Raw genomic sequence first — 72,089 nt, forward strand, 5'->3', positions numbered from 1 at the left:
CCATAATGATATGCAGATATGTTTCCTTTTATTCATGTAATCTTTCCCATGAAAAATTTATTTAGCTTTGGAAAAATAAATCATACAGTTTCACATATTAGAATATTAGATGAGTTGACATTGTAGTGTAAATACTGTTGAATTTCTAGTGAGTTCTATTCTATAAGTAAGGCAGTTTAATCTTAAAATGTATTTTGATGTTTTAATACTAAAATATTCAGGTTATAATGTATTTTTTGTGGTGGTATATGAAATGTATCACATAAAACAGCTTCATTCTAGGCCTGTTATTTTTGAGATTAAAAAAATTGTTTAAATTAATCATTAATGCCATATTTCTAATGTAAAATATAAAACTCAAATCTAGTTTAAAAATAGTGGTTTTTTTTTTTTTTGCAAAGCCTTTGTGACTTGAGATTCTCCTTTTCTTTCTTTCCATTTTGGTCTACTGCAGACTTATTTTTCCATGTGACATTTTTATTTCACAAATTGAGGTTTTCCATAAAAAGAAGTGTCAATAATAATGAAATCTAAATTCTCCTTGGCAACAAACTGTGTGAAACTGGAAGTGGGCAGAGGATCCATGGTGCCATTTCTAACAGAATAATACCTGACAGTCAGAAGACAGAATGTGGCCATCAGAAGACTTCAATCTAATGAAAAAGTTTATCTCTTTATTTAAATAACTTAAAATGCTTTATTGAAATATTGTTACTTAAAGTATTTTAATAACAGTATATCCAAGTCATTAAAAAAGACAACATTTACAACTTAGCATTGTGTGTGTGTGCGTGCGTGTGTCTAAATTATCAGTGAAAATAATTTTCCTTAAACAACATTCTACTTCATCCATTTTGTAAGAGGCTTATGCAAATATAGAGATTGCATATGCTCCGTTTACCTCCAGGGAAAAGCTTCTGTGCTCTCCGAAGTCTTTAATCATTCTATCACCTTCTTTTCAACTAAACCTGTTAAATAAACATAAATCACTTTGAGGGAAGAAAGAAGCTTTGACTACTTAAGATGCAATATGATCCTACAATTTATTCGGTTTTAACTTGAGCTTCATTGTATATGAAATGACACTCCTGGCTGATACTTCAATTCAGAAGCAGCCAGTAAGGCAATTACTGGGTCTTATTTTCTCACTCTTCTAAAAGATGTGTAGACACTGTGAAAACACAAGCAATTTATTACCTATTTAGATATATGACTCCTGATACACTTTAACAATGATGATAATTTCAAAAAGGCAAAACAAGGGAATAATGCATGTATACTTACAAGCCATTCTCTCTTATGTGTAAGTTCATGCAACATCACGAGATAATACTGTAAAATATTCAAACCTCACTTGTGCTAACATATTAAAGTCATAGTATTCTCTTTTCACATGGTCTCTGTGCTAGGGGTTGAATATCATGACAGAAAAACACCTTACAAACAAAACAGAATGGCTTTTATGTGTCTTAGGATTTTGTGGATACAAAATTACAGTTTGTAGGATGAAGTCCTCCTTGATATAAAGTAGAAACTAAATCCAATGATTTGCGTTTTCCTCTCACACAATCAGAATGACAAAGGTCTTCAAAATAAACAGCAAATGCTGGAAGTATGTGAGTTAGAGAACCTGAATTCACAATTGGTGGGGCTGCTCTATTCAAAATAACTAAGAAATGGATGTCATCTAAGTGCTTTTATTTTCCTACTGACAAAAGGGTAATAGCAATGTACTACATATGAACTCTGAAATAATATTAAGCATGAATAAAAGTGAAATAATGAAATTTGCAGGTAAATGGATAGAACTAGAAAAGGTCATCACCCTAGGTGACCCATACCCCAAAACGAAGCATTTCTGCTCTGATTTTCCTAAAGTTTTTGGTGTGTGTGTAAACTGGAACAACTGTATAAGCTAGAGAAGTTAAAAAGGACCATGACTGAGGGAAGATGAGAAATAGAGAGGAAAAAGGCAGAGCACAGTGATTTAAATAGAAAATAGAAAACAGAGGGATCCTTAATTAATGAAGGGGAGAGATAAATGCATAGAAAAGGTAAAGAAATAATAAGGACACCTGGAAAATTCATAAGGAATCATACTCTTACTATCTACCTAAAAGTACCTATATGTCATATGTAAATACACAAATATAGCTTAAACACAAATTTCATACTTGAGTAGATAATGCTCCTTCCAGGAGCAATAGACTATCTAACAAACACCACCACACCAGGCCTGAGAATTTCTCCTCTGAGTGTTTAGGCAGAGATGTCCAAGAGAATACCAAAACAATATAGTTTATTGTTCTTACCCTTGGTTTCCATGCTGAAAACAACATGTACTTCAGACAGGGATCAGAGGCCACACAATGAATATGATTGAAACCTCATACAACATTAATTAGCATTCATGGTAAGAAAAAGTAACATAAAAGCTTCCACAGGACGGAAACAAGCAATAGTCCTATCAAGCTATAAGACCTATGAGCTACAGCAATAACCAACATTGCAGGATACCCTAAGTGTGCACTAGTGGCACACATACCTTGGCAGTAACCAACATATCTCTAATCAGACTTAAGTCTTGGCCAACAACAGGGAAATCATTCTGGATACTGAAAACAGAGTCAACTACCTAGAGATAATGGAGTCAAGAATCTTAGAGGAGAACTTACATCTGGCATTTCATTAAACCATCATAATCCCTCACTACATACTAAATATTTTCATTATGTCCACAAAGAAGTTCAGCTCTCATCTTTCATTAAGGAAGCTTCACTGTGTAGAAGTAGGAGCCCATTACTAAAACACCCAACCAATTACAATGCAGAGTCCTGATCCAAGTGATACATCTACCCAAGTCCTAATCAGGGATCATTGTTGAAAAGGGGGCATAAGGTTGATCATTTACAGAAGACTAAGAAGTTTACTGTGGGATTGTGTCACCAAAGAATGTCAGAGGTACACTTATAAAGTCTCACCAATATGATTTCCTGAACAAGGACAAAAATAGACATACCAATATGAACAAGTAAGGCTCACAAGGCTTCAACCCTACACAAAAACTATAGGCAACTAAGGAATACTGAGAGTAGGAGAAATAATCTCCAGAGAAGAGCACACAAACTGTTTTTCAATTGGAAACGGTCAGCTCACAAATTTATGACTTCAAGTAATAGCATACAGATTGAGCACACTGTGATCACATTTATTTAATATATATATATAGAGAGAGTTATTTTATCATATTTATATTATCTATATAACCTATTCTTATGCACATATTTATGTAACTACAATTGAAAAAGAGTAAACATAACTTTGAAAGAGAGCAAGACGGTTTGGATATAAAAAGGGCAGATATAAATAGTATAATTAAAATCTCAATCTATATATTTATATCTATACATGTACAAATACATATACACGCATACATGTATACAATATATGGAACAATACAAGTGGAAAAAGTCAAGTTAGGAAAAAGTACAAGGTGTAATTATGAATGAATAATGTGGAGAAGTCAGCTATCATCAGCAACCATCAAATTCTTGTTATAATCACTATTTTATTTTAACTGCACTGGTAAGTGTATCATTATATCTCATTTTGGCCTTGATTCACATTTTTAATTAGGTAATTTTATTTATTTACTGTTCAGGTATTAACATGCAAGCACTCTCTTTAGAAAAATGCCCCTTCATGCCTTTTGCAATTATATAATTGAATTTTTTTTGTTTTGTCCTTTCATACAACCATTTGATGTTGAATTATAGATACTGAAAAGCCACACTAATAAAATTATATACCAAAGTATAATAAAGGGGTAGACTAGATAGAAAATTTAGAACAGTAGAGGTTTATCTGAAGATATTTTTATTCCTTATTTCAGACTAAGTGTGTGGTATTGGGAAAGAGAAATGTCACTTCAAAAAACTGTTGCTATTGCAAAGGATAAAGGATGCATTCTAATTTGAATCCAAATCTGTGCAAACCTGAGTCAGTAACATAGATTTATTTTTCCCGAAAATACCATGTTCCAATGAGGTAGCAATTTCATTATATTTTTAGCATAACAGAGCAAAGAAAGACAAAGATCAAGACAATTCTCAAATGTATTGGAGGGTGCATGAGGTAAGCAGATTACAGGAAGAGAACTCTGCATGAGGCCTTAGAGTCTGCCTGACAATATTCTTAGCTCTTTGATGGGTAGGAAACTAGGATCTTACTATGGTAAAATGTCATAAATATTGAGATTTTTCTCTGTTATTGATAGGATATTAGGTTCATTTTGATCTGTCAGTCATGGGATATTAGATCCAACACAGAGTAAGGCACCGAATGGCTGTTATGGTAAAAATCATGGAAGATAATTATAATTCTATTCTGAAACTACCGCATTCCCATTTATCCACATCCCTTTTGGTAGGTGGAATAAAAATGCCCCGCATAGGCTCACAGGGGTGACACCATTAGGCCTTATTGGACTCGTGTTGCTCTGTAGATGTCACGAGAATTGGGCTTTCAGGTTTGAGAAACACAAGTCAGACCCAGTTGTCTTGCTCTCTTTTTCTTTCTGTTGCCTGTTGATCCAGACTCTCAGCTACCCCTTCTGCACCATGTCTTCCGGTATGGTACCATGCTTCCCACCATGATGTTAATGAACTAAACTTCTGAACTGTGAGCCAACCCTAATTAAATGTTATTCTTTATGAGTTGCTGAGGTCATGGTATCTCTTCACTGCAATAGAAAACATAAGACACCACTGAATTTTTAATCAGTCAACCGACTTTTTAGTCATACCTCCTTTCTGGGAATTTATAAGCTAAAGATGTCAATGATGCTAGATAAGAAAAACATAGCAAAGAACTTATAATTTTCGTGATCGAAGAATATAGGAGTTAGGAGAGCACAAGTATAAAATTCAGTTAGTTCACTCATTGGCTACTATATGCTTGACCCAAACTTAGATGTATCCAGGAAGAAGGGTTCTTAATTGAGAACTGTCTCTATAAGATTGACCTGTAGTCAAGTCTGTTTTGTATTTTCTTGATTAATGATTAATGTTCAAATTTCCAACTTACAATTGGGTTGCAACCATGAGCAAGTCATCCTTTAATGTACAAGAAAGCAGTCTGAGCAAGCCAGTATGCAGCATTCCTTCATGGTCTCTGATTCAGTTCCTGTCTTCAGGTTCCTGCCTTGAGTTCTGGCCCAAGTTTCCTTCATAATGGATGAAAAACTATAAAGTGAAAGAAACTCTATTCTTTCTAATTTCTTTAAACCATGCTGTTTATCACAGCAATAGGAAGCAAACTAGGGCAGATAATCATAACTATAAGCCAGAAATCACCATAGAAAAATCTATGATTCAAAGTGTCTTAGAAATACAGACTCACAATTATCAGGGAGACACATCAGAGAACAGATTTAGGACTTTCATTACCGTGTTGGGAAGCATAGATGCACTGTGATCCAAGTGTCAGAGGCATGTAAGAATCTTAGTCTACTACTGGGCTTCTGTATCTACAAGGATAGGGTTAGGTATTTCTGCAGATTGGTAGTTTCCTGGAAAAAGGTCAGAATTTCACAGGTGCTCAGCACTAAGGAAATGACACACTCTCTCTCTAGAGGATATTAATAGAATCTAGACAGAAGCTTGGAACACCAAGAGTTCACCTGTTTGTTCGACTACCTGCCTACCTGTAAAAAGCCCTTCATCTTCCAGCATAAGGAGGTAAATTAGGACAGTAGACACTCTAGATGTCAGCTAATCCTGGACAAAGGGAAAAATTTGTACCATCTAAAACAAGGGAAAGTATAGTCAGACTGTGTACAGCACCCAATTTGAATAATGTCCTTCAAATTAAAATGAAAATGTGCTGTGTATACACGTTGTAGCTTGGTAGTTTCTATTGCCATTTCTCCCTTTGTTTAGTTATCATTCTTTGAATACGTCTCCTTTTCTTAGGAATATGCTTCCTTATCTTTCAAAGTGAGTTTTTCATGAATAATGTACATGACTTTACCCATTTGGATAAGGTAATAGAATGTTGTTCACATATAAGATACTTATTGATAAGAAAACAATTAATATTTGGCTGGTTTTCGTTTTCATATTTTGTGTTTTCCGGGTAGTTTGTGCTTTTCCTGCAGTCTTTATGTTTCCCACTGTGCTGTGCTGAAAGCAAAAATAAAGACACACAATATTGTGTCAATGCAATTTTGGATGAGAAATCAGGTTAAATTCAGTGTCATATTTAAAATAGGATTTATACACATCTGAATTATATTAAAAACTAGTATCTGTATATGTATGTTCTGATAATAAATTATTTAAGGGGGATAATTTAAAGTGTAAAATATTTATATGTTCCTGATCTGCATCAACCAGCTTTAACACAGGTGCTATTAAGTACAAGATATTCCTTGGATCCCTAGAATAACAAAGTTTTTCTTTATTTATTAGTTTTCCTAAAGCTTGTAGCTACCATGCAAGAGAAGAGAAAGAGGGTTGGGAATCAAAATTCACCAATCAAAACAATAAAACTCTAAGTAAGATCACAGGATTATTTTTCCTATTATTTCTGCTTCTAGGCTCTTCAACTCTGACCACTCTGGACTCCAAATTGCCTATCAGGACTGCTATTTACTGCTAAGCAAAATAACCCTGCTGGCAAAAATAATAACCACTGGTTCAGCCGGTAGGATCCACTGCTTCTTCTGCTGTCGTCTCTGCATGTCCTATCTTCAAATGAATATACCTGGAATGCAGATCACAACTAGGCAAAGAAGACCACTTGGAAAACTCTCTCTCTCTCTCTCTCTCTCTCTCTCTCTCTCTCTCTCTCTCCCTCCCTCCCTCCCTCCCTCCCTCTCTCTCTCTCTCTCTCTCTCTTTCTCCCTCCCTCTCTCTCTCTCTTTCCCCCCTCTCTCTCTCTCTCTCTCTCTCTTTCTCCCTCCCTCTCTCTCTCTTTCCCCTCTCTCTCTCTCTTTCTCCCTCTCTCTCTCTCTTTCTCCCTCTCTCTCTCTTTCTCCCTCTCTCTCTCTCTTTCCCCCTCTCTCTCTCTCCCTCTCTCTCTCTTTCTCCCTCTCTCTCTTCCCCCCTCTCTTTCTCCCTCTCCCTCTCTCTCTCTTTCTCCCTCCCTCTCTCTCTCTCTTTCTCCCTCCCTCCCTCTCTCTCTCTTTCTCCCTCCCTCTCTCTCTCTCTTTCTCCCTCCCTCTCTCTCTCTTTCTCCCTCTCTCTCTCTTTCTCCCTCCCTCTCTCTCTTTCTCCCTCTCTCTCTCTTTCTCTTTTTCCCTCCCTCTCTCTCCCTCTCTCTCTCTCTCTTTCTCCCTCTCTCTCTCTCTCTCTCTTTTTCTCCCCCCCCCTCTCTCTCTCTCTCTCTCTCTCTCTCTCTCTCTCTCTCATATGTGCATGTTTGCAGGTGCAACCAATCAATTGTGTATAAGAATAGAAACCGGGGTTTGACCTCATGATTTCTCCTTCAGTCATCCTCCATCTTAATTTTTGAGCAAAGTCTCTCATGGGCCCAAGTGCTCACCCATTGGCTAGACTGGCTGGCAAATGAATAATGCTCTAAGATCCACCTGTTTTCCCCCTTCCATTCAGGGACTGCACAGAAGTGCCTCTAACCCATGATTTTATCAGGCTTTCATGATACTCTAATTAAAGTGCTGTAGCTCAAGAACTTGACCTCTGAGTAAACTACCTAGTTGTGGGGAAATCAATTTTTGGACTAAATGCTTAACCCTAGGGATAGCATACGAAGTGTCTCCAAGCTGCTTGAAAAATGAGCTAAGTAGTCTTGTTATGTTTTCCTGTAGAGGTAAAAGGATAATTTCTATTGCTGAAGATAAGACAAGTTTCAGAAACAGGACACAGAGATTCCTGAGCTGTAACTGACCTGAATACAATCAGTGTATTGGGTTGTCTAACTCTAAGATTTTGCTGGTCTTTATCATACTTTGATAATTTTAAAATTTAGAAATAACTTTTAAACATTATAAGTTTAAGATGAGATGGGAAATACATTGTTTTATGTTTCCCCATTTCTGTACTCTATTTGGCATACAAAATCAGTCTTTAAATTCTTCAATGTATTTGTTAAAATTTTTTTAAAGAATATTATTTAAAAAGGTTGGGTAAGGAATTTACTTTTGTAATCTATTAGAATTTATATGTAACTATATATTATTTGTATATTATGTAAGTTATACTATATATAAAAATAAATATATTTATATGACATATATGTATAATTGTATATATAATTATATATGTATATTTTATATTTGATACCATATTCATATATGGTATATATATTTAATATATGGTATAACTGTGTAATATATAATTTATTTGAACATAGATTTGTTAAATTTCAGGTAAAAGTATTTTTAATAAGTTGAATAGTGCTTGTGTTTTTGCTTCTTTTATTTTAAGATAAAATGTAACAAAATCCCATATAACTATTTACTCTCTGTGCACAACTCAATATTTAGAATAAGCAATAGTTCAAGACTCCTGTGATTTTATTTCAAAAACAATAGGACTAAATCCTTAAATATTATTCTATGAGCCTGAAAAAATTTACATGTGTCTTCTTCAAGTATATACATATATTTCCAAATATCATTTGATGAGTTAGAGATTGGTAAAAGTAACTTGCTAACATCTTTAAGAAACCCAAAGACACTACAGATTGTCTGATATTTGTTATAAAATGAGTAACTCTTCCAGTAGTTTTTAACATAATCCAATTTTGCAACATTGTCAACAAATAAATTGAAATATTTGATCCATATCACCCCAAATACCATATATTAATCGATCAAAGACTATCATTTTTAGTCTGAATGAATTCCTCTAGTAGAATATAACCTGCAGCTGTTTTCAAAGAAAAAGTGGATCATCAATCTTTTCTGTTGCTATCAGCAAAATGGATACAGTCCTTTGACATAAAATTTCAATCTAGGATACTTAGAGGTGTTTTGTTCTTTGAAAAATAGCAACACTGAAGTCACACTAAGGATGCTGAAGAAAAACCTTATCAATGTTGGAATTCTTGTTGCTTGCACCGTGGGTTGACTGACGGCCATTGGAATATTTGAGTGATGACAATAATTAGACATTGTTTACCTGTCTTCAATGTGACATTGAAGATAATTTACCTACCCAATGATTAATGGAGTAGGTGCTCATTAGTGTACCTGGGGAGTAAGAGAATGCATGGGGAAAATTGCAGTGTGTGGCAATCATGCATGTTTGAGAGTGCCTTGACACTGTCAGTCCCTGAGAATTTTGAGTAGTTCTAACTCAGGAGAGGGGTTTTGAAAGTTTATAATAATAACAATAATAATAGTAATAATAGTAATTATTATTATTAAAAGAGTTTTTATGTGTGTTATAAATGTACGTTTTTTAAAAATATATTATCAGTGTTTGTGTATACAATATATCAATATTTATATTACATAATATCTATTACATATAATATGCAATGTCTAAATATACTTAACATAAATATACTCATATATTAATTACATAGTCAATATTATATATTTATATAATGAATAATAATAATGAATAGCCTTCTTACTCTACTGTTGTTTTGATGACCTTTTCATCTTGAAAGATAGCTTTAAAGGCAGATCACAATATTTTATTCCAGATGTATGCTGGATAAGAAGTCAAAATAATCACCTAAATCAATCATTTCTTTTTAACTATAAGCCTAACACTACTAGGTACTAAAGGAATAAATTATAGGTAAGTTAGTTGGTTTTACTAATGGGACTTATGATACCTAAGTTATTAAAGTTTCTGAAGACTCATGGAAATGTAGCTAGTGGAGACTCATGGTAATGTAACTAGTGAAAATTCATGGCAATGTAACTATTGTAGACTCATGGTAATGTAACTAGTGAAGACTCATGGTAATGGAAATAGTGAAGACTCATGGTAGTGTAACTAGTAAAGATTCATGGTAATGTAACTAGTGAAGGCTCATGGAAATGTAACTAGTGGAAACTCATGGTAATGTAACTAGGTTTCCCTACCATTTGGGGTTAAAAATATAGATGCATGTTTATTTTTTTTCTAACATGGTACAATGCATATATGCCCCCCCCCCTCAAACTATCTAACTATCAAACTTTCTAAGGCTGAAGTAGGTGTGCTCTGAAGAAGAATGGACTCCAGGGTTTTCCTCCCAGGATTGCTTTCTGCAGCTGATTTGCCTGTTAGTGTTGTATTTCCTATATGTTTGACATAGCCAGCTATTTCCTGGATTTTTAACCCCCTCTGTTGGGCAAATTTCCTGAAGAATCAGTATAGGGATGAACTTTCATGTAATAATGCTGTTTAGATGAATTAATGATTTTGTAGAATTCCTGATTTGTTTCACATAATTTTAGACAGAATAGGAAGCCTAAGGAAGATACTTTTGGTTGTTTTCACAAAAAAAAATATAATAAGGTTAGAGTAAAGAATAGACTGTTCTGTCCCCTCATAAATAGTAAGTCAGGGCTAGATAATAAGAGGTACAATGAACTCTTATAAATTATAAGCACATGAGTTGTACTAGGAAGAGAAATAGACTCAGGAAGTTTTATGATCAAAGAAAAACATTCATTCTAAATTAGGTCCAAGGATGAGGCCCCAGGTGTGCACTATGATAAAGCAAGGCCATAAAAATATGAACTATTCCATTGAACTTATAACAAACTTGTAGATTAAGACACAGATAAAACAACTACTTTGAACTTATTATCAACATACTGCTGTAACTCCTTTTTGTGTAACATTTTATCTGTGAGGTAATTTTTTTCTTACATATAGACATTTTGTCTGAAATGCTATAAAAAACTGAAATAAAAAATAAAGCTTATTGGAGCCTACTTTTACTCCATCCAGTGTGTGTGTGTGTGTGTGTGTGTGTGTGTGTGTGTGTGTGTGTGTGTGTGTGTGTATGTGTGTGTATTTTCATAATTTTCTTTTTCCATTTTTTTTGCCAGCCTCTTAAGAGTTAAAAGAGTTTGAGTCTCTTACTGGTCACAGAGAGGTACCAAGTAACTAAATTTCTTAGTCTAATCCCCTGCTGCTATCAGCAGGAGTCAGTTGCCAAAAGCCATAAGCTGTGGCCCCAAAGTAGCAAAACAGATCTGATTGCTAGGAGCTACCAGCTTTTTGGCCCTTACAGCTGACGTTTCACCTCTGTTTAACCCTGTTATCAATGCTGTTCTTTGACACGACACGAGGAGGATAATATTTCCTATACTTTAACTTTCTTGTTCAAAAATCTTGACATTTTCTTTATCTTGTATATCATTTTATCACTGTTGTTTAAAAGAAAAATTTTTGTTGTTACACAAAAATTATTATTCTTCAGACACTTAATGTGGTGTGTCAATATTTAATATATTTATGTCATTAAAAATCCAGCATAGTTTCTTGGGAAATTACAGTTGTACAAACATCGTAGATTTTCTACTGTAAAAAATTCCTTCCTATTTACATCAAGATTCTTTGATTAATGTTGAATATATAGATTCATATGTCATTTCTTCTTTCTTTTGTGATATGGAAATATACAACTGAATTAAATTACTAATGATTCAAAATAGTAAGTTTTAAATAATTTTATTGCCATATAGCCTTTCCTTTTAATTTCTAATATTCCTTCTAAACTTTTGCTAAACTAAACTTCTAAACTCTTGAGAAAATTAATGTTTAAAGTGACCCAATGTGAGGTAAAAATGGAGCAATTATCATTCAGAAAATATATGTCTTAATTTCAAAATATTGTCAGAAGATATTGCTACTGTGGGTCTCTTAAAAATACTTTGAGGTCCCTTCAACGTTTACTTTAATTATGCAGAAAGATAACAGGAAGTCTATCTCTTGATTAATCAATAGGGAAGGAATCTTCTCAACAAGTTTCTCTTTTATTAACACCTTGTTCTTTCCAATTTTCTAGCAACAACACTAACTGAAAATTTATGCTCTTAAATAAGTTAACCTGCCCAAGATACTTCTTTGCAATTGCATTTAGGTAAGACTTGTAAGGTCCATTTTTTCAGTCATCCCCAAAACTCCTATTAAACTAGAAACAGGATGCAAATCTTCTGGTTTTATAAGGCAATTGCATAGTGCTTAAATTAAAAACAAATTTAACAGGGTTGGGGATTTAGCTCAGTGGTAGAGCGCTTGCCTAGGAAGCGCAAGGCCCTGGGTTCGGTCCCCAGCTCTGAAAAAAAGAACCAAAAAAAAAAAAAACCACAAAAACAAATTTAACAGAGAAAGGGTGACTACTATATGAAGCTCAAAATAAAGAGACAGGATTGTCAGCTCTCACCATTAAACATTGTCAGGATGACATTTTGCGGTTGTTCTCGGAGTTTACCACAGGGAGGGGTAGGGGGTCTTTCTGAGAACAGTTGTTTTTGTTTTGTCTTAAGGTTAGCTCAGTCAGAATAGCCTGATCTTCTGACTCAATATCTTGATTACCAAAATTTTGTCATAACATTAGGCAACCTGACATCAGATGTATTTCTCAAAACCTTGTTTTTACAACTTTGTTTCTCATATCTATGAAACTATGAAACTTTATTTCTCCAGTGTCTCTCCTCCTTCTTCCTTCTCTAGGTCCCAAGCCCAGGAAACCTAAAAGTCCTGCCTCTTTCTCCCCTTTTCTATTCAGGGATGTGTGTTTTGAAGATTTAAAATCTTTAACTAACATGTCTATTTCTTCTATCTTATCTTCAATGCCAAAGATTCTCTCTTCCAAAACTTGTATTCTGTTGTTGAAGTTTGCCTCTTTAGTTCCTCTTCAGATCCCAAATGATCCCTTTCCAGTATTTCCTTAGCTTTTGTTTTCTTTATTGATTTTAATTTCATTTTCAGGTCCTGAACAGTGTTATTCATTTTCTTTCACTGTTCGGTGTTTACTTGAATTTGTTTAAGAAATTTATTGATTTCCTTCTATTGTTTGTGTTTTCCTGTTTTTGTTATTTTGTTTGTTTTGTTTGTTGGTTTTCTTAAAAGAATTTATTTTATTTTTAAGGACTCCCATCATCTTCATACAGTCAGTTTATGACCTTCTCCCTATACTTCAGCTATGTTGAAATATTTAGGGCCCAGTGAGGTAGTATTGCTGGACTCTAGTGAAGATTCCTGACGACATATTACAGAGCTTGCAATGAGATGGGAGAAATAGATCTGGAGAAACAGAAGGAGAGGGGAACATCTACAGTCAGTTTTCATGATGTGCTGGAAGGAATGGCCTATGGCTTAGCAGGGAGTGGAATTAGGGGCTGGAATAAAGCGATAAATGAGGAAAAGGAGGATAAGAGGTAAAGATCCGTGGATCCACAGGAGATTTAAGCAGGAGGGAGGGGTGAAGAAGGCTGCAGCGGGTATTTTACACAGCTAAGTATGAGACTCACCTATATCAGAAGAAGCAGAAAAAGAGGTGAAATTCCTCCATCAGCCTATATGATTCCTTGCCATGAGTAAAAGGGGGACGATTTTTGAAAAATCATAAATGACAGTAAAATGCATGTCTGAGATTGCTGCATTTGAATCATTATCTATGTATACTCTCAAAAATTATTACCATAATGAAAAGATAAATACACCAAACCTCTGAGAATCTTTTCTCTTGGTTCTTTGTAGCATCTGCTGTTGGTCCATCCCTAAGAGTAATTTTCAAAGAAAATTGCTATTATGCTTATATTTCAGTTTACTTTATATACATTTCATATTATAGAATATTAAGCATATAAATCAGGTTGTATGATTTCTTTCCGTCATAATATATGACATTCATTCATATTGTGGTTTACATTGATTGGGCTTATTTCAATCAAATCATAGTTCTAAGTGGACTAGGGCTTAAAAGCAGTACTGGGAGGATCAGGTGGGGAAAGGGAAGTAAAATGGGTTCGAGGAGGAATGTGAGGAGAGACAGCTAGAATTGAATGGCATTTGGTGGGTGTCATGGAAACACACAGTACAGTGGAAACTTTCAAAAATATATAAAGGTTATCTTAATGAAGTCTCCAAATAACGAAGGACACAGAGCCTCAGCTGGCTACCTCTTGTCATCCAATGAAGCTTTTAGGACCAGGACCACCTAACATCCAGTAGGCCAAAGAGATTCCCTTAGAAATCTCCATAATACCTAGGCTGTTGCCAAGGCAATATGTTGTTCTCCACACACTGACAATAAGGTCTTGTTGTAGAAGATAGCAGCCAAATAACTCACTAAACATTGACAAGTCCAACTGGTGCCTACAAAGCACCTTCACTCCTGTGTTTACTGTCATTGTCACTGTAAGGGTGCCTGTGAACAGAGAGATATAACACCAGCCTAGCCACAAAACCTTTGGTCTTCAATGCTATCCTATCTGCAAAGTCTGCTAAGGTAATGGTGGCACAATGGTCATGAGACTAATCAATTGGTGTCTGATATGATGTGATTGATGTCAGGCACACTCTACAAGGTGGATCTCATACCCAACAATGCTGGGGTAACCAAGAACCAGAGACTAGATAACCCATGTACTTAGTGTAAAACCAAATCATACTGGTTTAAACTTGAAAAGGAGTGACTAATGACATTCTGCTATAATCATAGATCAGTGTCTTGTCTTATTCATCCATCATCCGAGATCCTTCCTCCTGCTGCAGATGGGAACATATATAGAGACTCACATCAAGCCATTATGCAGAGAGAAGAAGAGGGAGAGGGGGAGGGGGAGGGAAATGAAGAGGGGGAGGGCACTTAGAGGGAGAGAGATTAGAAAACCCAGTTCCAATTGGGTAGGATCCAGCAAGTCCCCTCTTGAGAGTTAAGGGAACCCTGCAAAAGAGGAAGCAGGAAGGTAAGAGTCGGAGAGTATGAACGGTACCAGGAGAAGAAGGTCCTCAGAATCAACTGAGCTAAACTCCTATGAATTCACTGAGACTAAAGCAGCAGCACAGGGCCTACCATGTAAGTATGTACCGCATCTTTTATATAATATACCTTTCAACGTAGTATTGCTATGGGAAGCCTCAGTGTGTGAGTGAGTGTGTCCCAGATTCTTGTGACACCTTTTGGGTCTATTTTCCTTCACTTAATTGAAGCATCGAGGGGATGATTTTTATTTTATTACATTTTATTGTGTCATGTTTGGTTGTTATTTCCTAGAAGCCTGGTTTTTTTTTTCCAATGAGACAGAAAGGAAGTGGCTTTAGATGGGAGGGGATAGGCTAGAAGGAGTAGTGGGAGAAGAAATTGAAATCAGGACATATTGAATAAGAAAATAATATATTTTTAATAAAGGAAACAAACATAATGCTATATCAAAATAAAGTCATACACATTAGTTTAATTTTCTCAAAGAAAACATCTTCCTATAAAAATCTATTTCCTCCGTGGACTGCAAGCTAGGAGCTAGCACAAACTCTGATACAGATCAGAGTTATGCCTCAACTTATTTGAATATGTCAGAAATAAAAAAAATAAAATTTTTATCTTAATTATGGAGAATGCATAATTCTGATGACTGTCATTGTTATCCAATTGAAGAATATAAGAATTAGACATAATCATATTTGAATCTAATTATTGATCTTCTTGTATAAACACATTAAAGTCATTGCAAACATTGTTAAAATTTAATATATGAAGAAATACTTTGAGCTTTCAGTAGCAATCAGCATGTATAAGCTCTATACAATAATGTCTGGCTGATATTTTGATTAGCAAAAACAAATCTGCATCTTGTCTAAAGCCAAATAATCAACTAGGCCACGTGATTGCTTCCGATTATGATTTCGTCTTGTGAGAACAATCCTTAGCTCAACAATAAAGTTATGATTATAGCAGAATGCTGTTATTAAAGATTTTTAGAGATAAAGTAGAGTCAGTAATCTTTACATCTGACATACCATATTTTAAAAAATGTGAGTTACCATTAATATTTTCATTAGCAGTTGACAACTATAAATCTTCATTTGGAAGGATGTGAGTTGAATGTAGAGTGTTTATGGCTTCTGATTTTTGGAGATTTTTTTGGGGGCGTTTCCATAGAGATTTTTTAAAAATTGGATATATTTCTTTATTTACATTTCAAATGTTATTCCCTTTCCTGGTTTCCTGTCCATAAGCCCCTATTCCCCTCCCCCTCCCCCATAAGGATATCCCCCCCCAGCCATCCTTACCACACCCCTCCCCAACATTCCTCCGCACTGGGGGACCAACCTTGGCAGGACCAAGGGCTTCCCCTTCCACTGTTGCCCAACAAGGCTATTCTCTGCTACATAGGCAGTTGGAGCCCAGGGTCAGTCCATGTATATAGTCTTTGGGTAGTGGTTTAGTCCCTGGAAGTTCTGGTTGGTTGGCATTGTTGGGGTTGCAAACCCCCTCAGCTCTTTCAATCCTTTCTCTAATTCCTCCAGTGGGGGTCCTGTCCTCAGTTCAGTGGTTTGCTGCTAGTGTTTGCCTCTTTATTTGACATGCTCTGGTTGTGTCTCTCAGGAGTCACCTATATCCGGTTCCTGTCAGCCTGCACTTCTTAGCTTCATCAATCTTATCTAGTTTTGGTGGCTATATAAATATGGGCCACATATGGGGCAGGCTTGGAATGGCTGTTCCTTCAGTCTCTGCTCTAAACTTTGTCTCTATATCCCCTCCTATGGATATTTTTGTTCCCCCTTTAAAGAGGGTGTGGAAACATCTGCATTTTAGTCTTCCTTCTTCTTGTGCTTCATGTGGTCTATGGATTGCATCTTGGGCAATTCGAGCTTTTGGGCTAATAGCGACTTATCAATGAGTGCATACCATGTGTGTTTTTCTGTAATTGGGTTACCTCACTCAGGATGATATTTTCTAGTTCATTCCACTTGTCTATGAATTTCATGAAGTCATTGTTTTTGGTAGCTGAGTAGTACTTCATTGTGTAGATGTACCACATTTTTTAATCCATTCCTCTGTTGAAGGGCATCTGGGTTCTTTCCAGCTTCTGGCTATTATAAATAAGGCTGCTGTGAACATAGTGGAGCATGTGTCTTTGTTGTATGTTGAAGCATCATTTGGGTATATGCCCAGGAGAGGTATAGCTGGGTCCTCAGGTAGTGGAATGTCCAATTTTCTGAGGAAACTCCAGACTGATTTCCAGAGTGGTTGTACCAGTTTGCAATCCCACCAACAATGGAGGAGTGTTCCTCTTTCTCCGCATCCTCGCCAGCATCTGTAGTCACCTGAGCTTTTGATCTTAGCCATTCTCACTGGTGTGAGGTGAAATCTCAGGGTTGTTTTGATTTGCATTTCCCTTATGACTAAAGATGTTGAACATTTCTTTAGGTGTTTCTCATTCAATATTCCTCAGCTGAGAATTCTTTGTTTAGCTCTGTACCAACTTTTTAATAGGGTTATTTGCTTTCTGGAGTCTAACTTCATGAGTTCTTTGTATATTTTGGATATTAGCCCTGTATCAGATGTAGGATTGGTAAAGATCTTTTCCCAATTGTTGGTTCTGTTTGGTCCTGATGACAGTGTCCTTTGCCTTACAGAAGCTTTACAGTTTTATGAGATCCCATTTGTCGAGTCTTGATCTTAGAGCATAAGCCATTTTTTTTTTCAGGAAACTTTCCCCAGTGCCCATGTGTTGGAAACTCTTCCCCACTTTTTCTTCTATTAGTTTGAGTGTATCTGGTTTTATGTGGAGGTCTTTGATCCACTTGGACTTAAGCTTTGTACAGGGTGATAAGGTCCACAGCAAACATTATCTGTGTGTTTGTTGTTATTGTTGATGTTTTGGATCTTCTGGGCTTTTGTCGATATTGTTTCTTATTTACAAGTATTGGAAACTCTACACAGAAATTTTTGTGTAAATGGAGACCATCAGGTTTCAATCAGAATATTCACAGAAAGACTGATCTAACAATAACAAAAATACTATGTTTATAGTGTCAATTACCCTGGTAAACAAACCCCACTAAGGTAAATGTACACATCTCAAATGGGCTTGTTCTTGTCACACAAACAGGACTTGGATGCCACCTTTATTCCTCAGACTACAAAGTGAAATCTCATTTCATCATACCCTTAATATTTTCCAGTAATTTTAAAACAGTATTCACACATTAAAGTCACTGCTTTATAAACTGTATAGCATAATGCCAATGTAATTATATTTTTGTTTCAATTATTAATATATTATTTTTACGGCTATATCAGACGACAATAAATTACAATATATTATATAAAATATAACAAACTGTGATAAACAGTGCAATATTAAATATACCAAAACACCTCAGGAAACTCTAGTCTCTTCAGTATTTTATATAATTTCATTATACTAGCTATTTATGAACAAATTAACCTTCTTATCTTTTGATGGTTCCTTGTTTTATTAGGAACAAGATAAGCATGTGGTTGCTACATGTTTAATTGACTATAAGGTAGTTTGGATAACTGAAAATAATTGAATCTTTGAAAATATAAAGCAAAGAGTAAGTCTGCTTTAATAATACTGTTCCATGTCTTGACGAATGGTTATTAGAGGACGACCCATATGCTCCTCACCTGTAATATAAGCTGTCTTAAAGTGAAAATCAAGCCTTCAAATAGGGATAATAGCATCTTACTTTAACTTGATTCAATAAAAGATATATGTGGGCAAAGAGCAACCTTAAAGAATTTTTATTATTCTATTATGTCTTTATAAATGTCCAATATATTATCATTTATCACTGTAAGGTATTCTGTCATATAATTTTAGTTCCTACAGAATCCCCATCATTTCGTTGTACTCTGAGAAGAACAATCTCTCCATATCATCTATCTGCCTTTAATAGATTTATTTCCCAAAATACATTTGCCTTTTTAATACAGTTTTCATTATTCCTACTTGCTTAACTGGGGTTGTTCACTATAGATAGGTGATAGTCATTTCATTAAATTTTATTGCTAATTAAGATATTAATGGCCCATAGATTAGTGCTGCTGCCAGCCTTGATCAGAGGATATTTTCTTTGCTGTGAATGGCCCTTAATGCAGAGACTCATAACTGGTCAAAACACTGAGACTAGGTTACAGAAAAGGTCAATGGAGAAGAACATTTCCAATACAAGTATTTTTGTATTATGCACTAAGATGATGTGAAAAATTATGAAAAGGATCAATTAAAAATGTTCTTTTAGCCTGCGTACATGCATACTTTGTATGAACATATGCACGCGTGTTCAGATGTTTATGGCACAAGTTTGTGGGTGTGTATTTGGGGGTGAGTGACTGTGCATATAGAGATCCAAGGTTGATTTGGGGAGTCTTTATCTGTAAACTTCTCCTTTTGGATGAGTCAGCTTCTCTCAGCGAATCCCAAGCTTAACAATGTGTGTAAATTTCCAGCTTGCCCTAGAATTTTTCTCTCTATTCTCAAAGCACCGACAAGGTGAGTGCAATCTAACCTAACATTTAGGTGAGATTCATTTGGGGAACTGAAACCTGGTTCATGGATCCATCTTCCTGGTGCCCAAATATGTCCTTAAATTGATGTTCAATAACGTTTAAATATCTTTAATTTTGTTCTATAGTATTAAAAGTATTATAATAAAATTTGTGAGTTGGGATAGTCTGTACGAGAAGGGGAAGAAACTACTTGGTGCCCTACCTTACCTACCCTTGGGATTTGGGGGTGAGTTGGGGCTCTGGGAGCAGGTGAGAAAGCAAGCTTCCTGAACACTGCTGCAAGCTCTTTTAACACCCTCCATCCATATCCCCATTGGTACCCAAAAAAGCATCTTTTCTAAACAGCAGTTCCTGATTGGCTGGCATTACTTGCACCAGCAATCCTTGGTCTCTCGGGCAGTCCTCAATTAGGTCCTCCGGCAGGAGATGCTTTGAGGTTGCGTGGTCCGCAGCATTTACATAGAGGTGGCCCTGCCATTTCTGCTACATAGGTGTTGACATTTGATCTCAAGTGTTAACAATTACCAAAATATCTTTAAAGAAATTAAAAGAAAAAGAAAACATTTTAGCAAAGGTTCACTTTAACCCAATGGGCACATTTAAAAGAATAATCAGATTATCCAGATTTTAATCCAGGTACATAATTATGAAAAGTAACTTTTCTTATAATTGTATTTCTCCCTCTTCTACCCTGCCGTCTCCCATCCCATTTTAACCCTTCCTATTTCATTATCCCTCCATCCACCTTCATAACACTGCATTCCATTCCCACAAGAGTCCATTATTAATTTCTATACAATATGTTATTATAGCCATTCTGAGAATTTGTATACATGCAATATTATGAATTCTTTGGAACTTCATAAGATGCATTTTGATTATTTTCAACCCATCTCCCAACTCCCTACCTGTCAGTTGCCAGTCGGTAGCTAATCTGCTAGGTGTGGGACAGCACACTTCTCTGCCATCTTCATTTTGGAATTCTGTCTAGTTTGAGCTTGTACAGTTCTTGTGTCTGCTGTTTCAACCAATTTAAATTCATAGCTACACCTGTCCTGTTGTGCTTGGTCAAGACCGTTAGGCTGTTATACTGTAGTCACACACTACCTCTTTGTGTGAAAGCTTTCAAACTTTGTTATTCATCTTTAATTTTCATACATTTAACTATGATATATCTTAATTCAGAATTCATTGAGTTTTTGCTGTTTAAACCTTGGATATGTAGAGTCACATCTCTTTGCAAATTGGTAGCATTTTGTAATAAGTTATTAAAGTTAAAAACCTTTAAAGCCTTTCTTGTTTGTTTCTTGCTGCTTAGAACCCCAAAGATTCAGATCTATTGTCATTTGAGACATTTTCCTCAGATTATTTTCAGTATTTTTCTTCACATTGTGTAATTCCCAAATTTATAATGTGTTGATTTTGTGTGTGTATGTGCCTGAGTGTATGTATGTGTACTGCATTCATTATTCATAGAGTCTGGAAAAAAGGCCTCTGCTTCCTAGATCTGGAATTGGGCAGTTTCAAACCTCCCAACATAGATGCTGGGAATAATAACTGTTGCTCTGCAAGAACAGCCAGGGCTCTGAAGCAGACGCTCCCTCTCTAGCTCTCATAACAAGTTAATAACTTTCCTTCCATCCTTCCAATTGACCCAATTTAATATATATTATTTTTTAAAGTGTTCCGGTCTTTACATTTGACACTCTCGAGTGCTCTATTTCCTTCTATAGTTTCCCTGCATTTTATACTTTTTACCTTGTCTTTGTTTCTTTTTAAAATGTTATTGCTATTACATTTTTAATTAAAATATCATCGCATAACTTTGTTCCCTCTTTTTCCTTCTTCTATCTCTTCCCAGGCCCCCCAGCAAATAGGTCCTTTTTCTTATTGCTACATGTGTGTGCCCATGGGTATGCACAATTACATAAACACAGCCTGCTCAGTCTCTTTCTGCTGTTTGTGTGTATGCAGTTTAAAGGCTGACATCTGCTTATAGGGTAATCAGGAGTTTAACCCTGGGGAAGCTAACTCTTCCTCTCCCGGTAGTCCGTAGCTGCCTTTGGTTCTTGGACTAGGGTTAGAGTTAGAAGTAGTGTGGTTAAAGGAGTTCCGCAAAAAAGGAGGTTAAATCTTTGGTGTGTGAATGTTAGGGGTCAAGGGGCTGAAGAAGTAGAATGGAGGAGGGTGACCCTGTAGGAGGACCAGCAGTCTCAATTAACCTGGTCCCCCAAGATCTCTCAGACACTGGATCACCAACCAGGCAGCATACACCAGCTGAGATGAGGCCCCAACACATACAGCAGAGGACTCCTGGTCTGGGTTCTGGACAAGATGTGCCTAACCTCCAAGAGCCTGGAGGCCCCAGGGAGTTTAGCGGTCTGGTGGGGGTGGGGTGGGGTCATCCTTGTGGAGACAGGGGGCGGGGAGGAGGTAATGGATGTGGAACAGTTGGAGGGTGGACCAGGAGGGGAATAAAATCAGGATGTAAAACAATAATAATAATAATAATAAATAATAATAATAATAATGATGATGGAATGGAGCAAGACACAGGTCAGGGGAAGGAGAGGGGATGGGGCTATAGAGCAAGGTAAGGGGTAGAAAATGATAAACTCCTTCTGCAAAATTGGTTCATGATCAACAACAAAAAGGATATTTTTCTTTTTTCTTCTTTTATTAACTCATTTTACTTACATTCAAATGCTGCCCCCCTTCCAGACATATTTTTTCTTTTGTTTGTGTGTTTCTAGTTATTTATCAAAGCATAAACATTAAAACTTCTTCAAAACACTATTTAAATGTGAAATGGTCCCAGATGCTGATGTTTGAACATTTTAGTCTTCAAACCTTTTACAGAATAAAAATTCCTCACTTTCTGTGGTTACATTGGAAATATTTTCATATATCAGGTTCGTCTATGATTCTTCTGAGCAATATAGTGCATCATACTCAGTTTTGTGAATAGAGAAAACATATGAATTAAAAGTTGTAATCTTTGATCACACAATAATAAAATAAATGTATTCACTCCATTTCAGAATACCCCTTCTCCCAAATAAATTGTTCTCAATATTTTATTACTTCTTCTACTTTTAGAGATAATCATTACATCATTTCTTCCTACCATTACCTGCCTACAAAACCCCCTTTCTCTCTTTCAATTCATAGCCGCTTTTTACGTTGATTGGTCTTACGTGCCTGTATGTATGCCTGTATGTTCCTAAGTATGACCTGCTCAGTCATGTGCTACGTGTGTGCATTTTTCTCAGATCTGACCATACAGTATTGGAAACCAATTGCTTTGATCTTTCCTAGGAAAAATGATGTCTCCCATTCTCAACCATCTTTAGTTGCCTAAAGTCCCTTAGGCAGGCTTGAGGCCTTGTGTTTCCTCCACACTTTAGTACGGTTGCAGTTGCCATCCCTGTCAACTCATGCATGGGCAGTCATCTTGGAGAGACTTTTTTTTTCTTTATGGTATTGTGTTTTAATTATAATATTTCTTCCTTCCCCATCCTCTCTTCAAACCCTCCCATATACCCTTGTTGGGAGCAATGCCCTTGAAGCCCTCCGTTATTATTATGGTTAGAATTAAGTATGACTGGGTTCATGGAAAATCCCCAGCCAGCTGCAGTAGACTAATACAAATCTGGTGGTCAAGATGAATAATATGATAAAGTTCTGACCTTGCTGAGAAATACATCTGATGTCAAGATACCCAATGCGATGACCTGTAACCTTTCTGAAAAACCAACATCCTGCTGACTAATGATATGACAAACCTGTGAATTTTCTGACATCCCATCAACATCAGCAGATTCCATGACCATTCCATTATATCTTTCCAATAATCTTCTGAGATTATTATAAGATATAATCTCATAGGAAATTCCTTGATCCTGAAGCAAATGCTGTATGGGAGTTACTATTCTAATGAGATAAAAACTTAAGAGCTCTTATAAAGACCATCCTGATTCCTCCTATGCTGAGAATCATCTCAAAGACACTTTTCTCATTCCATTACAGAAAACTCAATACACTAGAATTCAACAGGATAATAAACAAGTTTTTTATCATGTTAAAATGAAGCCAGTGGCAGGATACTTACATAGGTACTACGCAAGGTTTTTTATTCACTGCCCGTTAACACACACACACATACACACACACACACATGCACACACACACAATACACACACGTACACACACACATACACACACACACAGAGACAGAGACAGAGACAGAGAAAAAGAGACAGAGATATGAAAAGAGGCAGAGGTGCAGGGAGGATCTGTTATAAGATACTTAAGTGCTCACATGCTGTAAGTTATTGAAAAACAAATTTTCATATGCCATTTTTTAAAATTTGACTCTACTTAAATTACAATAATTCAATATAGTTACACTGTGAGCCAGTTAGCGAGTATTATCCTTCCACTTTCTTCTTATCATTAAATTTTAAAATGCTAATTCAATTTGAGGATGGCTATGACCACCTTGGAACCTTCATCTTTTGTAATTAAAATGAATCGGATATGAAGAATAGCTTCCAAATTCAATGGTTGGCAAGTATACTTGGGCACTCTATTCAGTATTTTTAAAACATCAATACATTTTATATACAAAGTAACATTTCAAAATGACTTATTAACAAACTCTTTGGACCAGAAGGCAAATAACTCAATTTTAATATGGAATTAATGCTGTAGTCTGCTCCAGTCTGCTCCAGTCCGCTCCAGTCTGCTCCAGTCTCTTAAAGCTACATTTCAGTCCCAGTTGTCTGGCTTTGGTTTTTGTTTTTACACCTGTCCTTTTCATCTGTGGGAATGTCATTTGCTGCCAATTGTACATTGACATTTGAAAAGAGTCATTTAATAGACCAGCATTATTCCATTAACCATTCAGTGTCTATTTAGACACACAGAATTTTCTATGTTCATAACAGCCACTTTAAGGGGAAAATGTAGTGTTATACTGCAATACGAAGGGAGTAATCCTAAGTATCCTTAGGTAAACACCATGTTTTACTTCCACAAAATAAAATATTGAGAAAATTTGCCTAGAAAGAACTTTGAGTACACAGGGCTTTATATAAGACTTTAGTATTCCATCAGGTGTAGCATTTTAGAAAAGAGGATTGCTATTTTATATTATGTTCTGCCCACAATCTGGTAATGTGTAGATGAAAATAGAACATGTATTAAAGTCTAAATTTAAGAACATTTTCATGTCCAATACAGAATGTTTTTGGCAAGTCTCCAGAAGTTATTTATAATAAATTGTGACTCTTAAAGAGTAAGATAGTGGATTATTTAATTTTCAAATCAAACAGAAGAGACCTGAATAAACACAATCACACATCCTGAGAAAGGTCAAATCATGCCTTGGGACCTATAGAATACCAGTGTGTTTTCGTAGTTTGTTCAGTATTTACATATTTTAGCACCTTTTTAAGTTATAAAATTAATTGCGGAAAGTGTGATTTCTAAACAGTTTTTAGCAGGGAGCCAAATTCCAAATAAAAGTGACTTGTTCTGCCAGACACCATCAATATAATATGTATCAGTGAGTCCCTGTGAGTTTCTCCCCATCACACCGCAATTTTGGCTGGGTTCGTCTGCATGCGATCTTTCAGAGACAAGCACAGCTACTGGGGTGCATGTGCAACAACCATATCACTCAAAGAAGATAGAATTTTAGTGCTATCTCTTACAGTCTATGCCTTCATATTCATTCCGTCCCTTCTTCCAAGATGGTCCTTGAGTCTTGCAAGTGGGGTGGAGGAGTTAATAGAGACATTCTACTTAAGAACAAATAGTCAAAGTCACCTCTGAAAGCCATGTGCAAAAACACAGTACTTGTCCTGCCAACTAAATTATGAGTGTTAGCATGGCAATAGTGTGAACGGCTGAATGATTCTGAAAATGTAGGGTCTCCTAATTTAAAGTCCCACTGCCAGTTATCCAATACATGGGAAGTTTTTGCTCAGGGATTCTTCTACAAGTCCCTCCCCTCCCCAGAATACACAGGAATTTTCCATTGCCCTAGAAACCTACAGAATCAATTGGTGTTCTAGTACAATTTTTGGATGGATAGATTTCTCTGAATAAAAGCAACTTAGTGGTAAATACTTAGCTTCTAGATCTGTTTCACAGTCTGTTGTTGAGGGAAGTTAGAAGAGGAACTTGAAATCATGTAGAATGACCTCTTGGGTTTTGTTTAATAGGCTCGTGCTTTGAAAGCTTTCTTCTATAGTCCAGTGGCATCTGCCCATGTAATGGTATTTTCTATAATTAGCTTAGCACTTCTACATCAACTAATAATCCACGTATCCCACAAGCCAATGTTATCTGAGAAAACCTTCAATTGGGACTCCTCTCCCCACACACATGTAACTATAAGCATAAGGTTATAAACCTTTCGTTCCTTATCTTCTAAGGTTTTTTTTTAATTGTTATAATGCAATGCAAAACACAATCCTAATGGTAAAAGTTGGGGACATTTGCTACAACATCTACAAATGAATCAGAGGAAGATTTTTGCCATTTTCCTTTGCGTTTAAGCAGGGAACGAAGGTTTGCAATTTCTGAGGTATTGACGGCTTCGCCCATATCACCAGCATACATTTACTCAGAAATTTATGGAACTCATTCAGAGTTTTCACTGCTTACGACCGGAACTGGTTTTCTTTTGACAGAGATGTGGAGGAGTTTGGCGCTTTGAGCTAGAAAAGACTTTCTGTGCTCTAAGATGTTCTTAATGTGATACTTGGGAGAGGCAATTTGGAAAAGAATGCAGAGAGAAATCTGGATATCAGAGGCCTGAGAAAATTTTCAGAAGAAAGCAGCAGCTCCAAGAAGTATGATGGGGCATTTGTGCTGTATCTGTGTCGAGTTGGTTTCATTCTCTCTGTGTTCCGAGAACCCCGTGAAGTTGAGTTTAAATGTGGGGCTTCTAAGAGGACTGAAGCATCCACATTTGGTCTTCCTAAACCCAGTCAATATTGCTGATGCCAAGAAGTACTTGCTGACAAGAGCCTGATGTAGCTATTTTCGAAAGGCTCTGCCAGAGCTTTTCTGATACAGCTAACCAACAGACTGAGCATGGGGACCCCAATGGAGGAGTTAGAGAAAGGACTGAAGGAGCTCTGGGGCTTGCAACCCCATAGGAAGAACAACAATATCAACCAACCTGACACCCCCAAGAGCTCCCCACAAATAGAAGAGTATACATGGAGTGACTCATGGCTCCAGCCACATATGTAGCAGAGGATGGCCTTGTGGGGCATCATTGGAGGAGAAGCTCTTGTCCTGGAAAGGCTCCTTTCCCCAGTATAGGGGAATGCCTGGGCGGGGAGGTGGGAGTGGTTGTGTGGGAGTGGGAGCATCTTCATAGAAGCAGGGGGATGGGGAATGGGAGAGGGGGGAAAGAGGATAACATTTGAAATGTAAATACATAAAATATCCAATAAAAAAAGAAAAAAAAGATGTGATGGGCTAATTCGTTTGACAGAAGAAATGCAAGAGGAGAGCATTCAGGGGAATGCTCACAAAGCAGATATAATTGAGTAGATCGGCACTATTTAAGGAACCTTCCTTGCTGAACTGGGGTAAAAGGAAAAGCGTGTTAATGGGAATCCTTGCCCATCAGAGGCACTTTCTTGTAAAAATCCAAATCAATTTGAAGGAGAATAAAAATGAAACGGAAGGAATTTCCTGCCCCTCAAAGGCACCTACCTGCCCAAGGAAGTTGTCCTCTGTGCCAGTAGTCACGAGCTGTTATAACTGTGGCCAAGGGGGCATCAACCTACACTCTGAACTGATAGAACTAGACCGCTTCATCCATTTGGTACTAGTGAGAAATGCAAAAGTAAGGGGATAAGAATACCATTACCTAACTCTAGAGAAACACTGATATGAGACAATGTGTGGAAGGGGCAAAGTCCCTGAAGGGATACCCTAAGAGGTCATTATATGAGACTGTGAAGGATTTTATTATAAGCCCCAGATGCCACACATGGAGCTTCCAGTTTTGTGTTTTTCCATTTGGATTTCATCCTTGCTCTGGTTTGATCTTTTCTTTCTGTGCCCCTATTCTTCCATTTTCATGTGGAAGTGTTTATTCCATGCCATCGCATGTGGAAATTATATTCTTTGCTTTATACTTTATAGAAACCCTCAGTTGGAGATTTCCCTGAATCTCAGATGAGACCAAGACTCTAGACTTTTAAACTTTTGAAGTATTTAAACACATCGGGGAATTCCGAGGTTGAATTGCAATTTGTATTATTATATAAACATCAGAGTTGTGGGGAAAGGGTTGGAAGGCTAAATTTTATAGTAATATATTTGGTTATCAAGATGACAACAGGGAGTTGTCTTATGTGTCAACTGGATATGGCATGTCTGTCCAGATTATATATTAGATTCATTCAAACAAGCAGACCCATGTACTGCAAGTGGCATCAATTTCTGGGACCAGAATCCTAAACTGTGTATAAAGGGAAAACGAGCTGAGCACAAACGTTCATCACTCTCTTTAAGACAGTGGATGCAATATGATCAGCTTCCTCAAGCTCTTGGTGCAATGGTCTCTCAAAATGATGGACTGCAGCCTCAAACTAAGCCAGAACAAACTCTTTCACAACCAAGTTGATTTCTCAGAGTATTTTATTAAAGTAATGGAAAAGGTAACTAATACAATCACGGAGATTTCTGTTTGAAAATTTCATTGATTTGTGAGTCATAAAATTACATAGTGTGTAAGGAGTTAAATAAATACCAGCTGTTGTAAAATTTTATAATTGGAAAATATTGTTATTCTATTAGTGATCTTTGTTTAGATGCTCAAACATAAGAATTAAGACTTTCTCTGGCCTACTTCTGTACTTCATATCTTGTTCATTTAACAGACCACTATGTATTTGATAGTATATTCTAGATGTTGAGGAGAAAAATACAAACATGCAAAGGTCATATGGCTCCCTTAAATTTTGTTACTACCTCACAGTAAAAAGATTCTCTAAGATACAAATTCTCAGCAACATTATCCTACATACTATAGGCTGCCTAGTATTCAGGTAGGGCTTCCTAATTTCTGTAAAATAGATGCACTAATGCAATATTTCTGAAAATATGTGTGCTTATAAAGAAATCCATTCAATGTCTTGTTTATGATGCTACAGTGCATCCATCTACAAAACTTTATCGCATGATTTGTCCCAACGACAACAAATGTGATAGCTTGCAAAAAAGAATACTGACCAAGCCAAGTGATGTCCCACTAAACTTATAAATCACTTAAATGGCCAACTTGGCACCATTAACTTCACTCAAGATAGTACTTCTCAATTAGAAAATGTGTTTACATGTTGGTGTAAGGCATACTTAGAATTTAATTAGAATTGATGATAGCACTAATGCTGGTTAAATTTAATGATGCCAACTGGCCATTTAGGTGACTCTGTCATTAGTTATACAGGCTGATAAAACTCTTATTTCAACAGAGTTCATTGCATCGTTAATTAATGAGAAGATTCCCTCATCTCATGTGAATAGGTGTAAACCAAATGTCAACTTTAAGTACATTGATGATATCAAAGGAGATTTAAATATGATATCCCATGTGCAAATATATTAAAATAATATCAGTGTAATGCATAACAAGAATAAGTGCCTGATGGATTATCTAAATAATAAGTCAAAACACTAGGAGTTTGAAATGCTAGAATTTTTTAGTCATATAATAACTATAAGAAAATTTATGACTAGTCTTTACAATGGCCATGATTTGTGAATTTTGTTGCTATTAAAGAACCCGAAGGACCAGTGCTTTTCAGAAGACCACTAATCAGTAAATAAAATATTATGAAGTTCAAAAAAAGAACATTGACATCATAATATCAATTATTTGCTATAAATTTTCTGAAAATTTCATCCATAAAGAATTTTACTCCATAACTTCATAACTTCAAGTACTCAAATTTAAAATGGCACCACCTTCAACTAAAGATTAGATGACTAATGTTGTTTGACTTTTCATCAAGAAATATGAATTAATTTCAGGAATAATGTCAACATAACATATGCAAGTGTTAATTGACAATGAAGTAAAAATAGATTAACAACAGTAGTAACTAGTATTGTTACCACTTCAATGAGAACTCTGTCTCCAAGATACATTGTTGCAAGATAATTAAACCGTTATGAAAATAAATTTTTGGTTCATTAAATTTATTATCAACAGGAATATTATAACTATCAATTCACTTTTACATTTATCTTTCTACTATTTTTTAAATAAGGAATCTAAAGTAAATCTTTTTCAGCTTTAAATATTTTCTATTTTACACAATAAGGAGTAACATAAAAATATAACAATGTTGAATTAAAATTAATACATTAAATGTGTTATAGATTAAACAACCAAATTCTATGCATAATGATTGAAGTACATGAAGCATGTAGAAAAACTATCAAATAATTATCAGTTGTTTTAAACAGGCATCATCATGGAGCAGGGTGAGTGACCATAGTGAACCTATCAGTTGGTTACTAAAGTTATCAGCAGTTAATACAAAATAACAACATAGTAAACACTAGGAGGAGGAGGAAGAGGAGGAAGAGGAAGAAGAGGAGGAGGTGGAGAAGGAGTTAGAGAAGGAGAAAGAAGAAGAAAGGAAGAGAAGAAGGAGGAGGAAAAGGAAACAAGAAAAAAAGAAGAGGAAGAAGAGGAAAAGAAGGTGGAGAAGAAGGAGGAGGAGAGGAAGAAGAAGAGAAGAGGAGGAGAAAAAGAGGAAGAGAAGGAGAAGAAGAGGAAGAGAAGGAGGAGAAGGAAAAAGGAGGAGGAGGAGAAGGAGGATGTGGAGGAGGAGGAGGAGGAGGAGGAGGAAGAGGAGGAGGAGGAGGGTTCTTCTCAAAATGTGTGCCCCTTTCTTTTGTTCCACAGGTTTGTTTCTTTCTGTTTTCTGATGAGCAGTGTCTACCTCCTCTTACAGGTGAAGTTATCTTCCAAGGGATATTGCACTTAATTCTGATAAAATTTTAAGTATTCTTGGCAAATTATCTGGAATTTCTAGTTTCAAATTTCAAGTTTATAAAAACAACTCTGAACATTTCTGATCCAAAAACATGGTGGCTTAGAAACAACTGCACATTATTAACATGTCTAGTTTAGCTCCTAACTCTGTCTCAGTGATGGGTGAGTCCACTTAGAGGAAGTGCACATAAGAGATGAGCAGCAACAGGTCTCTGAGACAAATAATTGAAGTTCTCTGAATCTTCGCATCTTCTGTAAAATAATGATTATAATTCTTTGCCTATAGTAATGTTTAAAAATATATTGATGTGGGTAAAATTATGTCCTTTGTAGAGTACCTACTGTGTGTTTGGTGCTCCAAAATGGTGGCTGTTATTGGGGGTTATTTGGAAGAGAAAATGGAGTATTGATTATCTAATAAGTGCTCTTTTCAGCATTTATCAGAGCTTTTATGTGTATCTATATCTATATCTATATCTATATCTATATCTATATCTATATCTATATCTATATCTATATCTATATCTATATCTATATCTATATCTATATCTATATCTATATCTATATCATCTATACACACACACACACACACCTGTTTCCACAATCATGGAATTGTTCAAATTAAATATCACAAATATAGGTGATCATCAGAAAGATTTTTCTTCATAGAACAATACAAGTTCAACATGCACTTCTAATTTCAAAATAACAATCACATACATTTGCTATGTAAAACTAAAGACATTTTTGATCAAATAACTTCATCCTTTGGTTTTAGAGGTTAAGGGTTCTTATGACTTGTGTAATTAGGGATAAGTTCTTCCTTACCAACATGAGAGAATGGTATATTATGGAAGTTTACTTTGATGTTACAATCTGTGATACAGATGAAATTAATTTTGGAGTCTTAGCTATATGCACTCCTGACAGCAACAATTATAATCGTAAATCTATCAAATTCGAAATTTGCTTTTATGACGTTTCCCAGATGATTCTAAAATGTTCTCCTAAAACATTCTTTAATCTTTGTTTTGCATTTTAAACATATCACTTATGTATATAAGAAGACAAGAATCTTCATGATGTTTTACAATGTTTTTAAGACATAGTATCCTTCTTAATTTAAAATAAATTATTTACACATATTAGTGTTTTCCCACTAGTTATGAGATAAACAATATACTGTTATATATACCACACATGTAATAAAGGGCTGAAGCAACTTTATGTGGAACACACAAGTGGAGGGACTGTCAATTTTCTAAATAATACTGACTTAGTAGTAAGTATTAATTAAGTAATAAGCAATAGGCATTACTTTCCTTAGACATATTATAAGTTTTGAATTTCTATATTTTTATTTTTAAATAAATTTAAGGATAAAACTGCACACAGTCATTCCTTCAACTTTTAATGGATGAAGACCTTCTCTTCTGTCAGTGTTCTGAACTATAAACTTAGTGGTAAGCAAAGGGGTATGCTTTCCTGGAATGACATGATCTACAGCCAAAAAATAAAAATAAATAAAAAATAAAAAATGTGCATCCAGAACAAAGAAATATATAAATGTGACATGACGGATCTCAGACACATAAGAAAGGCTTCTACTGAAAAATTATGCATCTTGCCTTTGAGATATATACCGACCTTGCTTTTTAAGTGTTTAAATTTCCCCTGTCAATTAAAAATAAATTCTTTTCTCTTTCAGTATATCCTGATTCCAGCTTATGGTCTCTCTACTCCCTGTTTCTTTTTACCTCTCTTCCCATCAGGAACCACTTCTTCTCTGTATCTGGTTATTAAGAGAAAACATCAGAACATAACACAATAAAATATGATGAAACAAATACCATCACATCAGTGATAGAGAAGAAAAACCAGTAGAAGGGAAAGAGCCCCAAGAGAAGCCATAAGTTGAAAACCCTAACTGGCTCATATCTTCTCACCAAGTGAGGCTTCTGGTACATCCATTTGATGTATAGACAAAATGAATGCATGGGAATCCCCCCAACCCATTGGTTTGCACATTCAGGAGTCTCATTAAAATACTAAACTGAAAGCTTCATTATATATACAGAGGACCTAGTGCAGACCTGTGTCAGCCCTGTCATTGCTGCTTCAGTCACTGTTAATTCATATAAGCTGTGCTCAGCTGATTTAGAGGACATCATTCTTATGTGTCCTGCATTTCCTTTTGCTCTTACAAACGTTTTGCCTTCTCTTCAGAGGGCTTACTTGAGCTCTGAGAGAAAGGGTTTGATGGAAAGATCCCATTTAGAGGTATATGTTCCAAGGTATCTCTGTTTAAAGTTTGGATGCGGGTCTCCATATTTGTTCCCATCTTCTGCAGAAGGAAGCTGAATAAGGCACTCATGTATGATTGTAGCAGAATATCATCAGAAGTAATTTTATTCTTTTACATTTTTAACCAGTACTATTTGGTTTTGCCTTGGATCTCTGGGCTACCTAGTCTCATGTTTTTGGTCACCCCAAGAGTCTCATTTAGAGGATCCATTTTGTGGAGTGGGCCTCACTCAAATGAAGCATTGTTTGGCTACTTCTGCAAGTTTTATGCCACTATTTCCCTAGCATAATTTGAAATAGGAAAAATTGTAGATCAAAGGTTTTATGGCTTGGTTGGTATGATGGTTTATATATGCTTGGCCCAGGGAGTGGCACTATTAGGAGGTATTGCCTTGTGGGAATAGGTATGTATGTCACTGTGCATATTGGCTCCTGGAAGTCATTATTCGGCTAGCAGCCTTCAGATAAAGATGTAGAATTCTCAGTTCTTCTTGTACCATGCCTACCTGAATGCTGTTATGTTCCCATCTTGATGATAATTGATGGAATCTCTGTTCCTGTAAGCCAGCTCAAATTAAATGACCTGACCTTGTTCAATGAATTGTGTGAGTTTTTTTTACATCAATAGGGCATTGCTGTCAGTGGGTAGAGATCAAACTACATAGTTTTGGAAACAGCCTTGGTCTTGGGGGAGATTTCCATAGAATTCCCTTGGTCAACAAGTCAATCAGATATAATACAGTAATAGTGAAGTATACTTCATTTGGTGACATGATTGCACCAATTAGAGTTTTAACATCATTGTTAAGAGACCTCATTAGGATTACCTTCATAGATTTTAGGGAGTTTCCACTGTACTAAGTCTCCATATTGCCCCTTTAAACACCTCTCAATTCTGCCTTCCAGTCCATGCTAGTTCTCCTTCAATCCCATTTGAAGTCTGCCTCACCACCTGGTCCTCTTGTTCCCATTCACACAGCCCCAAGTTCCAAACATGAAAGCTCTTCTATTTTCCCCTGCCAAAAAGATTCATTTGTGAGCCTGGTCTCTTCTTCTATACCTAACCTCTTTGAATTAATCGATTTTGGAATGGTTATCACTTATGTAATAACTAATACCCACATGTAAGTGAATATCTAGGTATGGGTTACCTCAGTCGATTTGCCTGAAGTTTTTATATAATTTTTTAACAGCTGAGCAATATTCTATTGTATAACTATACCACACATTCTGTATCCACAGTTCTGTTGAGGGACATCTAGGATGTTTCAAATTCCTGGCTATTATAATAAGAGCAACAATGAACATGGTTGATCAAGAATTCTTCTGGTTGGATGAAGAGTCCTTTGGGTATACCCAAGGATGATATAATTGGATTTTGAGGTGAGTAGAATCCCAACTTTCTGAAGAACCAACTTAAGGATTTGCATAGTGACTTCCCAATGTTATACTCGCATTAGCAATAGAGGAGCATTCCCCTTATTCCATACCGTTCCAGCATGAGCTATCACTTGTGTTATTGATATTAGCCATTCTGCAGATGAATAATATAGAATCTCATAGTAGTTTTGATTTGCATTTTCATAATAGCTAAGGATGTTGAACATTTCTTTGAATGTCTCTCAGAAATTTGACTTTCCTCTCTAGAGAATTCTATGTTTAGATATATATCTTGCTCTTTAATTGGATTATCTGATTTTTGTTTCCTGGGTTCTTAATATATTTTGTGTATTCACTCTGTATTGGATGGGGAGTTGGTAAAAGTATTTGTGGGCTGCTGCTTTGCATGATAATGCCTTTTCCATTACAGAAACACTCTATTTTTATGAGGCCCATTTATTAATTCTTGATCTTAGTATCATTGTTCTGGTAAGAAAGCCTTCTCCTGTGCCGGCGACTTCAAGGATATTCATCACTTGCTCATCTTTGAGGTTCAATGTATCAGATTTTACATTGCGCTCTTTGGTCAATTTGGAGTTGGGTTTACTGCAGAGGATAAATTTAGATCTTTTGCATTATTCTTCATGCAGATATCCAGTTTTACCAGCACCGTTTGTTGAAGATCCTTTTTCCCAATGTGTTCTTTCACCTTCTTTATCAAAATGCTGTGTCCATAAGTATATGGATTTGTGTATGGATGTTTTATTTGACCCCATTCATCATCACTTCTGTTTTCATTACAATACTGTGCTGAATGCATTACTATAGATCTCTAGTACACACGAAATCAGGAATGGTGAGAGCTCCAGGAATTCTTTTATTGTTCAGGATTGTTTTAAGTATTCTCTCTTTCTGTCTCTCTCTGTCTCTCTCTGTCTCTCTGTCTCTCTCTGTCTCTGTCTCTCTTTCTCTGTCTCTCTGTCTCTCTCTCTCTCTCTCTCTCTCTCTCTCTCTGTGTGTGTGTGTGTGTGTGCATATTTTCTTTTGTTTTTTGTATTTTTGGCTTGTCCACACGAAATTGAATGTTGGCATTTCAAGGTCTGTAAAGAATTATGTTGGGATTTTAATGGAAATTGCAATGAATTTGTAGATTGCTTTTGAAAGTTTGACCATTTTTTCTTTTCTTTTATTGGATATGTTTTTATTTACATTTCAAATGTTATTGCCCTTCTTGTTGTCCCCTCTGGAAAATCCCTATCCCATCAACCCTACAACTGCTTCTATGAAGGGGCGCCCCCACCCACTTTTACTTTCCTTATTTTTGTATTGTCTCAAATTTCATTCAGTAGAAAGTTGTTCAGTTTCCATGAGTTTATATGCTTTCTGTTCATTTTGATACCCAGCTTTTATCTTTGATGTTCTGATATGCTATAAGGAGTTACTGAAATTCTCTTGAATCTGTTGAAACTTGATTTACGTCCAACTATGCGGTCAATTTTAGAGAAAGTTCCATGAGGTGTAAAAAGGAAGATGTGTGTGTGTGTGTGTGTGTGTGTGTGTGTGTGTGTGTGTGTAAAATATTTCTGTTAGGTATACATGGCTTAAAATGTCTGTTAGTTCCAGCATTTCTCTGTTCACACTTTCATCTGGATGATTTTTCTGTTGGTGAAAGTGGGGTATTAAAGTCACCCACTATCTCTGTGTGGGGATCAATATATGATTTAAGTTGTAGTATTATTTCTTTTAGAAACTTGGCTTCTCTTGTATTTTGAGAGAGATATTAAGGTATTACCTCAGGCTAAACTGTTGGAAAAAAGATATTCCAAACAAATGTACCTAAGATTCAAGGTGGTCAGAAAAGACTTCAAAACAAAACTACTCAGAAGAAACATGGAAGAACACTGCAGACTCATCAAATCTTGCTTTTAAAAAGTGACAGATGTTTCTTTTTTTTTAGAAATGTGCAGATGAAAGTCTCCTGCCATTCAGATTACAGATGGGAATGGCATATGTGTATGATTTTGCTAATTTCCTCCTATGCACAGTGCTCACAAATATTCCCTTTTCCTCTGTCATTGATTCTAATTACAAAGAATGTCATTCTGTAATTGGCCAGATGATTTTAGTGAAAACTGAAATACTCTTTATAAGCAGAGCTTGAAAATGTGAAGACTCCTGGCAACACTGGGGAGAACACAAGGCCCACACTATCAGCCTTAGAAATGTTATTGAGTTCCTGACAAGCAACACTCAAGTGTAAATACTTTCACTTACGAAATACAATTTTAACTTGTCTACTATCACGGACTTCCTAAATAATGTAGTTTATTTTGGGAGATGGATTTTGGAAATCTTGTTTATACATTTATAGCTTGACATTTAAAATAAACTCTTGTCCCTGTGCAGAAATGATATAATCTTGAATTCCTATCATGACATTCACTGTCATCTCATGTTTGGTTAGCAAATAGTTGCATCCAATGTTTAATGTTTTCCTAGATTTTTAAAAGTGAAACTACATGTGAATATTATCTAAATCCTAACACAAATACAAACTTTTGCAAGAAATTGTCATAATATTCTCATCGAGTTATTATATGAATTTAATTTCCATAATGAGACTTAATAATTGTAGTTACTAATAACAATGAGTTATTTTATTGTTAGTAGGGTTGTGTACTTTGGATCCATTGACACATATTAATGCTTTCCCATGAATTTTGAGGTAAACAAACCATATTTTCATAATAGCCAACAAACTCTAAAAAGTAGAAAAGGTTGTAATAATTACTTCTCTTCACTACTGCTGTTAAAATCCCTCTGTTCCCCTTTCCAAGTAATTGGTTTGGTGATTTTAGCTGATATCCTCTTATAATTAGGATCTTCTGGTACATGAATCCCATCTTTAGTACAGCCCTGTCTGTCTGCCAAAGATTACTTACCTAAGAAGAGCTGAAGATGACTTGCTTCAAATTGTGAATAGATTTAAGGATATTAAAATTTGTAGCAGGTTTGAAACTATTCTATCAATATAAAGATGCTTCCACATGATAATAAAATAACACATCAGAAGATGCAGTCTTAGAAAACTTGGATGGTAGATTAGACATTTATTCTGAAAACACGAAAGGAAGTTATTTCCATTCTCTACTTTATAAATTATTTCAAAACAAAACATTTTTATTCAACCATGATGAATATGAACATTTTCCTCAAAATTATAGTAAACATGCACTTGTAAAATCATGTGTAACTGTGCAAAAATAAAATAAACAAACAAAGTAATTTAAGCTTAGAATTATACAACTGTAAAACCATTCATTTTTCTTCTACTTTATTTGTACTATCTTAACAATAAATCATAGAACATTTTAATGGGTGGTAAGCAATTTCCTTAATAATGAAAAGATATATCCTTAAATAAATTGCCTTAAGGGTATTTTAAAATGGAAAGATACTGCTTTATAGAGATTTTTTGTCCTTCAAAAGTACATGATTAAAAACTAATCATAACAATAGCCAATTAAAAGCACGAAGGCTAGATCTTCCTGGTTGCTGCCTCCATGGAGAGCCCGTAAGCAACACCCCACTAGCAAACTTGAGCCTCGGGACCACAGGTAAGACAAACCTTCCTGCTCCAAGCGACCTGCCTGGTGAACTCAGGACACACAGAGGCAAAATTCCTCTAGGACTGGGCACTTCCAGTGTTTAGCGGGTGCCCCAAACCCGCAGATCCCTGCCCACAGCAGCTCGCTGCTCCCAAACACTGTGGGAGAGAGACCTCACTGCCTGGACAGGTGGGCACTCCTGAGGCTGCAGAGCGGAGGAGACCACCAACACTGCCCACCCCTGCCCACATCCCTGGCCCAAGAGGAAACTGTAAACGGCCTCTGGGTTCCCGTAGAGGAGGGGCTCAGGTCCTCTGCATCTGAGACACCACCGGAACCTGAAGGGACCGACCAGATAAACAGTTCTCTGCACCCAAATCCTGTGGGAGGGAGATCTAAACCTTCAGAGAGGCAGACACGCCTGGGAAACCAGAAGAGACTGCACTCTGCACACATTACTGAATCCAGAGGAAAACACCAAACGACATCTGGAACCCTGGTGCACGGAAGGTCCTGGAAAGGGCTGCGCAGATCTTCCTGGTTGCTACCGCCATGGAGAGCTCGTAAGCAACACCCCATGAGCAAACTTGAGCCTCGGGACCACAGGTAAGACAAACCTCCCTACTCCAAGAAACCTGCCTAGTGAACTCAGGACACAGGCCCACAGGAACAGCTGAAGACCTGTAGATAGGAAAAACTACACGCCTGAAAGCAGAACACTCTGTTCCCATAACTGGCTGAAAGAAAACAGGAAAACAGGTCTACAGCACCCCTGACACACAGGCTTATAGGACAGTCTAGCCACTGTCAGAAATAGAAGAACAAAGTAAAACTAGAGATAATATGATGGCGAGAGGCAAACACAGGAATCCAAGCAATAGAAACCAAGATGACATGGCATCATCGGAGCCCAATTCTCCCACCAAAGAAAACACTGAATATCCAAACACACCAGAAAAGCAAGATCTAGATTCAAAATCATATTTGATCATGATGCTGGAGGACTTCAAGAAAGACGTGAGCAACTCCCTTAGAGAAACACAGGAAAACATAAATAAACAAATAGAAGCCTACAGAGGGGAATCACAAAAGTTCCTGAAAGAATTCCAGGAAAACACAATCAAACAGTTGAAGGAATTGAAAATGGAAATAGAAGAAATCAAGAAAGAACACATGGAAACAACCCTGGATATAGAAAACCAAAGGAAGAGACAAGGAGCCGTAGACACAAGCATCAACAACAGAATACAAGAGATAGAAGAGAGAATCTCAGGAGCAGAAGATTCCATAGAAATCATCGACTCAACAGACAAAGATAATGTAAAGCAGAAAAAGGTACTGGTCCAAAACATACAGGAAATCCAGGACTCAATGAGAAGACCAAACCTAAGGATAATAGGTATAGAAGAGAGTGAAGACTCCCAGCTCAAAGGACCAGTAAATATCTTCCACAAAATCATAGAAGAAAACTTCCCTAACCTAAAAAAAGAGATACCCATAGGCATACAAGAAGCCTACAGACCTCCAAATAGATTGGACCAGAAAAGAAACACCTCCCGTCACATAATTGTCAAAACACCAAATGCACAAAATAAAGAAAGAATATTAAAAGCAGTAAGGGAAAAAGGTCAAGTAACATATAAAGGCAGACCTATCAGAATCACACCAGACTTTTCGCCAGAGACTATGAAAGCCAGAAGATCCTGGACAGATGTTGTACAGAACATAAGGGAACACAAATGCCAGCCCAGGTTACTGTATCCTGCAAAACTCTCAATTAACATAGATGGAGAAACCAAGATATTCCATGACAAAACCAAATTTACACAATATCTTTCTACAAATCCAGCACTACAAAGGATAAAAATGGTAAAGCCCAACATAAGGAGGCAAGCTACACCCTAGAAGAAGCAAGAAAATAATCGTCTTGGCAACAAAACAAAGAGAAGATAACCACACAAACATAACCTCATATCCAAATATGAATATAACAGGAAGCAATAATCACTATTCCTTAATATCTCTCAACATCAATGGCCTCAACTCCCCAATAAAAAGACATAGATTAACAAACTGGATACGCAACGAGGACCCTGCATTCTGCTGCCTACAGGAAACACACCTCAGAGACAAAGACAGACACTACCTCAGAGTGAAAGGCTGGAAAACAAATTTCCAAGCAAATGGTCAGAAAAAGCAAGCTGGAGTAGCCATTCTAATATCAAATAAAATCAATTTTCAACTAAAAGTCATCAAAAAAGATAAGGAAGGACACTTCATATTCATCACAGGAAAAATCCACAAAGGTGAACTCTCAATCCTAAATATCTATGCCCCAAATACAAGGGCACCTACATACGTAAAAGAAACCTTTCTAAAGCTCAAAACACACATTGCACCTCACACAATAATAGTGGGAGATTTCAACACCCCACTCTCATCAATGGACAGATCATGGAAACAGAAATTAAACAGAGAAGTAGACAGACTAAGAGAAGTCATGAGCCAAATGGACTTAACAGATATTTATAGAACATTCTATCCTAAAGCAAAAGGATATACCTTCTTCTCAGCTCCTCATGGTACTTTCTCCAAAATTGACCATATAATTGGTCAAAAAACGGGCCTCAACAGTTACAGAAAGATAGAAATAATCCCATGTGTGCTATCAGTCCACCACGGCCTAAAGCTGGTCCTCAATAACTATAAGGGAAGAACGCCCACATATACGTGGATATTGAACAATGCTCTACTCAATGATAATCTGGTCAAGGAAGAAATAAAGAAAGAAATTAAAGACTTTTTAGAATTTAATGAAAATGAAGGTACAACATACCCAAACTTATGGGACACAATGGAAGCTGTGCTAAGAGGAAAACTCATAGCTCTGAGTGCCTGCAGAAAGAAACAGGAAAGAGCATATGTCAGCAGCTTGACAGCACACCTAAAAGCTCTAGAACAAAAAGAAGCAAATACACCCAGGAGGAGTAGAAGGCAGGAAATAATCAAACTTAGAGCTGAAATCAACCAAGTAGAAACAAAAAGGACCATAGAAAGAATCAACAGAACCAAAAGTTGGTTCTTTGAGAAAATCAACAAGATAGATAAACCCTTAGCCAGATTAACGGGAGGACAAAGAGAGTGTGTCCAAATTAACAAAATCAGAAATGAAAAGGGAGACATAACTACAGATTCAGAGGAAATTCAAAAAATCATCAGATCTTATTATAAAAGCCTATATTCAACAAAACTTGAAAATGTGCAGGAAATGGACAATTTCCTAGACAGATACCAGGTACCGAAGTTAAATCAGGAACAGATAAACCAGTTAAACAACCCCATAACTCCTAAGGAAATAGAAGCAGTCATTAAAGGTCTCCCAACCAAAATGAGCCCAGGTCCAGACGGGTTTAGTGCAGAATTCTATCAGACCTTCATAGAAGACCTCATACCAATATTATCCAACTATTCCACAAAATTGAAACGGATGGAGCACTACCGAATTCCTTCTATGAAGCCACAATTACTCTTATACCTAAGCCACACAAAGACCCAACAAAGAAAGAGTACTTCAGACCAATTTCCCTCATGAATATTGATGCAAAAATATTCAATAAAATTCTGGCAAACCGAATCCAAGAGCACATCAAAACAATCATCCAGCATGATCAAGTAGGCTTCATCCCAGGCATGCAGGGATGGTTTGATATACGGAAAACCATCAACGTGATCCATTATATAAACAAACTGAAATAACAAAACCACATGATCATTTCACTAGATGCTGAGAAAGCATTTGACAAAATTCAACACCCCTTCATGATAAAAGTCCTGGAAAGAATAGGAATTCAAGGCCCATACCTAAACATAGTAAAAGCCATATACAGCAAACCAGTTGCTAACATTAAACTAAATGGAGAGAAACTTGAAGCAATCCCACTAAAATCAGGGACTAGACAAAGTTGCCCACTCTCTCCCTACTTATTCAATATAGTTCTTGAAGTTCTAGCCAGAGCAATCAGACAACAAAAGGAGGTCAAGGGGATACAGATCGGAAAAGAAGAGGTCAAAATATCACTATTTGCAGATGATATGATAGTATATTTAAGTGATCCCAAAAGTTCCACCAGAGAACTACTAAAGCTGATAGATAACTTCAGCAAAGTGGCTGGGTATAAAATTAACTCAAATAAATCAGTAGCCTTCCTCAACACAAAGGAGAAACAAGCCGAGAAAGAAATTATTGAAACGACACCCTTCATAATAGACCCAAATAATATAAAGTACCTCGGTGTGACTTTAACCAAGCAAGTAAAAGATCTGTACAATAAGAACTTCAAGACACTGAAGAAAGAAATTGAAGAAGACCTTAGAAGATGGAAAGATCTCCCATGCTTATGGATTGGCAGGATTAATATAGTAAAAATGGCCATTTTACCAAAAGTGATCTACAGATTCAATGCAATCCCCATCAAAATACCAATCCATTTCTTCAAAGAGTTAGACAGAACAATTTGCAAATTCATCTGGAATAACAAAAAACCCAGGATAGCTAAAACTATCCTGAACAATAAAAGGACTTCAGGGGGAATCAGTATCCTTGGACTCAAGCAGTATTACAGAGCAATAGTGATAAAAACTGCATGGTATTGGTACAGAGACAGACAGATAGACCAATGGAACAGAATTGAAGACCCAGAAATGAACCCACACACCTATGGTCACTTGATTTTTGACAAAGGAGCCAAAACCATCCAATGGAAAAAAGATAGCATTTTCAGCAAATGGTGCTGGTTCAACTGGAGGGCAACATGTAGGAGAATGCAGATTGATCCATGCTTATCACCCTGTACAAAGCTTAAGTCCAAGTGGATCAAGGACCTCCACATCAAACCAGATACACTCAAACTAATAGAAGAAAAACTAGGGCAGCATCTTGAACACATGGGCACTGGAAAAAATTTCCTGAACAAAACACCAATGACTTATGCTCTAAGATCAAGAATCGACAAATGGGATCTCATAAAACTGCAAAGCTTCTGTAAGGCAAAGGACACTGTGGTTAGGACAAAACAGCAAACAACAGATTGGGAAAAGATCTTTACCAATCCTACAACAGATAGAGGCCTTATATCCAAAATATACAAAGAACTCAAGAAGTTAGACCTCAGGGAGACAAATAACCCTATTAAAAATGGGGTTCAGAGCTAAACAAAGAATTCACAGCTGAGGTATGCCGAATGGCTGAGAAACATCTAAAGAAATGTTCAACATCTTTAGTCATAAGGGAAATGCATATCAAAACAACCCTGAAATTTCACCTCGCACCAGTGAGAATGGCTAAGGTCAAAAACTCAGGGGACAGCAAATGCTGGCGAGGATGAGGAGAAAGAGGAACACTCCTCCATTGTTGGTGGGATTGCAGACTGCTACAACCATTCTGGAAATCAGTCTGGAGGTTCCTCAGAAAATTGGACATTGAACTTCCTGAGGATCCAGCTATACCTCTCTTGGGCATATTCCCAAAAGATGCCCCAACATATAAAAAAGGCACGTGCTCCACTATGTTCATAGCAGCCTTATTTATAATAGCCAGAAAATGGAAAGAACCCAGATGCCCTTCAACAGAGGAATGGATACAGAAAATATGGTACATCTACACAATGGAATATTACTCAGCTATCAAAAACAATGTCTTTATGAAATTCATAGGCAAATGGTTGGAACTGGAAAATATCCTGAGTGAGCTAACCCACTCACAGAGAAACACACATGGTATGCACTCATTGATAAGTGGCTATTAGCCCAAATGTTTGAAATACCCTGGATGCCTAGAACACATGAAACTCAAAACAGATGATCAAAAATGTGAATGCTTCACTCCTTTAAAAGGGGAAGAAGAATACCCTTGGCAGGGAATAAAGAGGCAAAGATTAAAACAGAGACAGAAGGAACACCCATTCAGAGCCTGCCCCACATGTGGCCCATATATATATACAGCCACCCAATTAGACAAGATGGATGAAGCAAAGAAGTGCAGGCCGACAGGAGCCAGATGTAGATCTCTCTTGAGAGACACAGCAAGAATACAGCAAATACAGAGGCGAATGCCAGCAGCAAACCAATGAGCTGAGAATAGGTCCCCCGTTGAAGGAATCAGAGAAAGAACTGGAAGAGCTTGAAGGGTCTCGAGACCCCATATGTACAACAATGCCAAGCAACCAGAGCTTCCAGGGACTAAGCCACTACCTAAAGAATATACATGGACTGACCCTGGACTCTGACCTCATAGGTAGCAATGAATATCCTAGTAAGAGCGCCAGTGGAAGGGGAAGCCCTGGGTCCTGCTAAGACTGAACCCCCAGTGAACTAGACTGTTGGGGGGAGGGCGGCAATGGGGGGAGGGTTAAGAGGGAAACACCCATAAGGAAGGGGAGGGGGGAGGGGGATGTTTGCCCGGAAACCAAAGAATTATTATTAAGTATTAAATAAATTTAAAAAAAAGAATTATGTCAGACTCAAATAGTATGCAAAAGCAAGAAGCCTTTTATTCTGCAGAAGTCCAGCATTTGGGGTATGGGGTGTGGAGGTGGGGGTGTTATCCACCATTTACAAAGTTATAAATGACCAGTTCAACTAGAAAGGCCCAATTTAAAGCAGATTAGGAGAATTCCAAAGAGGGGTTAGGTGACTGTTATATCGTTTGGTTGGCTCCATCTCTAGGGGTTTGAGTGTCTTTCGGGTTGGCTAGGGGTCTGGGGACATTACAGAACCATTGCTGGGGGGACTGGGGACTGTTGTTGACTCCCTGATCTTACCTCATGTTGACTCATTGTTATTCTCTCTTTTGTAAACTTATAAGCTACAGGAAACCTACTCAAGTCTACCTCTCATGGACCAAATAGACTCCACCCAGATAAGTACATCTGCCTAAAGTTCCCACTTACTACATATTCCAAAGGGTGGGATTCCTCTGGGTTTCAAATGTACATCTAAGAAATTTTTTTCTTTTCTTCCAAATATACTTAATCTTATTCTCTACCTATAATATATATGTATATATATATGTATATACATACATATATATATATATATATATACACATGTGTGTGTGTGTGTGTGTGTGTGTGTGTGTGTGTGTGTGTGTTCCAGCATCTTGTCAAGTACAGGTGCTTACTGCACCCGGGACAGCTCCAGAGAAGTGTCCTCCAGATGTTCCAATCTCCTTTCACAGACACAGACACTTCTATTGGACCTGTTCCTTCTGAGCTTTCCTCAGATGGTTCCACAGACACTGGACAACAAGGAAACAGCTAACTCTTAAGACTGGACAAACATCCCATACGCATTTTTCTAGGTTCCCTAGAGACACATCGCCCTATTCCTGCTCCACATCGCTTCTAATTTTGCTTTTGTTAATTAAACCAAAATGGGGGGACGTTGGTCGTCTGTCTAAGCTCCACTCCCACAGCTACCTGGCAATAGCCAGGTATGCTCTGCGGCACAGTTGCTTGGCAGCTGTGCCTGACTAGAAAAGAGGCTGCTTGCCCCCTCCTCTTCCCCTTACTCCTCTCTTTACCCTTTCTCATCTCTGCTCTCATGACCACTTTGTCCCCGTTCCTTCTCTCCCCATCCCACCCCCACCCTTTTCCTCCACATGCTTATGGCCAGCCTTTCCTCTCTTCTTCTCCCATTAAACCTCTGTACGTAGAACCATGTTGGCTTGATGTGTTCTGTCCAGAATGTGAGACGAGATTAAAACCCCAACATTGGTCCCAATAGCTGCTTCTGATGGTGGTGCATTTTCTGATTGGCTGCCCAGGACCTGTGTTTTTCCTAGTAACTGACTTGCCTAGATTTGCCTAGTTGGAGGAAACAGAAATGTAGGCTTCGTATCTTGAAATTACCGTTTTGAAGCCTGTCACAGAGTCAGTCTGTCTCAGTCCTCTCAGTCTTTCTCTGGGTTTATTGGAGAATTATCTGGTTAAGAAATAAAGCTGCAAGCATCCTCGTCTGCATCAGTAAGGCTCTGACAAAGTCTCTCAGAGGATGCTTGCAGTTCACCTTTTGACTAAGAAAGAACTGAAGGAGCTGAAGAGGTTTGCAACCCCATAGGAAGAGCAACAATATCAACCAATCAGACTCCCCAGAGATCCCAGGGACGAAACCACCAACCAAAGGGTACACATGGAGGGACCCATGGCTCCAGCTGCATATGTAACAGGGGATGGCCTTGTCTGCCATCAATAGGAGGAACCTTTGGTTCTGTGAAGGCTTGTTTCCCCAGTCAAGGGGAATGCCAGGGTGTTGAAGTGGGAGTGGGTGGGTTGGAGAGGGAGCATCTGCATAGAAGTAGGGGGAGGAGGATCGGAGGGGGGACTGGGAAAGGGATAACATTTGAAGTGTAAATATATAAAATATCCAATTAAAAATTGAAAAAGAAGGCCCCCAGACCCTGTGAGAGAGAGACCCAACCGCCTGGTCAGGTGGGCACTCCTGAGGCTGCAGAGCGGAAGAGACCACCAACACTGCTCACCCCTGCCCACATCCCTGGCCCAAGAGGAAACTGTATAAGGCCTCTGGGCTCCCGTGGGGGAGGGCCAAGGAGCGGCAGGACCCCTGCCTGAGACACCGCCGGAACCTGAAAGAAACAGACCGGATAAACAGTTCTCTGCACCCAAATCCCGTGGGAGGGAGAGCTAAACCTTCAGAGAGGCAGACACGCCTGGGAAACCAGAAGAGACTGCTCCCTGCGCACACATCTCGGACGCCAGAGGAAAAAGCCAAAGACCATCTGGAACCCTGGTGCACTGAAGCTCCCGGAAACGGCGGCACAGGTCTTCCTGGTTGCTGCCGCTGCAGAGAGCCCGTGGGCAGCACCCCACGAGCGAACTTGAGCCTCGGGACCACAGGTAAGACCAACTTTTCTGCTGCAAGAAAGCTGCCTGGTGAACTCAAGACACAGGCCCACAGGAACAGCTGAAGACCTGTAGAGAGGAAAAACCACACGCCGGAAAGCAGAACACTCTGTCCCCGTAACTGACTGAAAGAGAGGAAAACAGGTCTACAGCACTCCTGACACACAGGCTTATAGGACAGTCTAGCCACTGTCAGAAATAGCAGAACAAAGTAACACTAGAGATAATCTGATGGCGAGAGGCAAGCGCAGGAACCCAAGCAACAGAAACCAAGACTACATGGCACCATCGGAGCCCAATTCTCCCATCAAAACAAACATGGAATATCCAAACACACCAGAAAAGCAAGATCTAGTTCCAAAATCATTTTTGATCATGATGCTGGAGGACTTCAAGAAAGACGTGAAGAACTCCCTTAGAGAACAAGTAGAAGCATACAGAGAGGAATCGCAAAAATGCCTGAAAGAATCGCAAAAATCCCTGAAAGAATTCCAGGAAAACATAAATAAACAAGTAGAAGCCCATAGAGAGGAGACACAAAAATCCCTGAAAGAATTCCAGGAAAACATAAATAAACAAGTAGAACTCCATAGAGAGGAGACACAAAAATCCCTGAAAGAATTCCAGGAAAACACAATCAAACAGTTGAAGGAATTAAAAATGGAAATAGAAACAATCAAGAAAGAACACATGGAAACAACCCTGGATATAGAAAACCAAAAGAAGAGACAAGGAGCTGTAGATACAAGCTTCACCAACAGAATACAAGAGATGGAAGAGAGAATCTCAGGAGCAGAAGATTCCATAGAAATCATTGACTCAACTGTCAAAGATAATGTAAAGCGGAAAAAGCTACTGGTCCGAAACATACAGGAAATCCAGGACTCAATGAGAAGATCAAACCTAAGGATAATAGGTATAGAAGAGAGTGAAGACTCCCAGCTCAAAGGACCACTAAATATCTTCAACAAAATCATAGAAGAAAACTTCCCTAACCTAAAAAAAGAGATACCCATAGACATACAAGAAGCCTACAGAACTCCAAATAGATTGGACCAGAAAAGAAACACCTCCCGTCACATAATTGTCAAAACACCAAACGCACAAAATAAAGAAAGAATATTAAAAGCAGTAAGGGAAAAAGGTCAAGTAACATATAAAGGGAGACCTATCAGAATCACACCAGACTTCTCGCCAGAAACTATGAAGGCCAGAAGATCCTGGACTGATGTTATACAGACCCTAAGAGAACACAAATGCCAGCCCAGATTACTGTATCCAGCAAAACTCTCAATTAACATTGATGGAGAAACCAAGATATTCCATGACAAAACCAAATTTACACAATATCTTTCCACAAATCCAGCACTACAAAGGATAATAAATGGTAAAGCCCAACATAAGGAGGCAAGCTATACCCTAGAAGAAGCAAGAAACTAATCGTCTTGGCAACAAAACAAAGAGAATGAAAGCACACAAACATGACCTCACATCCAAATATGAATATAACAGGAAACAATAATCACTATTCCTTAATATCTCTCAATATCAATGGCCACAACTCCCCAGTAAAAAGACATAGATTGACAAACTGGATACACAACTAGGACCCTGCATTCTGCTGCCTACAGGAAACACACCTCAGAGACAAAGACAGACACTACCTCAGAGTGAAAGGCTGAAAACAACTTTCCAAGCAAATGGTCAGAAGAAGCAAGCTGGAGTAGCCATTCTAATATCAAATAAAATCAATTTCCAACTAAAAGTCATCAAAAAAGATAAGGAAGGGCACTTCATATTCATCAAAGGAAAAATCCACCAAGATGAACTCTCAATCCTAAATATCTATGCCCCAAATACAAGGGCACCTACATACGTAAAAGAAACCTTACTAAAGCTCAAAGCACACATTGCACCTCACACAATAATAGTGGGAGATTTCAACACACCACTCTCATCAATGGACAGATCATGGAAACAGAAATTAAACAGTGATGTCGACAGACTAAGAGAAGTCATTAGCCAAATGGACTTAACGGATATTTATAGAACATTCTATCCTAAAGCAAAAGGATATACCTTCTTCTCAGCTCCTCATGGTACTTTCTCCAAAATTGACCATATAATTGGTCAAAAAATGGGCCTCAACAGTTACAGAAAGATAGAAATAATCCCATGCATGCTATCTGACCACCACAACCTAAAACTGCTCTTCAATAACAATAATGGAAGAATGCCCACATATACGTGGAAATTGAACAATGCTCTACTCAATGATAACCTGGTCAAGGAAGAAATAAAGAAAGAAATTAAAAACTTTTTAGAATTTAATGAAAATGAAGATACAACATACCCAAACTTATGGGACACAATGAAAGCTGTGCTAAGAGGAAAACTCATATCTCTGAGTGCCTGCAGAAAGAAACAGGAAAGAGCATATGTCAGCAGCTTGACAGCACACCTAAAAGCTCTAGAACAAAAAGAAGCAAATACACCCAGGAGGAGTAGAAGGCAGGAAATAATCAAACTCAGAGCTGAAATCAGCCAAGTAGAAACAAAAAGGACCATAGAAAGAATGAACAGAACCAAAAGTTGGTTCTTTGAGAAAATCAACAAGATAGATAAACCCTTAGCCAGACTAACGAGAGGACACAGAAAGTGCGTCCAAATTAACAAAATCAGAAATGAAAAGGGAGACATAACTACAGATTCAGAGGAAATTCAAAAAATCATCAGATCTTACTATAAAAACCTATATTCAACAAAACTTGAAAATCTTCAGGAAATGGACAATTTCCTAGACAGATACCAGGTATCGAAGTTAAATAAGGAACAGATAAACCAGTTAAACAACCCCATAACTCCTAAGGAAATAGAAGCAGTCATTAAAGGTCTCCCAACCAAAAAGAGCCCAGGTCCAGACGGGTTTAGTGCAGAATTCTATCAAACCTTCATAGAAGACCTCATACCAATATTATCCAAACTATTCCACAAAATTAAAACAGATGGAGCACTACCGAATTCCTTCTACGAAGCCACAATTACTCTTATACCTAAACCACACAAAGACACAACAAAGAAAGAGAATTTCATACCAATTTCCCTTATGAATATCGACGCAAAAATACTCAATAAAATTCTGGCAAACCGAATTCAAGAGCACATGAAAACAATCATCCACCATGATCAAGTAGGCTTCATCCCAGGCATGCAGGGATGGTTTAATATACGGAAAACCATCAACGTGATCCATTATATAAACAAACTGAAAGAACAGAACCACATGATCATTTCATTAGATGCTGAGAAAGCATTTGACAAAATTCAACACCCCTTCATGATAAAAGTCCTGGAAAGAATAGGAATTCAAGGCCCATACCTAAACATAGTAAAAGCCATGTACAGCAAACCAGTTGCTAACATTAACTAAATGGAGAGAAACTTGAAGCAATCCCACTAAAATCAGGGACTAGACAAAGTTGCCCACTCTCTCCCTACTTATTCAATATAGTTCTTGAAGTTCTAGCCAGAGCAATCAGACAACAAAAGGAGATCAAGGGGATACAGATCAGAAAAGAAGAGGTCAAAATATCACTATTTGCAGATGACATGATAGTATATTTAAGTGATCCCAAAAGTTCCACCAGAGAACTACTAAAGCTGATAAACAACTTCAGCAAAGTGGCTGGGTATAAAATTAACTCAAATAAATCAGTAGCCTTCCTCTACACAAAAGAGAAACAAGCCGAGAAAGAAATTAGGGAAACGACACCCTTCATAATAGACCCAAATAATATAAAGTACCTCGGTGTGACTTTAACCAAGCAAGTAAAAGATCTGTACAATAAGAACTTCAAGACACTGAGGAAAGAAATTGAAGAAGACCTCAGAAGATGGAAAGATCTCCCATGCTCATGGATTGGCAGGATTAATTTAGTAAAAATGGCCATTTTACCAAAAGCAATCTACAGATTCAATGCAATCCCCATCAAAATACCAATCCATTTCTTCAAAGAGTTAGACAGAACAATTTGCAAATTCATCTGGAATAACAAAAAATCCAGGATAGCTAAAGCAATCCTCAACAATAAAAGGACTTCAGGGGAAATCACTATCCCTGAACTCAAGCAGTATTACAGAGCAATAGTGATAAAAACTGCATGGTATTGGTACAGAGACAGACAGATAGACCAATGGAATAGAATTGAAGACCCAGAAATGAACCCACACACCTATGGTCACTTGATTTTTGACAAAGGAGCCAAAACCATCCAATGGAAAAAAGATAGCATTTTCAGCAAATGGTGCTGGTTCAACTGGAGGGCAACATGTAGAAGAATGCAGATCGATCCATGCTTATCACCCTGTACAAAGCTTAAGTCCAAGTGGATCAAGGACCTCCACATCAAACCAGACACACTCAAACTAATAGAAGAAATACTAGGGAAACATCTGGAACACATGGGCACTGGAAAAAATTTCCTGAACAAAACACCAATGGCTTATGCTCTAAGATCAAGAATCGACAAATGGGATCTCATAAAACTGCAAAGTTTCTGTAAGGCAAAGGACACTGTGGTTAGGACAAAACGGCAACCAACAGATTGGGAAAAGATCTTTACCAATCCTACAACAGATAGAGGCCTTATATCCAAAATATACAAAGAACTCAAGAAGTTAGACCGCAGGGAAACAAATAACCCTATTAAAAAATGGGGTTCAGAGCTAAACAAAGAATTCACAGCTGAGGAATGCCGAATGGCTGAGAAACACCTAAAGAAATGTTCAACATCTTTAGTCATAAGGGAAATGCAAATCAAAACAACCCTGAGATTTCACCTCACACCAGTGAGAATGGCTAAGATCAAAAACTAAGGTGACAGCAGATGCTGGCAAGGATGTGGAGAAAGAGCAACAGTCCTCCATTGTTGGTGGGATTGCAGACTGGTAAAACCATTCTGGAAATCAGTCTGGAGGTTCCTCAGAAAATTGGACATTGAACTGCCTGAGGATCCAGCTATACCTCTCTTGGGCATATACCCAAAAGATGCCTCAACATATAAAAGAGACACGTGCTCCACTATGTTCATCGCAGCCTTATTTATAATAGCCAGAAAATGGAAAGAACCCAGATGCCCTTCAACAGAGGAATGGATACAGAAAATGTGGTACATCTACACAATGGAATATTACTCAGCTATCAAAAACAACGAGTTTATGAAATTCGTAGGCAAATGGTTGGAACTGGAAAATATCATCCTGAGTGAGCTAACCCAATCACAGAAAGACATACATGGTATGCACTCATTGATAAGTGGCTATTAGCCCAAATGCTTGAATTACCCTTGATCCCTAGAACAAACGAAACTCAAGACGGATGATCAAAATGTGAATGCTTCATTCCTTCTTTAAATGAGGAAAAAGAATACCCTTGGCTGGGAAGGGAGAGGCAAAGATTAAAACAGAGACTGAAGGAACACCCATTCAGAGCCTGCCCCACAGGTGGCCCATACATATACAGCCACCCAATTGGACAAGATGGATGAAGCAAAGAAGTGCAGACCGACAGGAGCCGGATGTAGATCGCTCCTGAGAGACACAGCCAGAATACAGCAAATACAGAGGCGAATGCCAGCAGCAAACCACTGAACTGAGAATAGGTCCCCCGTTGAAGGAATCAGAGAAAGAACTGGAAGAGCTTGAAGGGGCTCGAGACCCCAAAAGTACAACAATGTCAAGCAACCAGAGCTTCCAGGGACTAAGCCACTACCTAAATACTATACATGGACTGACCCTGGACTCTGACCCCATAGGTAGCAATGAATATCCTAGTAAGAGCACCAGTGGAAGGGGAAGCCCTGGGTCCTGCTAAGACTGAACCCCCAGTGAACTAGACTATGAGGGGAGGGCGGCAATGGGGGGAGGGTTGGGAGGGGGACACCCATAAGGAAGGGGAAGGGGGAGGGGGATGTTTGCCCGGAAACCGGGAAAGGGAATAACACTTGAAATGTATATAAGAAATACTCAAGTTAATAATAATAAAAAAAAAAAAATCCCATGGGGAGAGAGAGCTGAACCTTCAAAAAAAAATTGAAAAAGAAGTAAAAAGGAGAAAGAAATACAGCTGCCATATTATTGCAATATTTATATCATTGCATATATTTATATTAAAGAAAATTCATTTTACATACAACCGGTCAAAATGCAGAATTGTGAAACGGAGTCCCAATGGATACATCTACAAAGCCCTCCTGAATCTGAATCTAAAGTTGTGGAAATAATGTAGGAGAGAGGGAAGAACATGTAAGAACTAGAAGATCAGAGAGTTTGTTATGAGATTTTTATCTCCTACTAAATGCAGAAGCTACATCAAAATATCTCATCAAACTGTCTGAACATAAGATGAACAAGGACGACCCAGTGACCATGCAAAACTGGACAGAGAAACGTCCATGATGCCTTGACCCTATACAAAGTACTGCCATCCCATAATCATATGGGATGCATACCACGATTATGTAGTACCCAAAAACAATAATGGTACATTTCACATTTTTGATCTGCCTTGATAATAATATCTTTCTTCATAGGAAAACTTTAGTTACCTTGGTATTTGAATGATAAGACAACTTGTTTTTCAAAAAAGGAAGAAAAGTATTTGTCATGAACTTCTTTGAAAAAAATCACAAAAAATATCAGAAAGCTGGATAACTTATTGAAGATAGTGTCAGGACATGATGAGGAATAGATGTCAGGGTAGCGGGAAAAGCAGGCAAATAAAGAAGGAGTAGCCAAAACCAATGAGCTTGAACACTGAATACTTTCTTTATGCAAGAGACTTATTTTTCTTTTATGAGGAGTATATGAAAGGTAGGGAATGGAGAAATTAACTAAGGAACATATTTTAACCCAATAAGCCACGCTATGTATGAAGTTTGAATTTAATATTTTTCTTTTTTAACATGTATTTATTTATTTATTTATTTCAAGTCTTTTATTGTATTCCCCACCAGAAGAGAGAACCAATTTCCATTGGAGATGGTTGGGAGCCAACCTGTGGGTATTGGAACTGAGCTCAGGACTTCTGGAAGAGAAGCCAGTGCTCTTAACAGCTGAGACCAATCTGTATCCCAGAAGTTAGAATTTGTAATGAAGTTGACAAGGCATGGAGAGTCTGAATTCACATAGCATTTGTGCTTCAGAAATATCAGTGGAGATGTAATTTGAAAACAAATAAAAAGAGCTATTATTTTCTTCTGGTTTCATAACACACCTGTGCAAAACCAAAACTTAAATTCCTATACTAAAGAGGAGCACCTAACATCTACATATCAAATTATGCTTCTGAATCTTCATAATAAAAATTAGAAATTTTACGAAAATGTTATGCAAATGAAAGCCTTCATTATACATATACTAGAAAACAAAATAGGTGAAATTCCAAAATTTGAGGGCCAATACTGTAAAGTATATGTCACATATAACTATTTAAAGTGAATAAAATGGATGACCAAGTTATAAATTTTAATAATGTTCAGTATAAATATCTTACTAGCGAGCTTGGAGTTTAAACACACAGTGATTTTAATTTAGATTCAAAGTGTGTTTGTACTCAGAGTCTTTCAGGTCCTCAGTCTCCTATACACATACTTCAGATAGTCAGATAGTCCTGTGTCACATCACGTCATCCAAAATACTAAGTGACTAAAGTATATCTAGAGCTGAAGAGAGGGGAGCCTAATATGTGCAGAGGAGGACATTTGCATACTATAAAATATAAAATTATAGACAAATTGATTTGAGAATAGTTTTAATTAGGGTTTCATTGCTGTGGAAGACACCACGACCAAGCTCACTCTTATAAGAAAAACATTTAATTGGGGTTGACTTACAGGTTCTGAGCTTCAGTCCATTGTTGTCAAGATGGTTTGGCGTGTCCAGGCAGTTATGGAGCAGGAGGAACTGAGATTTCTACATCTTCATCTGAAGACTGCTAGAAGACCAGCATACTCAGACAGCTAGGAAGAAGCTCTCAAAGCCCAGCCCACAGTGACACATTTACCCACAAAGGCCACACCTACTCCAACAAGGTCACACCACCTAATAGTTCCACTCCCTGGACCAAACATAGTCAAACCACAACGGAATATAATAGGAAAAATAATTATAGAATATATGAGTCTCCATACACTAGAAGGAACTGAAGAAAACTCCATTGAGTAAGTGCTTTGTATACACTGAACCAGGAGTGTCTTCTTTTCTGGTCATAAGAAATGCAGTAGAAATACAAAAGCTATACCACATGAATGTCACTAAATTTAAATTTCCACCCTGTCTTACCTGCAAAATATGTAGTAGCAAAATATGGCTAGTTGATACTCATGTATCTGAGGACATTTTGATGTATATTGTGGTGGCTAGTTTATGCCAACGTGACACAAGCTAGAGTTATCTGAAAGGAAGAAATCTTGTTGAAGAAAATATTTCCTCGGTTAGATCTGTCTGTCAGGCATTTTCTTAATAGTGAATATCATGGGAGGGCCCAGCTCCTTGTGGGTGGTGTCATCCTCCAATTACTTCATGAAAATATAAGCCTAATAGATTCTTTTGTCCCCAATTCTATTTTGGTCATGGTGCTGTGTCGGTCGCAGCAATAGACATGCTAAGACATGGTCTCACTCCTCATTCCAAAGCAAAGTATGTTTTTGCATTCAACTACAAAGTTCTATCTTCAGTCAATATTTAATTCATTCTTTAATGTCCTAAATATAGTTCTCTCTCTCTCTCTCTCTCTCTCTCTCTCTCTCTCTCTCTCTCTCTCTTGGTTGAAGGTATTTGATTATTTTCTGGGTGAAAAACTCAAGTATATCAATCAAAGTCGGATACATGAGGCCTGAAATAGAGGACTAATGAGGTGAGACTTTAGCTAGTTGTGGTCACAGATGTGTGTGTGTGTATCTGTGTGTGTGTGTGTGTGTGTGTGTGTGTGTGTGTGTGTATCAAAGCTACAAATAACATTAGCTGGATCTTTAACATAATGGCCCTTTTGAATATGAAATACTTGTAAATCTGACCAGTTTAAATTTTATTACCTGGTCAATTACCATATCATCACTGTCTCTTTGATTCACTCTTTGGAACCTCTGCACAGTTAGGTAACTGTTGTGATAAATTTAAATATACATCCGGGTAACTTTTAGTTTGTCATACATTTAGACTCAGAAAGTTACAGTTTAGTATCGATTCTATTTTAATCCACTTCGTTTGTCATGGTTTTTCTTGACATGAAGAATTGCAGAATTGCAGAGTTTAAGAGTGTATGTGAGTAACGAACCCGGCAATATTGTATAGACCTCCCTAGACATAAACAGAATGTATAGTTCTATTTGGTAATTAAGCATGCATGTAAAAGAGGCTGCTTTGATATTCCATGTGGAAATGTTCACTTATTTCATTAATTAATATATATTGAATAATATATTTCAGAACTTTATACATTACATAGCAATATGTTAATGTAAAATCCAATATTTTGTATACATTTGTTAATTTAAAAGTAACATTTATAAATAATTTTACAATTTCCCAGGTGAAGTCAAATTACTATAGTAAAGTTGCCACAGTAATCTTTTCTTGCATTCTTTAATAATTAAAAAGAATTGAAAAATGCTGTCTAATACAACTGTGCTGACTAACATGTTCTGTGCCTGCATGGTTGCTATGAACTCATTATGCAGCTCCTACAACCAGTGAACTGAGTTTTAATTTAATGCAACGCTTTAAACACTTAATATTATAGCCGAATAGCACCCATGTGTATCTAGTCGCATCTTAAGATACAGAGCAACTCTGCATCAGAAACAGCCTAATAATTTTACAATCTGGACAGCAGGTCGTTAGCTACAACTCCAAGGATAATGTTAGAATCAAGATGACGAAAGAAGGGCGGAGGCTGCCTCTTGTATGATGACACATCAGCAGTACAGCGTGGGTCTTGGGGAAAACACTACTATTGTTCTGCTAAATGGGCATGGCCATAAAATGACTTGATATTGTATTTGCTACAAAATGTATTTGTCCATTTGGTCAATCTCCACCAGAGAAGCTTCTGAAGGTAGACATGGATTAACACATACCCACACCTGGAAAACAGGCAGAGAATAAAGAAATCGAATGCTCATACCTATAAGACACTCCTACATAACATCCTTCTCCCGCCCCTGGGTAGTCTACACAGAAGAGGTGGCACAGAAAGGTTGTAAGGGTCAAAGCTGGTGGATGACTTTAAAGAATTAGTTTTTGCAGGCACAACAGGCCAGATTCACTTATAAATTCACAGAGACGGTGACAGCATGCACTAAATCAGCTCAGACTCAAACCAGACAAAATCCTAACATGGCAGAGGTGACCTAAGATGATACTGTATTTGATTGTTTCTGGGAGAAAGAAGTCAGCTTTCTTCAGTGGGGCATCATCTGGTATTTCAAACAGGGCAGGTCAACACAGAGGAGTCTTGACTTTTAGGAGCAAAAAAGAAGTTTTAAGGGAGAAATATGTACAATAATGAATGACATTATTTATTATATATTAGTACACATTGTAGCTGTCTTCAGACACAACAGAAGTGAGCATCAGATCTCATGACAGAGAGTTGTGAGTCACCATATAGTTGCTGGGATTTGAATTCAGGACCTCTGGAAGAACAGTCAGTGCTCTCAACCACTGAACCATCTCTCCAGCCCCTGCCATCCCTGTTTCTAAAATTAGGTTTCTCTATTTGCTGTAATTGGTTCTGATATGCCTCCCTTTTTGTCATATATTTCCATGTGCAGAAAACAAAAATCAGTAAATATTCTTTAAGTATGTATGTAACACATACATACATACACACATACACACATACATACATACATACAAACACACACACATATTTGCACACACATATACACATGCACAAAGACACACACACATGCACACATGTACACATAGGTGCACATACGCACATGTATATTCATAAAAACACATACACCCAAATATACAAGTTTCCTGGATTTTGATAATACGTCCTTTCTATATGGTATTAATATTTTAAAAGCACTTTGTTCCAAGAAACTTGTGATTGTGTAATTTTATGATGTAGAAGAAAAAAATCATTGATTATTCTATCTCTCATCTTACTAAGAATTCTAGCTGAAAGGACCATCCATAAGGGCCGGGTTGAGAATCAGGCAGCATATTCCTTCCTACTTAAGACAAACTATTAAAGTTGGACAGCTTCCCTCCTCTTGCCATCTCACATAATGTGTGACCCATACCTCAACCCGTGTCTTGCTCTTCATCCTCTCTTCAATGCGTTTATAATTTTACCAATGTCATTTCTTCAGTGGATCAGGTCTAAGCTCCTGACTACTTTGAGTCAAATGCCATCCCTTTTAGGTTGATGTTCTACAGAGCCAACACTTCAGTTACAATGTTTGCCTGACACTCCAAACTGAGCTATTATGACCTTAAACTAATTTTATAGCACCTATAGATACATATTTAGCTTGTACTCAGAGATACCATTTAGAGTTCCGTTTGTGTTTTCATAGTAATTCGATTTGAAGTTACAAGTACACAAAGGACACAGTGAAATATTGCTTAGTTCTTCCTAGCTCAGCTCTTTGAATATTCACGAGATGCAAACTAAAGCAAAAACTAGAAATTCCTTGGTGAGACTCTTGTGCAAAGGGAAGATTTTATTTGGTCTGTTTCTGGCTCTGAGCCTTCAGAGGCTAGCAGCTTCCAATTCATGTTTCTTGGAAGGCTTCCTGTTGGTAGTCAGCCATCGTTTTAAGTGTAAGGCTCAGCTATTCTGAGCTGAGCTCTAGCCTGCCAGGGCTCCTAGCCAGCAGCCAACCCCACCTTGCTCTTCTGTAAGGCAAGCCTCATTAACACCCAAATCTAATTAAAGCATTGGAACCTGGATTCCGTTTCCGAAACTGATACATAATTGGCATTAAACTGGTACTATTTGGGGAATGGTCCAATATATATTTCAAAAGTGAATAATATAAAGATTTTTTATCCAGAAAACTACTAGGACCAAGACAGTCATTGTAATAGTTTTCATAAGTCAATATGTTAAAGTTTGAGCCCCATATGGCACTGCTGGAGATGGTGGGAATTTCTAAGAACTGGGGCCAATCAGATTGTTTAGGCGCTAAGGATGTGTCTTGCAACTAAGACACACTAGTTGTTCTCCCTCTCCCTCTCCCTCTCCCTATCTCCCTTCCTCTCCCCTCCCCCTCCTCCCACCTCTCTCTCCCTCCTTTGTTCTCCAACATGAGAAGAACAGATTTTTCTTTGTGGTATATTTTTTTTTATAGTCCCCCAACTAACTTGACCAATCAAGTATGGATTAAAAATGTCAACACATACAAGCAAATATAAGCTTTTCTTTTGAAATTGATTCTCTCTGATATTTCCTTACAGTAACAAACGTTGCTAACAATGTTGCAGAGTTCATATACATCCTCTATTGACAATGAACATTCATCCCACATTTCTTAAATCTTTGGAGTCTCTGTATACCCTGGATACATCAAGACTAACAAATTAAGGAACTTGAGGCTTCCATTTGCTTTCTCTTAGAACATTTACTCATTCTTAACCAGTATAGAAACTGAAGTAAACCCCTAAAAGGTCCATGGGAGGACCAAGTAAGGACCTTATTTCAGCAGAGAATCTGTCACCAAACTAATCTCAAAGAACTGTATTTGTGACCTCTTCATGAGGTCACATTATCTTCATACTCATCCTTGTAGAAGTAGTTTACATTTACAATTTAGTGCTCAATAAAATATCACACCAGGAAAACTTAATTCCCTGTCTTAGATTCCCTATGTATACTACCAACCCCAGCACACTGACTTTGTTTTTGGCGTCTTTTTCCCCTCTGTGTTTATTAATTTATATCAACCCTCATCTCAACTGGAACATGAAATAAAATAAGATAATATAAGATAAATAAAATGAGAACACTATAAAAGAAGGTGTCTGTGTCTTTCAATTTATTTTAGAACAATCACACAATATTGAGTAAATGATTAATAATTTGCTTCTATTTAATGTCAAAGAGGATCTTGTTATTTGGTGAGAGAGACAGAAAATACTATAAGCATAAAGTCTTTTTCTATATCCCTAGATACATTACTTTACTCACTTTCACATATCTAGAAAATAATTAAACTAGAAACTTAAATCCAGAAATTAAATCTGATCTCAATAAATAGGCAATGGCTATGATATTTATTATAAATGAAGTTATACAAGCTAGGTATCCAGAATCAAAATCTAATTTTGATTGATTTCAAAATAAACTAATATGATTTGATCTGAATTGATTAAATGCATGGTAGTAAATTGTAAGTAGTCAAATCCAGATATCCAGCCCAATCCCCAAGGGAATATATGCTAGGGAGCTGAGCTCTGGCACACCTCATGGATAAGCTGCCTCTTGGACCACAGATATTTCTATTCAATCAATTTTCATAAGGATATACATACTTATTCATACATATTTTCCCACACACATTCACACACACATACACATACAACACAACACACACATACACACACACACACAACTTCTCACAGTCTTTCCTCCAATCTTTTTCATATAAATCAGAACACAACTGTTGTCACTACTGCCCTTGATCAGAAACATCTATAAAGTTCTATGTTTTTCTTTTGTAGTATATAACAGTGCTTTTAGAACTATTTTATTATTTATCTATTATTCTTTGAAAGTTTCATACATATACACATTATATCTTTGTAATTTTTCACCACCAACCCCTTGATTCCACCTACTAATTCCAAAACATCTAGTAGCCTGGAAAATAAAATGCTAATACCCTAGTTCAATAAAATTCTGTCTTTTAGATTGTGATGTGTTTTTCAAGAGCATATGGAAGCCAGAGGAGTGTCTCTAGATTTCCTTACAGTGGTAGGAGAGCCCGCTCTAAGGTGCTTTCTGCCCTATCCATGGCTCTGATGATCAGGGAGATCAGCACTCAAATAGCAACTTGAACAAAAATAGACAAAGGAGACAGCAGTTCTGCCTGCCTGCCTGAAAATCCTGACTTTTGACAGACAAATCCTTGAATATAGCCACGCCAGGAACAGCCTACACTACCTGCAGGGGTTTATACGAGAATCAGAAAGATACTTTTGATGGCTCTTTCCCGATAGTTGCTAATTCTATTCCTATTTTCATAGTTCCATTCAGCCAATGGGGGGATGGATGATCAGGCACCATTTATGTGGTCATTCTGGGTCTGTAAAGACAGACCATGTGAAGAGCTCAGAGGAGGAGGAGGAGGAGGAGGAGGGGGAGGAGGAGGGGGAGGGGGAGGGGGAGGGGGAGGAGGAGGGGGAGGAGGAAGACTGAAAATGCTTTCAGGCTTTAGCACTTCCTGCACATGCAACATTCCATTTCTTTAAGCTGTACCTGTGCCAGAATCACACTCCATTGTTACTTGTTCCATTTGAAGTATCAAATCCCCTGTAGCAATCTGTTTAAAGTTCTCTTTACCAATTTAAGGTTATTAATTCCAAGTTAGTAATAAAACATCTCCTGTTAAGCATTCCTAAATGTCTGTCCACTTTATCCTTAGAGGGAGAATAGGCACATCTAGTCAGAGAAAGCTTATGGTTTCTACCAATAACTTCAATATTTTTACCCAACTCTTATCAAATGGGCTTCAAGATGTTTTTTTTTTCATTTTTCCTTTTTGTCTCTTCCCTTCTTAAGTAGATTCTATCTTATAAAGTTAATGATAAAGAAATCTCAAGGATTTCAAAAAAGAAATGTCCTAAAAGAAGCTAACCAAGATGTATCATCATCATCATCATCATCATCATCATCATCATCATCATCAAAATCATCATCATCGTCGTCGTCGTCATCATCATCAAAATCATCATCATCATTATCACCAAAATAATCATCACCATTATTAATCATTTTCAAATGTTATTGGGTAGCTCCTCCAGGTCGATGTAAAGAAGCATTCTCCATCAAAGATAGAGTCCTGAGGCTCATTAAACAAAGCAATCAAATGCTAGCCTGAATTTACTGTGTTTACTCATAGGAGCATGAGTGACCCAAAGTTAGCTTTCAGGTAGCTCACTAAAGACCACCCTTCCTCAAAAATTGTTTACTTGTTTCTCAGTCTTTGGAAGTGGTGTTGTGTATCTTATAACTTTCTGAGGTCCTCAGTCTTATATGTTTCATTTGCTTATGAGTCTTGGTCCCCATTCTAGGAGGTAACATTTTACTCTGAAGGAAGTGACCACAAAATAGATACTGTAGAGTCAGGTTGTCATAGCGATAATTCTGTCTCAGAGAATTGTGGTTTGGGCCACTTTGGGCAGAATTTGAGTGCCTGACCAGCCTAACAAAGGAGTTGGCAGACTAATGGGAAACTAGGGAGGCACTATGAATTTCCTCTTCTTTTTTAATGTCATTCCTCTCTTTCCTCTTCATTTTCCAATGCAAGAGTTTAGACGTGGAGCCTCATCTATGCAATGAGAGTGCTCTACCACATAGCTACCTCTCCATCCTCATAATGGAGTCTTCTCACACTACTCGGCAAGCTGAATCTGTTTAGTCAACGTTCACAGCCTGTACTTCTATTGAAGCAAACTGTACTTTGACAAAAATACATTTTACTGGTAGTTCCTCAAGAAAACTTTCTCTAGCTCTTGGATTACACAGCAACTGAGTCAATCTTAATATCTCTGATGACAGATATTCTCTGTCACCAAAATATTAGAACACTCATTATACAATCCTGAAATTATGATAAAACACATAATGATTAGATTCTCATGTCAGAATGACCCTTACATTTTCCTGGAGTGGGTCTGACAATTCCTTGATACTACTTTCTAAAAACAATGGTTTTCCAGTATCTGTACTTACTGAAAAAATATATTGTAGAAATTTTCTAGATGAGTTCCTTTCCTATGACAAAAAAAGTCCTATCTAAGAAATTTCAAAGGAAGCACCTTATTATCTGCCTCGGCCCTTGACAGAAGCAAAGCAATCACACTAGAATTCTCTCCATTTCCACCCTCAGACACTTTTAAATCCTGTCATCCAAATCAGTATGGTGCTAATACATTCTCAAGCACTGAGGACTCAGAGGAGCGTGAGGCTTCAGTGTGTTTATAGAATACATTTCATGTAGACAGGCGCGGAAGGAACAGTTTGCATAATCATCTGCCAAGAAGAATCCATCTGTCAGGAGACGGGAAGCTGTTATCAAACAAGCGCATGTTAAAAACAAAATCTCAATTCACTTTTTTTGTGCACTTCATTTCCTTGAGACTAATTATTGGTGTGCATATAAATGGAGGAAAATATTTCGTCTTGGTATCACTTCAAAATTCTGGTCTTAGCAAGACACAAAAATAGTTGTTCTGTCATGTGATTTCCTCTGGGGATTTCCTGTGCAACAGAGAGTGTTGAGGCTGGGAATTCCAAGCAATTCTCACTTGCCAATGAGAAATTTTACTCTCCTGCTTGTGACAAACATGAACAGCTAAAACATTGTTTCTGCTCCTTAATGTGAACTAATCCTTGTTGGAGTGCAAAGAAAAAAGTGCTACATATTTCCCTAACAACAAAGCATTTATCACTGTAATTGGTTTCTGATAAAGTTCTTAAATTTCTGCTCAGTTAACTATGAAATGAACATCATTCTTTGGAGAGAAACTGAAATGTACAAAGGCTCACTTTAGAGACTATAGTGTAATGTAAATGTCTGAGCAAAAAAATGGAGAGAAGGGAATTATTGTGTCTTGAAATGTTCTACAGTTAAAAGCTTCAGTTTTTTGATATTGTATGTATTCTATAAAGAGTGTTGCATCCTCAAGTTTTATGCTTGTAACTATGTACTTAAAAGAGTATTGATACGGGCTGGAGAGATCTCAGCGGTTAAGAGCACTGACTGCTCTTCCAGAGGTCCTGAGTTCAATTCCCAGCAACCACATGGTGGCTCACAACCATCTGTAATGGGATCTGATGCCCTCTTCTGGTGTGCCTGAAGACAGTGACAGTGTACTCACATACATGAAATAAATATTTTTAAAAAAAGTATTGACACAAAGATTGGCACTCTTACGCTTTATTACATGAGATAAAAGATTTTAAACAGTATAACAATCACAAAGAACAATTATTTACAGATGCCCACTGGCGTTCATTTACAGATATTTGTTGAATACCTCTGTTGTGTCAGGCAATGCCTAGGATTTGGATATTGCAGTTAATTCAACTAAAAAAAAAAACTTCTAAGTATTTTGATTTTAGAGCTTTGACAAAAGCATTTTTTACAATTATGAAAACACTGGCTATCCGCCCTGAGCTCTCAGCTTCTCATGGCATTCTGTGGCACCCATCATCCCATTGTTGTCATTTCTGGTTATGTATCACTTCATTCAAGCAAGGTATTTCCGAGTGCTTGAGTTAGCTTCAATGTTCTACATTAGATTTCCAATCTATTAAAGGGCTTAATAAGTACTAATTATAATTGTTGAATTCAAATTACAACTATAAAACACTAAAATGAAGTTGTTGATAACATACAGTATATTTATAAGCAAAGATATTATATGCCAGATGACAGGTGAGACGTAGACATACTCCAATACCACAGCGTTGACCCTTAGTAATTTTCCTATTAATTTCATTTTAAGCTTTACTTAAACTTTAAGCTCTAAATTTAAACTTTAACGTTTCTTTTTGAATTGTGTTTGAGGGGGGCAGTGCATTAGTGTGTCAGCTCTCAGCTTGCGGCTCCTGCTGTTATGCCTACCTCTGGCTATCAGATGCCACACCATAATGGATTCTTACATCTCTGAAGCTGAAAGTTCAAATAAACTATTTCTTTTAGTCATGAGTTTTAACAAAGCAATAGGGGGAAAAAAGTAACACAGAGGTTGGTGCCAGAGAGTCGCAGTGAAGAACCCAACTTCCCTTCCACCCTTTGGAGGAATGTGGAAGACTTTGGAACTGTGAGCTTGATGTTCAGTTGAATGCAGAGGGGCAGGGCACAATTGTCTGTGCTAGGAGGAGTCTGAAGGACCCACCCTAGCTAAGCTCAACACGTTTGAAAGAAAAGGTCCTAAGCAGTTTTTCATTCCCATAAAACAACTGCAAACAAAAGTATGTACTAATGTGGTTAAAGGAAGTAAGGTCCCATTCAAAACGGAAAAAGGAGATTGACAGACATCATTTTGTGTTGCTGGCTTTCAGGGCATGAACAGTGTAAGAGTGGAAGAACTATATATTCTTCCTCCTCTGTTGCAGAGAGCTAGGCAGTATGAACTGGAGGAGTTCCTGCATGAAGGCATTTAAAGATCATTACAGGAAGCCATGAATGTAAAGCTTGGGTTACAGTAGACATCTCAAGGGGTCGGACATACAAAAACTGAGAATCCTGACAAAAAAAGCGACATACAGTGAATCTCCACACAGCTCAAGGGAGAGATGTGCTTTATAGACAGCAAGGCTGGTATGAGGAGGTGACTAAAGTCATTGACTTATTTGACTTATTTAAAATCATTGGCTTAGAGCTACTGGTTCTGGTGTTTTTATTTGCTGTCTTCTGATATTGAATCAGTACAGTATTTTCTTACTATGCTTTCTCTATTTTAGAATGGCAATGAATACATATATGCATACACAAATACATATACACATACATATATGAGTTATGTATATAATTTGCTCTGTGAGTTTTTACAGTGGCTTATAATTAAGAGGTTGCCTTAAGTCTCAGGTGACGTCAAGAGTTTTAAATGATTGTTGAGATTGTTAAAGAATATGAAAATGAATTGAGTACATTGTAATCATGATTCAGTGGAATGTGGTGGTTTGAAAGATAATGTTTAATGTAGAATCAAAGATTTAAACCCTTGGATCTCCAACTGGTGGTTTTGTTTGGGGAGGCTGTGGAACCTTTGGGAGGTAGAACTTTAAGAGAAGCATGCCACAGTTTGAGTGGTGGGAGTCTCCTAGGGTTTACAGTCTTACTCCACCTCAAGATCTCCTACTGTTTCATGGTTGTGTTGAAGATATGAGCTTTTGTCTGTCTGCCCCAGATGCTGTGTCTGCACTTGCTGGTCTGCTTCTCCACTGTAATGGGCCCTTATGACAATTAAAGCATTCCCTTCGTGAACCATTAGCCTCAAGTTCCATTTTCTGTAAGTAACCCTAGTCATGGTGTTTTCTCATAGGAAGAAAAAAGGAACTAATGCAGGAGGTGTGTGTGTGTGTGTGTGTGTGTGTGTGTGTGTGTGTGTGTGTGTGAGAGAGAGAGAGAGAGAGAGAGAGAGAGAGAGAGAGAGACTTGCACAACATCACAGTTCTCTAAGGTCTGCACATACTTACTATAAAATTGAGTATATCCTTTGATATATGTAATTCTTTGTCCTCATGACAAATTTTGAGATAATAATTATATCTTATGGGAGCAGAAATGAAGTTTATATACTGGGGATGGAAAGGGTTAAACAGAGGTTGTATAGGGTAGATGATGGTGTAGGAATGAGGGTTAACCCAAATAAAAGTCATTTTATTAGCCATATGGAAATTTTCTAATTTGTAGCCAAATTGATAATAGGTATAACTTATATTCTAAAATATTTTCAAGGTACATATTTGTGTGTCTGGAAAACGCTGTTCTTAAAATTCTGTGGGTTATTGAATAAAACCCTAATGACATATGTGGGGTATCATTATTAAGGTTACTGATTAAGGAAGTGCCAGACGATCCTGAAGTAATGCAGGTTCTTTTCATTCCTCTTGGTATCCCACCTGGAATAGATGATAAAACACATCACACTTTGTTTGCAAGATACAGAGAAAGGATACCAGCAGCTTCCTCTCTAATTACCACGTTTCAGAGTCTGGAATGATGAGTGAAAGGTGTTTGAGGAGAAATGGAATCTGTGTTTCTACCACTTATTGTTTTCACGTTGTAGATCAGTATAGGAAAACTGAGTTGGTATTTATTAAATATCTTTCAATGTGCATAGATTGAATATATGATATTTTACTGATGAATTTTCTTATAGAAAACATCAATATAATTTCTTTTTTCAACAACACAGTAGCACTACATACCCTTGCAGGTACATATGTAAAGCTTGTGTTTCCAGTCTACACTCAAAGAAGAAATTTAAAAAGCACATATTTTTATTTTTTGTGAATTTTTCCTATTTCAACTCCATTAGAAAAATAGTTTTATACCAGCAATATTTCATAATGCTTTCTTTTGCTATACCAATAATTATTATATCTCACAAGAGAAAACTATATTGGTTATATCATATATTGTAATACAATATTATTATATGTATACTGTGTCATCCTTGTTTATTGAATGGATAGTTTTGCTACATCTAATCTCATATTTTTCTAGACTTTGTGATATGGTTGGAAGTTCTTTCCAAACAACAAAATTAATGGTTGTTTAATCTTTTGTGTGTTGTTTTACAACGCTTAATGTTTGTATTTGCTTTATAAATGAACTTTGTCGTAAAAATGCTTAGAAAAAGTAGTTGGGTCAACACATAAAATAAATAAATCATTGTGTTCTCACAAATAAAAAACAACATTTTCAAACCTAAAGTTAAATATTACATACACACTGGAGTTTGTTCTCTACTTTGCTTTTGTCTTTAATTATACTATTCTTAAACAGAATTCTTCTTTTAAACTGCTGTTTTATATTATCTACAACCTAGTCTTTTATTATTTTTCCTTGTTATACTGCCTTATTACAGCTATTAGGATTTCAAATGAAAGTTGGGATCACCATAATCCGTTTTTAAAGTAACTATTATTACTTTAATGGGAATTCATAATAAATTTACAAATATAAAACATAATTCAGGTAGAATTGACTCTTTACCTGCACTCACCTTCCTGGGAAAGAATAGCAGGCAGTGTAGTATTTAGACTTTTGATGTTATTAAGTGGTTTTCCTCATAGAGTGCATCCTTAGAGATAGTTCATCAATATGTTTCCTTATTCAGTATTGGTTTTCCTCCCTTTTGCTTTTATTAGCTTTCTAATTATATATGTTTTATATTATATATATATATATAGTTATATATATATATAATTATTGAATTACTCAAGACAGCTATGCATACTTTGTTCCTTTAGGTTTCCTGCTCCCCCTTTTGATACACTGTCGTGTTCTAGATTAGCTTTGGCCTCCAGATATACATAGGAAAACAACGAAAAAAATTTTAAGCTCCATAGGTTCCAAAGTTTTTGAAGACAGAACTGAATAAGATTAAGAGCTAAGGGAGAAGGCAAAAGCATTCTTGTAGGCCTGACAGTATCTGTCAATTTCCCTTCTATGTATTAACTAACAGGAGTTGAAAGCTTAGTAACTCTAGACTATGGGTCAGAGTTTGGGATGGTTTCATTATACAAATCAATGTCACTTGAAGTTTTAAAGCACATGAAGATTGAGAAAAAATAGTCCCTGTAGAAAATAGAACTCCAGAAGACCTGGATGCTATGGCTGCCTCCCTACTTAAGGCTCCACCCATCACTTACAATCATTTTAGAAAGAGAAAGAAAAGGGGGGATTACATTTATGAGAATAATTGAAAAGTGGACGTCTGTGTGTATCTGTTCACATTCAGCCTGGTAAGTAACGTTTTCTGTGGAACAGGAATGTGTTGTCCTGTTCAAGGCTTTGAACTTCAACAGTAAAACTCAGTGGTTAAAATGCAGACCACATACAAGTGCACCATTTATCCTTTAGGTTTTATAGAGTTGGCCTCTGCCTGGTCCCAGCCCAACATTTTAACAATTTTTTCTATTCTTTTTATTTGAAAATTTCACTCATTCATATTTAGAATTCTGATCATTTTCACACCCAACTTCTCCTTTTCCTCCTCCTCCTCCTCCTCCTCCTCCTCCTCCTCCTCCTCCTCCTCCTCCTCTTCCTCCTCCCTCTCTCTCTCTCCCTCTCTGTCCCCATTTCTTTTAACCAAATCCTAACTAACACTCATATCTTGGTTTTTATTCATAGTCCATTGACCTTTTTTTCCCCAAGTGTGTGAGAAGTTATTCAGTAGAGCTGAAGCAACCTATCTATGTGCTTTTCACCTTCTCCAGTCCCAACAGACTGGTAATCCCTGTCAAAAATCCAGAGGATGGAGACTTAGCCCCTATTCTTGTGAGTAGGTGAGATGGAATATCTTCAGTATCAGTCTTGTTTGACGTTTTTCTCTAGAATCTACCTGGTTTACTTAGATCTTCACTATGAAATATCTTGCATATTTTTGTGTGATATAAAGATCAGTGAGGAGAATTATTAAAGTATCTCTCACCTTGTGGACTCTAATCTCATTTTCTGTGTCAGCAGCCTTGTGTTCTGAGATGTAAAGAGGGCAGATGCTGGGGTGATCACAGGAAGCATGTGTTCAAGTTGCTGTCAAATCTCTACTGCCATGAAATTTGGGAATTTAAAAAGTATTAAACCTATAGGTTTTCTTCACAGAAGTTTTTATTTCTAAAACATTATGCAAATCCAATCCAAGCCTAAAGAAGATTTTGTGAAATTAAAATAAAAGCTTAAAATAGACTCATTCTTGAATGATAGAAAGCCAAACATTGCTAGTAAAAACACTACTATATAGATGTTTTTCTATTTATACAACAAACAGTTATATATGGAAAAAAATTCTGCTAGCCACATCTTCTTTTATATATACCCTGTGAGCTCTATTGTGGAGTCCATGCCAAAACGCGTATGCATCTTACTTTCAGTAGAGCATTATAAAAGTGAAACACTTTATCTGTCTAATGATAAAATCATTGTTAGGGTTTCCATAGTTTACTCAAGCTTCCATGAGCAGTTTCGAACAATGATAGATGCAAATTTCTGGGTGAGCCGTCCTAATGAGGTAGATTCTTGCACATGAGGAAGATGATGATGATTCCTGTGAAGGGATGTTCTTTTTCTAATGATTATTTCATAAATAGAAATAAGTGATTATATTATTATGCTTCCAGGAGTCTGGAATTCTCCAAGTGCCAAATCGACTGATTCATGCTTGAGAAGGTCCTGCCTTTGCTTATTTTCTGGATTTCAAATGACACGGCCCTGGCAGCAAACAAAGATGAAGCAAATTAGCGATGAACAATGAAGAAGACTGAAGTTGGCATCCTAACCCAGGGGAACTTGCCAAAGAACAAAGCTGATCTCCTTGGGTCTATCGCTTTCTATTTTGAGAGGATGAAACAGATCCTTTACTGTGCTATAGGAAAGGAGCCTGAACTCGGGGAGATGTGAATGCTTTTGAGAAGCCAAAGTGTAGGCAATAAACACGATCAGTCAATCCCGTGATACTATAATTAAATGTAGCGATTGTTTTAATTTAGCAATGTACACCCAATATGCACGATGGAAATAATCATCTGTGGTGAGCTTGCGCTGGACAGTATTGTTAGTAGTCATTGTCCAGGATGATTCTATGGGAAGAATGAAGCTTCCTACTTCTCAGTGGATCTCTTTTAAGCAGTTTCACAGGTAAAAGGACATGAGAGCCATACTGTAGTAAACTCTACAACTCAGAGAATGGAGAGAGAAGACTGAACTACATCTAGCACGGGACTCATGATTGAGTTGGCAAGGTCTGATTATTGGACTTTAACCCAGAGAAGGTTTATGTTGCACCTCTAGATAGCATTGGCCACGGAATAATGAAAAAAATCATAATTTCTCATGTTTATACATTCTATTGACATAAAATTGCTCAATAACAGCTTTTACTTTTATTTTTATTTCTGGTCATGGTGTATATATGTGCACACGTATGCCTGATCACATATGTATGCATACGAACATACACTTGTATGCTCAGATGTGTAGAGGTCAGAGGTCAACCCTGAGTGTCTCTCCGATCAAAACCCACATAATTTTTTAAAATTTCCCCCTTCTCTTCTCTCTCTTTGTGACTGGTAACATTTAATTGGGATAATTAGCATGGGTATGGAAGTTATTGATTCAACAATGGACAACTTACCAGTGACTATACCATGAAAATTACAACTTACCCCCAGTTACTACTAACTGTTTCTAGTACCTAAAGGAAGCTTGAAACCTCATAAGTCTCTCTTCTCTTTGAAAAATGGTGAAAGGCCCAGACTTGCGCAGTTTTTATACAGGTATCCACTTCTCATGTTTGATCATGGGTGCATAGGTGGGTCATGTACAGAGGGCAGGATATGAAAGCATTCTTCCCTGTCTTTGGGATCTCACATTCTTCTGGCTTCCCCATTTGCAATGTTCCCTGACACTTGGAAGGGGAGATACAGGTGTCTTGTTCAGGGCTGAGAAATCACAAGTTAACTCTTACCCATCACCTTTACAAATTATGAAACGTCACAGTCCCCACGACCCACTGCAAAAAGGCAGTTTTCTGACAAAGAAAGAGCACCCCTAGTCTATGGGTATGAACAGAACTAGAAGACAATTTACATTATTATATTTAGCAAAATAACAGTAGTACATTCCAACAGAGATATGTTAGGATCTATGGCAGGTCCAGTCATGATCTTTTGACCAGGTGTATGGTGTCAGGAATGAGTTCGCTCTTGTGGTACAGCACTTAAAACCCTCATAAATTCATAGGTTACCATCCAAACAGGCATGCCACCATTGTCCCAGTGGTTACATGTTCCCTAGGGGATATGTTTTGTATCATGAAAGGTCTACCTCTGGGTAAAACCCATGATGCTTTTGCTTCCTGACCTGTCACCTTCTAACTCTGAGACAATTAGTCAGCAGGGAGGATACTTAGAGCCCAGCCCAGATTAATGTTTCTGTACTCTACAGCTGAAGCTTGTCACATTTGATTTTTTAGAGATGGATTTCTCAAGGGAATCAGGAAATCACAGATGACAACAACCTGGATACCCAATGAGTTCAAAAGACCTTCCTATCTCTGCCCCCTTAGTACTAAGACCACATTCCTGCATACTCATCTCTTTTATAGAGTCCCCAGGAATTTTGTTCGACATTTGTGTGGCAACAGCTTTATCTTAGAGCCAGCACGACAACCCTTGTCATGCACTTTAATATCTTTAGATATTACTCTTATTCAATATATTATCTAATGGAGATAGGGTGCAATATATAATTAAGAACAGTTGGTAGTTGACAAAATAGAAATTTACTATATGGAAATAATGAACATTGTGTTTACAACTTTAAATATTGTGTGTCAGAAAGACAGCATTTGCTTGTATGCATAGTAAAAAAATACAGCAAATGCATCTCGATGGGC

This window comes from Rattus norvegicus, chromosome 9, assembly GCF_036323735.1.
Source record: "Rattus norvegicus strain BN/NHsdMcwi chromosome 9, GRCr8, whole genome shotgun sequence".
Classification (NCBI taxonomy): domain Eukaryota; kingdom Metazoa; phylum Chordata; class Mammalia; order Rodentia; family Muridae; genus Rattus; species Rattus norvegicus.